The sequence below is a fragment of the Musca autumnalis genome, unplaced genomic scaffold (assembly GCF_047663935.1).
Source record: "Musca autumnalis isolate F117 unplaced genomic scaffold, ASM4766393v1 scaffold_1, whole genome shotgun sequence".
Taxonomy (NCBI): domain Eukaryota; kingdom Metazoa; phylum Arthropoda; class Insecta; order Diptera; family Muscidae; genus Musca; species Musca autumnalis.
The window spans coordinates 262,057,652-262,127,517 of record NW_027411644.1 but is presented as its reverse complement, the minus strand read 5'-3'; the positions used below and the strand labels follow the sequence as shown (position 1 = coordinate 262,127,517).

The 69,866-nt window shown below is 35.7% G+C and overlaps 2 protein-coding genes across 2 annotated transcripts in view; both read right to left on the bottom strand.

Moving 5' to 3' along the window:
* Nucleotides 1-11,548: 11,548 nt before the first annotated feature.
* On the bottom strand, nt 11,549-38,669 carry LOC141391232 (prolyl 4-hydroxylase subunit alpha-2-like). Its single transcript, XM_073964144.1, has 8 exons — nt 38,015-38,669; nt 25,504-25,649; nt 25,279-25,441; nt 24,902-25,217; nt 18,344-18,796; nt 17,996-18,046; nt 11,816-11,981; nt 11,549-11,702 (listed from the first exon to the last, which is right to left on the bottom strand). The coding sequence occupies exons 1-8, from the start codon at nt 38,224-38,226 to the stop codon at nt 11,602-11,604; spliced, it is 1,608 nt and encodes a 535-aa protein (XP_073820245.1). The 5' UTR covers nt 38,227-38,669; the 3' UTR covers nt 11,549-11,601.
* A 16,480-nt stretch (nt 38,670-55,149) lies between these two features.
* The window catches only part of LOC141391471 (prolyl 4-hydroxylase subunit alpha-1), a 21,232-nt gene continuing 6,515 nt past the window's right edge, over nt 55,150-69,866 (bottom strand). Inside the window, exons 3-8 of the mRNA XM_073964351.1 lie at nt 67,296-67,449; nt 66,915-67,162; nt 66,588-66,745; nt 65,733-66,260; nt 65,509-65,674; nt 55,150-55,193 (exon numbers count right to left, since the gene is read on the bottom strand). Of these exons, the coding sequence (XP_073820452.1) occupies nt 55,165-55,193; nt 65,509-65,674; nt 65,733-66,260; nt 66,588-66,745; nt 66,915-67,162; nt 67,296-67,449 (1,283 nt within the window). The 3' untranslated portion in view covers nt 55,150-55,164. The remainder of the gene's footprint in view (nt 55,194-65,508; nt 65,675-65,732; nt 66,261-66,587; nt 66,746-66,914; nt 67,163-67,295; nt 67,450-69,866) is intronic.

The following is a 69,866-nucleotide window of genomic DNA, read 5'->3' as shown; positions in this document are numbered from 1 at the left end:
AGACGAAGTCTTTTACTACCTCAAATATATAGGAACCAACTTCGACTGTTTTTCCGAGCTCTATGAACGCATTGCGCGTCGACACCATCAACTTTGTCTTTTCACCGTTTACCGCCAGACCGACTTTTGTTGGATCTCCTTTGACCTTCTTAAATGTATCAGGTACTTCCTTTACTGATCGTTCCATTTCTTTTGACATATAACCTTTTCCAGCAACCTTTTCCTGCTCAACATGGTCACACGAAAGTCTGTCTTCTTGTCAGAAACCTCTTTTGGTACTGAATTGTTCGGAGAGGTTCCTTCTTATTTTAACTGATCAATATCATCAGTTAAATTCATCTTACAAAGCCGAATGAGTTTTGCGGGAATACCAAATTCAGACATGGCTTGCAATAACTTTGGGCGTAGGGGCTGTTTATGGCTGCTTTATAATCGACAAACAGGTCGTAGGTGTCGATCTGCAACTCTTGGGTCTTCTCCAGGATTTGCCGCAGGGTAAATATCTGTTCAATTGTGGACTTCTATTTCATTGACCATAGGCTTTAGTCGTTCGCATAATATCCCTGACACTAACTTGTAGGCAATAGGGAGAAGACGTATGCCCCTATAGTTAGAGCATACAGTCTTATCTCCTTTCTTGTGGACGGGACACGGGATAATCAGGTTCCAATCGTCGGGTACGCGTTCTTTCTGCCAGATGATGCTAACTGGTTGATTCATACACCTTACCAGCGTGTCGCCTCAGGTTTTGAACAGCTCGCCTGGTAAGCTATCGGCTCCTGCTGCCTTATTATTCTTTAGCGGGTTTATTGCTGACTTTACCTCATGATGTTTCACTCTTATTCACTCCGCGAATAACTTATGACAGAAAATATCCTTTCTGTTCTCAACGAAGAAATGAACGGAGGAAAAAGGCCTCTCTATCATATGTATGCCCCAAACATATTTTGCAGCAAACATATATATGTTTGCAACAGTCCCTAACATAACATATGGTTGGGTCCTGCAAACAAATGTATGTTTGTGTGCAAACAAATATATGTTTGAACCCAAACAAATATTTTTTGAGTGTAAACAAATTTATGTTTGGGTGCAAACAAATATTTGTTTAGATGTATGTAATATACATACAAACTCAAAAGCCACAGATATACCAGCCAGAGGGCATTTACTGAGAGCAAGTGAGCGTAAATTTCAATGTAGAACACATTGAAGTGTATGCTCACTTTCTCTCAGTAAACGACCACTGGCTATACCTGACATACACACATCCATAAATGGTTTCTTTTATTGAAATGCATACAAACACAAAAGCAACAACAGCCGCATAGGTACAAAATTCCAAATTCAAGAAATACATAACATACTTTATTGAAAGAAAAACGGAATGGAAAAATTTATAAAAAATGAATAACACATTCCGCATTCAACGATTGCTATAAAGAAACTGAAGAAAAATGCTCTCTGCATTTCTCGATTTAACTACCAAACAACAAATAATTCATTCCATTTTTTTCCTCTTTGATTACTAGTTTGGTGGCCTGTGAGTTACAGAAATAATGACAACAAAGAACGAAAGACAAGCGTTTGTCCGCATACTGCACATACACCACCAATGCTAAAACAGACTTCTTCACCCTCTTGTCGCTGCTTCAGAGTCTTCTAATGCACCATACACACAGCTCTTTATTATAAAACAGTGTTAATCACCACTGGGCTCGCGAGCCGTGTCTGTGTGAACACACAAAATCTCAGTTGTGGTGAGTTTGATCGTTGCTCTCAACACCGATCATCTTCTTTGTTTTAGCAATGAATTAACGCACAAGATGTTTATCTAGAGAGGGATAGATAATCTCGTGTGTGTGCCCAACACAAACGCAGCGGTTGAATTTGTTGTTGCTGGTGACCACTGTTATAAAATAAGCAAGAGCCCTGTTGTTACGCTCTTTGACAAAAATCCTCTCTCCACCTATAAAAAATATGTTCTAACATACAAATATATGATCGTTCCCATACAAATAAAATTGAGATATGTTACGAAATGGTGCAAACATATATTTGTTTGAATCCAAACTTATTTTTTTGCAGCCAGTCCAAAAACAAATTGTTTATTTCTAACATATATTTTTCTCCGTGTGGAGACTATCGATTGTGGGATCAATTCACTATTATGCTAAAAACAATAGAAATAAAGTTCACAAGAAGGAGATATCGGAAGAAAAGGAAGGAGGAGAAAAATTTATTACGTAGGAAAACCAGTAAGGAAAGAACACTTAATTACGTCAAATTTTCTAAATTTCATCAAAATGTCTGTCCAATTTTGTGTTTGGTGCGTCAAATACACGAAATCGGGAAATCAAATTTATGAGAGCTATATCCAAATCTAAATTCATTTCAATATAATTTGCCAAACTTCTTTCTAGTCTGAATTCGTTGACATTTTTCAAATTGCATCAATATTGGAGAGAATTTACGTGTTTGGTGCACCAAGTACCTCAAATCGAACGTAGATATACATATATGCGAGCTATGTATTGGACTTACACAGGGTGATTGGTGCAACAAATCCTTTAAATCGGGCGGAAATATACATGGGAGCTATATCCAAATCTGAACCGATTGTTAAATAAATAGGCATCACCTTTTGGCCAAAAAACTGTCTTCCCCAATTGTCATGCGTATCGCACAATAAATGCAACCTGTACTTTATTCACAAAAATACATGGACAGTGTGGTGTAGGGTATAGAAACAGAGATATGGCAACATAATAATAATAATTGTTGCACAAACATCCCATACGGGACAAGGGAGACTTCTCTCATAGCAATGAGTGCACACCGATTCATGTTAGCTCAATGATATGGGACCTACTGTCTATTGCAGCACTTCTAGAGAAATATTACATGGCTGAAATACTCAAGAAATGTCGCCAACATTACTGAGGGGTATTTTGCCACCGTTGAAAATGTTGATGTTGCCTGGCCTGGGAATCGAACCCACGACCTTCAGCATGCAAGGCGGGTGTGCATACCATTGCACCACGGTGGCACCCTGTGGGAAGATAGGAGTGTAAAAATATCGACATCCGAAAATTCTCAAAAAAGTGAAACATGCAATTGTGAGCTTTATTACAGATACACACATCCTTCTGTTAGATGAGCAAGGTACTGCGGTGGTCACTGATATCAATATCGTACTCATCATCACGCCACACGGCATGGATATGGAACAAAAACGTTCAATGTTGTTTTGTTCCATACGCTAGGCTTTATGGATATGGAACAAAAAGACAGGATTTTTTGCGTCACAAAGCGGATATGGAACATATTGACATGTGAATATCTCAAAAACTATAGAAGATAGAAGAAAACCGATTAAAAAAATCTGAAAGAGCATGGTTTAAAATCTAGTAAGGTACCTTTATCTTAAAATGTCAAAATGGCGTATTGGACACTTAAGCATGACACCGACGATATGGCAAGATACGATGATGCCACAGCACCAATCTCAGAAGACGGCAGCAATAAATCGGATGAAGAATAATATGTTCGTGCGTTTCAGTTCGCCCATAAAGATACTATCTAGCATATTTTGTATACGACTAAAGTATATTGTCAATAAAATAATTGACCAATATAAATGCGGCCTTATCGAATCTATTCATTTCGAAGACACATAAAACAATTTTTTATGATATATGTATAGAAAAATGATATCATAGGCCTTGAAATTGTTAAATCATAATAAACTCATCATTTTGATTATGTCAACTGATGTATGCCAAACCCAAATGCAAATAAGCATAATATGTTTTAAAAATTCTGCAATGATGCATAGAGTGTGAACAAATAAATAGTTTATGATGTTTGTTTTTGCTACGAATTTATTAAATATTTATGACGACATTTTTAGTGGTAATTAATTAATATGTTTTTTTTTTAAATAATTGATTTTTGTAATTAGAAAACAATTCTGGTTATACAGTACCTACATATGTATTTATATATGGTAATATTCAAAATAGTTTTACAATCGTTGAAGTTGAGGTTCACAATTTAATAAGGTAAATATATTTTATACAATAAGAATATATTTATATTTATTGAAGTGTTTTAGCCACAATCTCATAATATGGAAAATCATAATATTATAAAAAAATGGCTAAAAATGTGTTTGAGTAAACAAGTTTTTTGTGTTATTTCTTGCAAAAGGACGAAACATTTAGACCTGTGCTCAAAGAAAGAATTGAAAAATACCCTTTGGACAACATGTTTCTTATGTATGATTTTTCGATAAATACACTGCATCCCACTTAAATCGATGCTGAAATTTTGAAGATTTGAATTCGGCATTTTTGAATTTATCTTATAATTAGAGAGCACAGCCAGATAATGACCTAAACTATTGTTATGATTGTAGAACTCAAGATTCCACGTCATTTGATGTATGTATATAGCACGTGTGTGCTCTGTACAGCTTCCTAGTAAAAGGAGTCCAAAGTCGAAAATTTGTTTCGTAAATTTTGATAAAAAACGTATTTTTTTCTGTCCAAACATAGTTTAAGTTCGAAGATAGAAACTCCACCTCAAAAGTTCGGAAAATTTGTGCGCACGATAACTCTTGAAGGGTGTAACAGATTTGGTCCATATTTTGCAAATCGTGAAACTTATACCAGACTTAAATGAGCTTCCAATATGAACTCAAACGGTCTACTCCTTCCGGTAACTCCCACACAAAATTTAGAAAAAGTTTAGTTTAGGACCTGCTCCCGAATCGCTTTAATTTTTGTTGTAACAACTTGTATTAACTTCCCGCCATACGACGATACAAGTTTCATCAGGGGCAAGTACATACATCCTGGGAAAATAAAAAGTTAAAAAATCCTATGGCATCATGTGTAGTGGTTGGAGCGCCTGACGAACGGATCTGCCGATTCGGTCCAAAAGTTGGTCTTCATAATATTTTGTCCAAACTTAGTTTAAGTTCGAAGTAAAGCCATATCGGTCCACTCCCGGGTACTTCACCCACAAAACTTCAAAAATGCTCGGAAAAATTGTGTGCACGATAACTCTTGAAGGAAATGACCGATTTGGTCCATACAATACATATCCTAATATATCTACCAGATGTATATCAGGTTTGAGTATGGACTATATTTGTCCACCACTTCGGGTACCTCCAACACAAAATTTCGGATAAGTTCACTTTTAGATCTGCTCTCGAATCACTGTTGAAGCAACTTGCATTCGCTGCTTCAATTACGACGGTAAAAGTTTTACAGGGGCAAGTCCATACTTCTTGAGAAAACAGCCCGAAATGTGTAAAACCCCTATGGCACCATATGTAATTGCTGGAGAGCACTAAAACTCTCGAACTGATGAACAAATTGGGCCAAAATTAGGCCTTCGTCATATGTTGTCCAAACAAAACGAAGTTTCAGTTCGAAGATTGTCAACAACTTCCGGTACTTTCCCCTAATATTTAAAAAGTGTTACTAAAATGGTGTGCACGTTATCTCTTGAACGGGGCAACAAATTTGGTGCAAACTTTGGATCTCCTAATATTTGTCCAAATTTAGTTTAACTTCTAAAATGCCGATATCGATCTTCTCCTTATGGTACTTCCCCCACAAAAGTTCAACATTTGTGTCTAAGTGCCGTTTTAGGGTATGTTCGAAGATCCTTTGGAAATGTATACCGATGCTGTTCGCTGTGGACAGTTTTACAGCCATATTATGTTTTCCAGTATGCTTTAAACCCCAACTCGTGGGGTTTAATATACCCCAACTCGTGGAATTTTTTAAAGCTTAAACCCAAATTCGTGAAATTTTTTAGGTTCAGGTATAATATACCCCAACTCGTGGAATTTTTTAGAGTTTAAACCCAATTCGTGAATTTTTTTAGGTTGGGGTTCAATATACCGCAACTCGTGGAATTTTTTACAGTTTAAGCCCCAACTCGTGTAATTTTTTCTAGGTTTGGGTTTAATATATCCCAACTCGTGGAATTTTTTAAAGTTTAAACCCCAACTCGTGAAATTTTTTTAGGTTGGGCTTTAATATACCCCAACTCGTGGAATTTTTTAAAGTTTAAACCCAACTCGTGATTTTTTTTAGGTTGGGGTTTAACATTCCCCAACTCGTGGAATTTTTTAAAGTTTAAACCCAACTCGTGAATTTTTTTAGGTTGGGGTTTAACATTCCCCAACTCGTGGAATTTTTTAAAGTTTATACCCCAACTCGTGAAATTTTTTTAGGTTGGGGTTTAATATACCCCAACTCGTGGAATTGTTTAAAGTTTAAACCCAACTCGTAAATATTTTTTAGGTTGGGCTTTAATATACCCCAACTCGTGGAATATTTTAAAGTTTAAACCCCAACTCGTGACATTTTTTTAAGTTGGGGTTTAATATCCCCGACTCGTGATTTTTTTAGGTTGGGGTTTAATATACCCCAACTCTTGGAATTTTTTCATGTTTAAACCCCAATTCGTGAAATTTTTTAATGTTTAAACCCCAACTCGTGAATTTTTTTTAGGTTGGGGTTTAATATACCCCAACTCGTGGAATTTTTTAAAATTAAAACCCCAACTCGTGACATTGTTTTAAGTTGGGGTTTAATATCCCCGACTCGTGATTTTTTTTAGTTTCGCGTCGATACCATTAGCTTGGTTTTGTTGCCGTTTACTGCTAGACGCGCTTCAGCAGATTCTCCTTCAAATTTTTTAAAGGTATTAGTTACTTCCTTTACTGATCGTCCCATGATGTCTTTATCATAAGCATATTGGTGTAAATTGTACCATTTCTTTTAAAATCTGCATATCGTATAACCTTTCCTGGCAGTATGTTGAATAAGTCACTTTCAGTTTTTTTCCTTCACATCTCGTATAACTTTTTCCAACATGATTTTGAAGAGATCACACGACATGCTGTCTCCTTGCCTTAAACCTTTAACTGAGGATCGGGTATCTCTTAAAGTTATCTTACAAATCCGAATGAGCCTTGCGGGGATAACAAATTTAGATATGGCTTGAACAACTTTTGAACGTAAGAGGCTGTTGAAGGCTGTTTTATAATCCTCAGAAAGGTAATAGGTGTCGATATGCACCTCTTGGGTATATTCCAGGATTGGTCGTAGGGTAAATATCTGGTCAAGTCTAAAGCCACATTGGTATAGCCCAATTATTTTGTTGCCTATAGGCTTTAGTCGTTCTCCTAATATCCCCGACACTACCTTATCAGCAATAGGGAGCATATTTATGCCCCTGCAGTTTGAGTACATAGTTTTATCTCCCTTCTTGTGGACGGGACGCAGATTGCTCAGGGTCCAATCGTCGGATACGCGTTCTTCTTGCCAAATGGTGCTACCTAGTGCTAACACTTTATCAGCTTGGCTAGTAGGTCATCGCCTTCCGCTGCCTTATTATTATTTGCAGCCGGTTTATTGCTGTCTTTACCTCATCTTGGCCGGGCGGTATACATTCAACACCAATTTTTGGGATTGAATCTGCGGTATCATCGTCGTTTTGGCTACCATTGTATACCAACTGTTTGGAAAATGCTCTTTCCATATTTTGAGTTACCAATTTACCTTGCTAGTCTCCACAGGGGGATGTGCCTGTATCATAGTCATCAGGTTGTTGTTTCAGTCTTTGGTACAATGTTCGGTTCTCGATTTTTTCACATTCCCGATTTTACATTTTTTTCTTTTTCCTGTGGAAAAACACATTTCTCCTCTCTCCCGATACCTGTCTTGTGCGCTACGAATGCTCTCTATGCAGCATTTTTGTCTTTAGTAGCAGCACGACACTTCAGGTCCATGTATGGATTTTGCGGCTGCTTGCATTGAGTTGGACAGTACTTTGCCATTGTGCTGATATGTTATCGAGACGATGAGTGATTTGATTAAGCAAATGGGCCAGTTGAGTGGTATATGTTGTGTTGTTTCCGTTCGTACTTTATTTGCTACGTTTAATCGGGTACGTACCTTTACAGCAACAAGGCAGTGGTCCGAGTCTATGTTTCCTCCTCCATCAGCCTTATTCCATTAGATAGTTCACTGTGGAGGTCGAATTTCCAGACTGTTGGGCCTTTCCTTTATTGGCAATAAAATCGCCTTGAGTCATTTTAATGTCATGGGCAGGACAACGTCCATATGTTTTTTCTAAGCACTCGTAAAATATATCCTTGGTATGTTCATCCTTGTCTTCATTGGGAGCATAAGTGCATATAAAGCTGATGTTGAAAAACAATTTATGAGAACAATCGAGTAGCCGCCAACCAAATCTACATGGAATTCTCAATCCCACGGCTGCCGGTTCTATGCACCGGATTGACTCGGAGGAATCTTCGACAAGGGGCGTCATCTCAACAATTAAGTGTTTGTGTTCGTGTATTTTTTCACCATGCGAGCGGCAATTTATCCCGGAATGCCTGCTCCGATCTCTTCTAGTCCGTGCCTGGATGGAGATGAACCCCGGGCCAGTATTGATCTGTTCCGTTTGCCAGATCCGCATCCACCACATGTCAACAATGGTGAGATGTAATGGATGTATGGAATGGGTGCATTTTCGTGGGTGCTCTGGCCTTAGTAGCACCTTGCTGCATGCTGCATCAGCCTTGCTGCATCGCCCAGTGCGTCGTCGTCTGATCCTTCGTCGTCGTCGCAGTCTCCCCAACAACAACAAATGCAGCATCTAACACCACAAGTTGTAGTTCAACGGCCCGGAAATGCATCATTCCTGCAATTCAATTGCAACGGTCTCCACAATAAGGTCAGCGAAATTGTAGATTTTATGAGTTGGAAAAACATCATGGTTGCCGCGATCCAAGAAACAAAGCTTACCGCCACCTGTAGCTTGCGTTGTGATGGTTACAACGTTTTGCGGAAGGATCGCACAAGAAGCGGAGGAGGTGGACTTGCCTTCCTGATACACCAGTCTGTCCAGTACAGACCTATCTCGCTTGAACTGACCCATACATGGAATGTATGGGGGTAGCAGTAAAGTGTGGTACTGCCGAGGTAGAGCTGCTTAATGTGTACATACCGCCGATGAATAGCTGTGCCCAGCGTTATATGCCCGATATTAGTTCGCTTTTAGAGGACAATAACCGTCTGGTGCTAGGGGACTTCAATGCTCATCATGAGCTTTGGCATTTCGTCCTAGGTAATGAACAAGGGGGGTACAGCGCTGACTGAGCAAATTGATAGCTCCACGAGTTGCACGGTGAATGACGACGCTCCTACGAGGATTAGAGGAGACTGCCACAGCTCGCCAGATATCACCATTGTGTCACCAGGTCTGATATATGACATATCCTGGCAATCCGTCATTTCCCTTAGCTCAGACCACCTCCCTATCATCGTCTCCGTAAACAGACCACCCGATTTCATAACCTCTGAACGTCGTGCTTTCCTGAACCATGCGAAAGCTGATTGGCAAGGGTTCAGAGAATTTACCAATCACCGCTTCAGAGAATTGACCACTCAGATCCTCGGGTGCTGGTCGAATACCCGAAATAAGACCAAATTTCCCAGCAGAGGCGACGGGACTAGCGAATGAGCGTGATGAGCTTCGTCGTACGAACCCTGAAGAACCAAAAGTTAGAGAGCTTACTCTTGAAGTCAACAGGTTAGTAGGCGAACATAAGCGGAAAAAGTGTCTAAACCACCTGAAGCAATGCAACATTGGTGCAGGATTAAGTAAATTGTGGGTTAAATCACTATCGAATCCGGAAAGGAAGGATGACAGAACAGCAGTTACATTCAACGGCGTGACTGTAACTAAACCAAATAGGTGCGCGTGTTATTTTAACCGGCAGTTCATAGAGCACCCCGAGAGTGATAGGGCGAAGAGAAGTGTGCTACGCCGTATAAGAAGAGCTCTTCCAGCCGAGGAGGTACCACCACAAATTGCGATGAGCGATGTTGCAGATGCCATCCGAAATGCGAAATCATCCAAAGCGTTGGGCCCACACCGAATATCGATGGTAATGCTTAAGCAACTGGATAAACCTGCAGTTGAGTATTTAACAAGTGTCCTCAACCTATCGTTAGCCACCCATATCATACCAGAAGCCTGGAAAATTGGCAGGGTGGTCCCATTACTGAAGCCTGGCAAGGATGCCAGAAGAGGTGAATCGTACAGGCCGATTTCGCTCCTGTCGCCAGTAGCAAAGATCCTAGAGGCACTACTCCTCCCCACGATGAGAAGGTGTTTTCCTGTTTCCTAACATCAACATGGATTTCGGAAAATGTATAGTACTACAACATCATTAGACGCCATATCTACACATATCAGTAGAGGACTGAACCAGAAAAGGCCGTGCGACCGAACAGTCATGGTGGCTCTTGACCTATCGAAGGCTTTCGATACCGTCAACCATGCCAAGCTGTTCGAGGATATAGAGAAGACTACTCTCCAGCCATGTTTGAAACGTTGGGTAATCAACTATATGTGCGGACGCCAGTCGTTTGTGGAATTCAGAAACAAGAAGTCCAAACCCCGTAGAGTGAAACAGCGAGTTCCCCAAGGAGGGGTGATATCGCCGGAACTGTTTAACCTCTACCTTTCTGAAATTCAACACCCTCCAGACGGCATAGAGATCGTGATGTATGCGGATGATTGTACGATCTTGGCTGCTATCGCATTGAGCATCCCTGTCACGATTTAATGGACAGGCTTCCTCCACACAGGCACGTCAAGAGAGATCTTCATGATCTAGAGAGAGAGGTCCAAAGGTATAAAAGAGAACCTCTAGACCAGCGAGCCTATCAGGCAGGCTTGGATAAAATTCACACTGATATGGCTGCGGAGGCAGTACAGAGATACAGTGTGAATGCCGTACTTGGAGACCCCCCCATCCATCGCAGCAGAAGAACGCCAGCTGTCAAGGCAAAAAACGAGTGATTTTAGCCCAGTTAAGATCCGATTCGTATTGGACCCGAGTTAACGCCACAACACCCAACACATGCCCAGCATGTGGATTGGTACCACACGATACACCGCATTTGTTTAGCTGACCAGCTAACCCCACTCACCTGCCTGCTGATTTCTTATGGACGCAACCAGTCCAGGTTGCAGAATTCTTGAATCTGGATACAGAGGAACCTGATCACTGAAATAATACACGAACGAACACATTTGCGTTGCTACAACAAAATCATGGATGTCTGAATTTGGTAATGCTAACTACATTGATTTTTACTTCTGTGATGTCCAATATTTCAATTTAAAAATTAAGTTTTTCATGAGAAAGATGAATAACCAAAAGCTAAATAAAGAAATGTTTCGACGCAAATTACATCTTTCCCCTCTCTTTTAGAACACAGTGCGCTTCATAATCCAAATAAAACAAGCAAATACTCACTTTTTTAATTAAAAATTCAGCACTTTTATCATTTTTATCTTCAGTTATAGCACACAAAATCCTCTACTAAAATCTACTTAATCATCTAACTTAGATTTAATAACTAATAACACACACTGGCAAAAACTGGCTTGGCAAAAATTATCACAATGACTTCGAAAGTCTCATTTTCATTATTCGTTTTTATTTGTCTGTCTCTCGGTCTGTCTGTCCACTATCGACCATAGCAAATTTCATTTGACCATCATATACTCCCAAGAACTTTCGTCATCACGATATAGACCACATGGTCGTACGGCAAATTGTGTGCGGTCATGTGTCCAGACATTACCAACTGCAAAGATAGAAATAAAGAAGGGACATAGTTAAGCACATATAGAAGGATGTGTGCGTGTGTGTGTGTGACGCACTAAGTGTGAAATGAATGCTGTCTCTTTGTTTACTTACTCCACTTGGATCCTTTAAGAACGGGACAACCCGCATGTTTGGTACGATAATCACCATCCAATGAACGATGCAAGTTATACCAGAACAATACGCTACCTTTGGTCGGTTTAATGGCAATTTTCAAATAGGGGAATGCAGTGGCACCACCTTGTTCCACATCAGATAACTGTAATGTAAACAGGATGAAATTGTAAATCTGCAACTAAATTCTAAACGAGCAGTTAAAAATGATTTATTGCATTCAGGGAGTATTGCGTTGAATGTAGGCGCCGTTATGCAGGGTAGAGGGAGAGTTTGAATGTGGGTTTGGAAAAATATTGCATGGCCAACAATGGAAAGTGATTAAAGGCAATGTTGGCATGCATATGTGATCCAAAAAATTAGGTTATGACAAACAGTTTGTACTGATTGCGCTGTTTATTTTTAACAACAAATACAAATCCGATAAATGTGAGTAGATATTGTCAAGTCATCACAGAACTGTGGATGTTATAGATGGATGCGTATGAATGCGGAATTTTGGTCCAACTCTTCTTCTTTTTTATACACTAAGTTTGTTTTACCGTTTGTAACATATTGAAACACATTGGAAATGTCAATATAGGTCCATATTTTGGTGTAGGCTCCATATAACGGTACCTCCGAGTTTTCGGTATTTTTAAAGTTTTAGCAATTTTTTTACTAAAATACTAAATTTCTCAACCAAAAATTGTCAACATATGTCCATGCTTTTATATAGGCCTCATATAACGGTAGCCCACGATTTTAGTTATTTTAAAGATTTTAGATACAATTTCATAGAGGTTTTTACACTTCTCTGTCAAAAAATTTCAACATAGCATATAGGTCCTATAAGCGGCATTCTGAGATTGCGACATTCTGAGATTTTTATAACCTCAGCATTTATGCTAACGAGGGTATATACACTTTCATACGGGCAAAATGTGCCCATTGAAATAATGGTTTTAGACCCCAATCCGTTTCAGACAATTTTGAGTTGTCTGGCTTGCTCGAGCGCACAATAACTCTCGCACGGATCAACCGATTCGGTCCAAAATTCGGCTTTGGTAATATTTTGTCAAAACTTATTTTATGCTCGAAGATGGGCTATATCGTTCCACTCCTTCCTCCCGTACCTCAAACACAAAAGTTCGAAAAAATTGTGCGCACGTCCATACTTTGCACATCGTGAAATTTCTACCAGACTTAGATCAGGTTTCAACATGGACTCTATCCGGTACCTTCCACACAAATTTTCGGAAAAGTGCAGTTTGTAGTAGTTTGTAGTGCAGGTTTAGGAGTGATCTATCGATAGTATCGATTATTTTATAAAAATGTAATAGCGATAGATGGTTTTGTCTATCGACATTATCGGATTAAAAACTCCAAACCTAAAACCTATTGAAATAAATAGAAATGACACGGTTTTTCGGGTTTGTGGATGTAAGAAAGCAAGTCCGTAGTCACACGTATAAATTTTTCGGAAAAGTATATTGTATTTTTATTAAATAAAAGCAATTGCTTTTTCCGTGTATATTTCTGGGAATGCAAAATGTCAACAAAAACATATACATTTCCGATAATATCGATAGCCATCGATTTTTTGAGATGATATATCGAAAATATATAATGATGGGAATATCGATAGTTTGCCAGCTCTACGGTACAACTTTCATCAGGGCAAGTCCATACTTCCTGAGAAAATAGCTTGTAAGTTGCAAAAAACCCTATGACACCGTGTGTAGTGGTTGGAACGCAAGATAATTCTCGAATGGATCAACCGATTCGGTAGAAAATTTGACCTTTGTAATATTTTGTCCAACCTTAGTTTAAGTTCGAAGATAAGCCATATCGGTCCACTCCTTCAGGTACCTCCCCAAATGTACCTTCAAAAAGTACCTTCAAAAGGTACCTTCAAAAATGTTCGAACAAATTATGCGCACGATAACTCTTGAAGGGAGTGACCGATTTGGTCCAAACTTTACACATCCTAATATATCTACCAGATATAGATCAGGTTTGAATATGGACTATATTTGTCCACTCCTTTGGGTACCTCCCACACAAAATATCGGATAAGTTCAATTTAAGACCTGCTCCCGAATCACTTTGATTTTTGTTGAAGCAAGTTGCATTCGCTGCCACAATAACGTTTTTTCAGGGGCAAGTCCATGCTTCTTGAGAAAATAGACGGAATGTTGTAAAAACCCCCTATGGCACAATATGAAGTGGTTGGAGAGCACGATAACTCTCCATCTGATCAACCGATTTGTCCAAACTTAGTTTCAGTTCCAAGATGGACAATACGGGTCTACAACTCCCGGTACTTCCCCCCAACGTACATATTCCTTGAATGGGGCAACTACTTTGGTTCAAACTTTGGATCTCCTAATATTTTGTCACATCGATTTCTAAAATGACCCATATGGGTCCTCTACCTAGGGAAACTCTCCCACAAAAGTTCAACATTTGTGTCTAAGTGCAGTTTAGGGTATGTTCGAAGATCCTTTGGAAATGTATACCGATGCTATTCGTTGTGGTCCTGTTTACAGCCATATTATGTTTTCCGTGGACAAGTCCATGTTTCCTGGCATACTGGTCCAAAAGTTATACGATGACCCACTGAAATGACTAGTGGGCGTGATATCTATCGAAAAGATATGACTTCCAAAATAAGATCCACTTCCATAATGTCGGTCGATTCCTTCAAATACCTCCTCCGCAACACTTTTGAACTTCAATCCTAATCCACATTTTTGTCGGTAAGTTCAAATGTCCAAATAGGACCACAAAATCTCGATCTATCCGGAGATGAAAGTTTCAATTCACATACGCTGAGGGTATATCTCTGTCGGCAAAGCCGACTATATTTTCTTACGTGTTTAGCTACATTTTTTTATCGAAATAGGAACCTTATTATTGGATTTTAGTTCATAATATTTATGGTGGAGGGTATAAAAAATTCGTCTCGGCCGAACTTAACGATTTTTAAGTTGTATTTTGTTTAAGTTAGGCCATGTTCAGTAATATACCTTTTGCAGGGTTAACCTTCTTTATGAGGATTTATTTGAAATATAAGCAATGGAATTGACATTTGAAACCCAGTGGGTTTGTTAAATCCGGCTATATATAAACGTACTATTAGACAGAATTATAACGATCCGTAAATCTAATCTGTTTAGTTAACCCCCGTAGAAATTTTTAGAGCTTTTGGGTTATTACGTAGGAAAAATGGGTATGTCCACGAAAAATATTATACATCTGTTAAAGTACGCCTTCGGTAAAAATTTGAAAATGATTCTCCACTTTTGGGAGGGAGGTACTCGAAGGTGTTGTACAGAATTTCAGCTAAACTGCATACTGAATTCGTAAGTTGACGTCCACATAAGTCATTTTAGTTGCTGCTTTTTGGCCTTCTATAAAGACTCCCGATTGGTGGTCTAGAAAGATTCCCCTTTGGTGGTGTGGAAAGACTCCCTTCTGATCGTCTATTAACATTTCCTTCAGATCGTCTAAAAACAAAAACTGTAAACTTGGACGTCATAGATACACCCTTTTGGTCGTTTATTAGCAATACCTTCTGATCACAAGTAAAGCCCGCCTCCTCGTAGTCTATAAAGATGCTCCTCTGGTCGTCCATAAAGACACCCCTTTGGTGTCCTATAAAAAGCTTATAAAGATCTCCTTATGGAATATAGCGCAGGTCTCCTATATCCTATACATATTTGATATTGTATAAAAGAAGATTAGGAGTCTTCTGTAGAAATCTGTAGGAAATCGGGTTAGAGGTATTCTAAAGGAGAGAAGATCTGGTTATGGGCCTTTAATGGAATAGAAGATTTCGTTAGTGTTCGTTAGGGGTCTTCCATAGAATAAAATATGTCGTTAGGAGACTTCTATAGAATATAAGGTCTCATAAGGGGACTTCTATAGAAAAGAAGATCCCATTAGGGGTTTTGTAAGAAATAGGCGATCTCATTAGGTCTCTTCTATAGAATTAATGATCTCGTAAAATAGAAGACCTCATTATGAGCCTTTTATAGAATAAAAAATCTCGTCTATAAAATAGAAGATCTCGTCAGAGGTCTTTTAAAGAAGAGAAGATCTTTTCAGATTTCCTCCATAGAAGAGAGAAAGAGAGGCGTCTTCCAAGGAAAGAAGACCTCGTTATGAGCCTTCTATAGAATAGAAAATCTCGTCTATAAAAAGATTTTGTCAGGGGTCCTCCATAGAAAAGTAGATCTCGTTAGGAGTCTTCTTTAGTATAGGAGATCTCGTTAGGGGTCTTCTATATAATAGAAGATCTTGTCAGGGTTCCTCCATAGAATAGTAGATTTTGTTAGGATTCTTCTGTAGTATAGGATATATTGTTAGGGGTATTCTATAGAATAGAAGATCTTGCCAGGGTTCGTCCATAGAATAGTAGATCTCGTTAGGCGTATTCCAAGGAAAGAAGATCTCGTTTTCTATAGAATAGAAGACCTCGTTATGAGCCTTCTATAGAATAGAATATCTCGCCAGGTTTCTTCTATAGAATAGAAGATCTCGGCAGGGGTCTTCTATAGAATAAAATATCTGGACAGATGTCTTCTATAGAATAGAAGATCAGGGGTCTTCTATAGAACAGAAGATCAGGGGTCTTTTATAGAACAGAAGATCAGGGGTCTTCTATAGAAAAGAAGATCTCGGCAGGGGTCTTCTATAGAACAGAAGATCTCGGGGTCTTGTATAGGTAATAGAAAATCTCGTTAGGGGTATTCTGTGCTATTGTCTAGGAAAGAATGAACTTGAAACTTAAACAATTTTAATATGTTGCAAAAAATTTCAAAACTATCCGAAACAAGTTCTTAATTTCACTTTTGCGAAACATTTTGCAATTTTCTGTGAGAAAGTGTCCAAACGTGTGGATCAATGTAGTCCATATTCAAACCTATTTAGCGTATGTTTAGTAGAAACATTACGATGTGTGATGTGAGAGTTTTCCTGCGCACCAATTCAGCAAAAGATTTTGAACTGTTGTTGTGCAAGTACAAGAAGAAGTGGACCTATATGGCCCATCTTCGAACTTGATTTTAGTTTTGGCAACATATTACGAGGTGCAAAGTTTGGTTGATCCATTCGAGAGTTATCTAGACAGATGGACGGACAGGGCTAAATCTACTCCCGATTATGTGAAACGGATTTCGTTCAAACACACTTGGTTGGACCCCCATTATTTCAATGAGGCACATTTTTGATCGTATCAACGTGTATATACCCTCGTTACTCTAAGGGCTGAATGTATACAAATATACAAACTGCTATGTCTGATAACACTGTGACACAAAACGGAGGTGCAAATCTGGGGCAGAGACAATTCCTTTTGGGGATGAAAGCCCTTGGTGAGTATACTATTTCCTTTTGTGCATTTACCTGGTTTTTGTTCAGAAAGAGACTATATTTTGTTTTTTGTATATTCGTTATTTATTGGTTGTTCGAATATACAGAATATACAAAAACATAAAACATAGTTTTTTCTGAGCCAAACAGGGTAAATGTAAAAAATGACCATGAAAACGCGACAATATCGATAAGTTGTCCATGAGAACCTTGCCTAAAATTTTCTGAGCGACATTTTTGGCGGTTTTTTAAATAAAGGACATTGAAGGAAGCTAGTTAGAAATGCTCTACTAAAATAATCCTCATTCGGTTTGACTGAATACATGTCATCTCATAAATAAGCTAAACCAACAGATAACAAAGATGTAACGCTAATTTCAGATGCCTTACAGGGTCTTTGGCAGAAACATAATCACACCATAACTTGGAAGATCGACTCACGGCGGAACTGTTCTTCGAGATTCTTAATATACTCACCAAGGGCTTTCATCTCCAAAAGGAACTATCTTTGCCCCAAAATTTCGGTTCACACTGTAATACGTCTATCCTTTAAAGTTCAGAAAAATATTTTACAAAAAATGTATGGTTACTTACTATGAAAGTCACTGTACACACAATATTAAACTGATTTGACATTGTAATATAATGGCTTAACAGATTGCCTCTCTAAAACTCTATTGTGTGTAACACACGAAACACACTCATCACATACATACGTATATGTATGTACATTGACGCGTCCTTGTAACGTAATAACAATGATAAACAAGCACCTAGTTCATAGCTTTTCGTTTTACTCACATAGAAAATTGAGGTGGATATCCGATTGCTATACTCCTCCGTTACACCGGTCTATAAACATTTTCATCATCATAGTCAAGCCAGCAGGATACAGGATAATCATACATAGGTGATGGTAACATGAAAGAAAATAGATTTTTTGTTTAAATAAATATTTAAATTCATGATTTTGACTACCAATATCAAAAAATAGTCTTTACAGCTTGTCAACACTTTTATTGTGGAAATTATTACGTTTCCATCTAATACTCGTTCACCAAAAATCGTGCCAACATCATTAAACTTCACATGATGCCACCACAAAAAATTTTCATTTACCCTTTTCAAAGGACATTCATATAAACTTACCAAATAAAAGTCCACATGTGGTTCATAGTGACCCCCCAAACCATAGTTAGCCACTTGCAGCTCTTCACTGAATTGTGTTTCCAAACCGGTGGCATAATGTAAATCACGTAACAACTTCTCCGTATGTGGATGCAATGTATACTCTAGCCAGGCATTTTTCGATATACGATAATTACGTCTCTTCGAGCCACCACTGCTATCATCACGCACGGTGGAACGTTTCATATAAGGCATTGCGATTTCTTTAATTGTTGCTATTTGTTTATCCGTAACCATATCGTGCAACAGCATTACATAGGGATCTTCATTTATTTCTTCGATTTTAAATGGTGAAAGGACAAAGGCATTATCCACACCCCAATAGTAACGGCAGCGTAAATCACGTTCCTCAGCGGGGGTTCGAACGATTTCTTCACGGCATACCTTTTCGTAAAGTTTGAATTCTTGTGTGCGCTGTAAAATTAAGAAAATAATAATTAGAACAAATAAATGACATTGTGCAACATGAAAAAATATTTATAAAAAATTAAATTAAATTAAGAAAGAGGAGCTAAGAAATAGGAGATATGTACTTGTGTGGGCGTTTTGTCAGTTTAAGTCTGGAGGTAACCCTGACAAACATTTTTTCATCTATTGTCTCATAAAGGGCCTAAAGCTTCATTAAAAATCTTTATTTAATTGTTGCCTTATTAGGTAGGACGAAGGTCATTTATTTGTGAGAGATTTATTTAATTGAGCTATCATGAGTTTTGTATTGAAAATACAAAAGTCCTTAAACGTCAGAACTACGTAAAAGCGTAAAAGACAGTTTATGGTTAATATCGGATTTCGGTTATGATTTGTTTAGCAACGTAGACTCTTTCTATCTGCGTTCGTTCCTTTAAAGAGTGGTTCTTAACTATATAGAATTCTAATCTTATGAGAGGATTGCGCCATTTGACGCCACAGAGCTGTTAGACCACCATGATAGGAAGCATGGACTTGCCCACGAAAAATATAATATGGCTGTAAACAGGACAACAATGAGTATCTTCGGAAAACGTTTCGAAAGGATCCTAGAACAGACCTTAAATTGCACATTAGCACAAACTTTTGTGAGGAAGGTAAACACAGGTATTTTCCGATATAAACCCTCTTGAAACTTGATGTACGTTATGTTCAAAGTTTGGACCAATTTGTAGGGAGTACCTAAAGGAGAACAATGATATATCCCATCTTCGAATTTAAACTAAGTTTGTACAATATATTACGATATCTAAAGCTTGGATCATATCGGTTGATCTGTTTGTGGGTATAACAAGTAAAAATTAGTTAAGGTCGGATGGACCGAATGAGTTTTTGACAACACCCAGCAAAAAAATCCTTACTAAATAATGGGTTTTTATCGTGCTCATAATTACAAATTATTCCGAAAAAAAGTTTTTAAGTTTAGATTTGAAGGCTGATAAGTTGTTGATGCTTTGTATTTGACTTGGCAGCGAATTCCAAAGACGAATTGAACCAATGAAAAATTGTCATTTTGATGCCAATGGTACAATTTTACTACCTCTATTGGATCTGGCTAATTGCAGTCTGTCAAAAAGGTATTTCGGGTTTTGTTTGGTGATTATCTTATGTAAAAAATTAAAGCTTCCATATTAAGGAAAGAATTGAGACTCATACCGTAAAAGCAATTAGTAAATGAAGACACATGTTCGAATCTGCCGATACCGTAAGCATAACGTATGATGCTATTATATGTCACATTTAGTTTTCGTTTGCTCCTAGCGTCGGAGTCAGCAAACAGCTCGCAGCCATATGTCAGTCCGGGTACCAAAAATGTTTTTGGTATGTGCTGTGGAGGGTATGAGTGAGTTAACCACAAGGCACGTAACTTGGCATATGTTTGTCCAACTGCGACTTTTACATGATTATCCCAGCTAAGTTAGGAATTGAAAATTAATCCTACATTTTTGGCATTTGAAACCACATCAATTTTCTCTTGATTTAGTATTATTTCTACATTTTCAATGGACTTTTTTATTTTTGTGTATAAAAAGGCATTTGGACTTGTTAGGATTTAAGAGGAGACCATTAGCTTTGGTCCATTTGCAGATATTATCAAGGTCTTCAATTAATTTGCGAATACACTGACCAACATCATTCAAAGAGCTACTGATCTAGATTTGTACATCATCTGTGTACATGTGAATATTGCTGTGTACTAATTGGTGGGGAAGGTCGTTGGCATACAGGGTAAAGAGAAGTGGACCTACTATGTACCCTTGTGGTACTCCCACATTAACACTCAAAGGGTGAGATTTATTACATCCGGAGTAAATAGATTGTGATCGATCGGTAAGGTTCGACTTAATAAGTTTTGTCGACGCATTTGAGAAATTAAAAAATCTTCCAAGTTTGAAGCAGAGGTTGTTGTGATCGACTGTATCAAACGTTTTGGTCGAGTAGAACAAGAAAGCATATATTATTTTCATCTATTTCATATATAATTGATTCGGCAACATCCTCTAAAGCGCTTATACAGCTGTGATCAGCCCGGAATCCTGACTGAAGATTGGTTACCAAAGAATAACGGTGGAGAAACTCTGAAATTTGATTATATAAAATTTTCTCGAAAACTTTAGATAAGAACAGTAATATAGCTATGGGCCTATGGACTACAGGCCCATAGCTATATTACTGTTCTTATCTAAAGTTTTCGAGAAAATTTTATATAATCAAATTTCAGAGTTTGATTTGGGGACAGGTATGATCTTTACATGTTTCCATTGGATAGGATAGGTGCTAGTCGTAAGAATAGTATTAAAATGATGGGTAAGAAACGGCAGTAATGAGGGGAGAAGAATCCGTACGATCTTCGGATCAATTTCATCTGGACCGATTGCATTCGATTTGACCTTAGCAAAAATTTGTAGAACTTCATGAGAAGTAACATTTCTAAACTCCAAAATTCCTTTATTCAATGAAGGGAAATGGTTGTTATAGAATGAGGAGTCAACGCGAAGAGACGGTATCCACATCTCATCCACATCACCTTGAAACATAGAAGGAGCCTTTGAATTTCCTATACTTATGTCATTATTGACCTTTCCACTTGCTTTTGGAATCTATCGCAGAACTAAATCTATGTTTAGAACTGTTGATGTGGAAATTTGTTTTAATTTCAACACACTTCATATTTTTATTTTATTTTATTTAGTTCTATACGGGATTTGATCATGTGAACTTCTGATTTGTAGTCGAACACACTATACACTAGGCCACTCGTACGAACATTAAGAACATGCACGCAGAGAAAAAATATTTTTCGCTTTTGTTGGAACAACAATATCTATTTCTGTTCCAACAATTTATTTGTTTTGTTCAAGCTTGTAATTGCAAATCCAAAAATACAATCTTTTGCTCCAAACATAAAAAAAACAAAAACAACTTTCGAAATTCCGCAATATTGTAAAAATCATTGACAATACCGATGGTAGGAAATATCATAATCTAGAACTTTTACAAAAAACTATTGTCAGCCCAAAAAACCTGTTACTGAAATTTTTGATTTGATTGTACATATATAATTTTCATATACACTTTCCACATAACTTTAGTATAAATGTCACTTATAATATTATGAGTATTGACAAAAACAACACATGGACAGGTTTTGCCAGGTTTAACTAAAAATACAACAAAGCGAATGAAGAAGTAACTACACTACACCAAGCTCACCCACCCCAAAAATAAAGAATAAAGAGCACAAATAGGATTGAGAGGAAAGAACAAATTACGACCACTTCTTAGATTGTGTCACTTCTTAGTAAAAAAGTATCATCAGATATACCCTCAGCCTATGTGAATTGGAACTTTCATCTACGGACAGATCGAATGTATTTATGTTATTTTCAGAACTCTGAGGCACTTTTTGGACATTTGAACTTGCCGACAAAAATGAGGTTTAGGAGGATTGTTGGTGTACATACAAAAAAAAACAGAGATAAATAAAAATTCACCACAAATGTATTTTTTTCACCACGGCATCGAATACCGAGAGAAGAGAATAACATTGTTGAAGAAAAGAGTATAATATTGTTCAGTGGACAAAAACTATTGTTGGATATGACAAAACAATTGTTGTAGTTGACAACAACTATTTTTGGAGTCACTATACTACATACGGAATAACAAAATCTTTGCAATACATATTTTGTTCTTCGAATGTTGTTGGATCACTCATATTTTTTTCTTTGCGTGTGTACTGTTCTTTGTTTTTTAACAAAAAGTACCCGGACGATGGTGAGCGTTGAACACACAACCCTCGGATTTGTTGTCGGACACACAGCCCCTGTGCCACCGTACTCATAACGATTACATAATGACTAACGGATCCCATTTTTTATGGGTATTATAGCGAATTCGGTCTGAAAACTGAAAATTTTCTGTTAATAATTTTATTATCACTTCGAGGTTTCGAAGTGTCAAATTATTACTAATTCAGTCTGAAAATGTAGCTAAAAACGTCAAAATACCGTTATACCGTTATATGGGGGGCTATACCAAAACATAAACTGTGTTGGCAAGAAGTTTTGTGAATACTTGCAATCTCAAATGTCAAATTGCAGATACATAGTTCGGTCAAAAATGTAGCTAAAATTCTTAAAATACTTAAAATCCTGAGGTGCCGTTATATGAGTGCTACACCCAAACATGGACCTATGGTAACAAATTTAGGTAGAAATGTTTTATGTCTATTGGGAACCTCAAATGTCGAATTACAGGTAGTTCGATCAACAAATGTAGCCAAATATAGGGGCTATACCAAACCATGGGCCTATATTAACGATTTTTGGTGGATATGTTTTATGATCACTGGGAGCCTTATATGTGAAAGTACAGCTAGTTAGGATAAGAAAAACAGCATAAATCCTCAAATTTCCTAAAATCCGGAGGTAGCGTAATATGTTGACAATTTTTGGTTAGAAATTTCGTGACTGCAGGAAACCTCAAATGTCAAATTACGGGTAGTTCAGTCAAAAAAATGTAGCTATAACACTCAAAACACCGAAAGTCGGGAAGTACCGTCATATGGGGGCTATACCAAAACTTGGACCTATTTTGACAATTTGTTTACCACTCGGACCCTTAAATGTGAAATCACAGCTAGTTTGGGCAAAAATGCAGCTTAACTCCACAACTTGCACCTATGCTGACAATTTATATTAGAGAAATTTCATGACTTCAGGGAACCTCAAAAGTAAAATTAAGAGTATTTCAGTCAAAAAATATAGCTAAAACCTAAAATATAGCTAAAACCGAAAAATACCGTTAAAAGATAAATACTAAAGAATGGAAATCCCAATAATATGCATGAAAAAAGTAATTACAAATGTCTAAATATTCATATTCAGGACAATCATGAATATTATCCTCAGAATTTTCCTCACGGAAAATAATTTTAAAAATGTGAAATTCTTTTAAAATCAATATTTTGAAACTACTAGAATCACCTAATTAGGGAATATCCTCGCAAAATCGACAAAAATATTCCCTTTTTGGTCAAATGTAAATATTGAAATACAAAATTATGAAATTGGGGAAAGAGAACAAATTCCGCACGGAATTTATATTCCTGATTGCCCTGATTATGAAATATGTAGGGGGTGGAACGCTTACGCCATGTGGTGGGTTAATGTTAGGAATTTGTCAGGTTTAACACAAATACTTTATACCATGTACCTTTATCCCATATATCATGTTGTCTTAAACCGCACTTTTTCGAAACTATTTGAAATTTTATGTGAGAGGTACCCAAAGGAGTCTATATTCGATTACTTCTTTCGAGTGTTATTGTGCGCACCATTTTAGTGAAAATTTTCGAAACAATTATTATTAAGTGCGACCGTGGTGTAATGGCGGGTCTGCCCCTTACTCCCTGAATTATCAGGCCAGAAAACACCTCATTTCAACGGTAGTGTAATGTATGAGAAAATGCCTGATTATTTCAGTTCTGTAAAACTTTTCTTTCGGCTATAAAAGGTAGGTCCCATATCACTGAGCTAATATGATTTGGGGTGCTCTCATTGATATAAGAGAAGCCTCCCTTATCCCTTCTGGGATGTTTGTGGGATGTCGATGAGTCACATTTTAGTCGTTTGGAAGTGTATATACCTTGAACGTTGAGGCTATTAAAAGGACAATGCGACATACCACATAACATTTAAAAACGACTGATTCTTTTTAACATTTAATTTAATGTAGTTTATTTACTCATTGCCAATTGGGAAATCAGGTTTTTATCTAACTCTACGAACTATGGATTTGTCCGCCTGATCTAATATTAACCCTTTAAGCCAGAATTTATACGTTATGTGCCTCCGTCACCGATCCACAGTACCTGAAAACCATTTTAATTGATTGAAATAACTAGTGAGTATTCGTTTCAACATATTTCCACGTCCTTTTAAGGAGTAACTCATTTATATGTAAATAAAAAACCGACTGGCCATGTCACGGAATAGTGGTGCAAAATGGTCTGTCTCATATTTTTATTTTAATTCTCTAACCACTTACATGATACTCCTTCTCCTCTTCGTATGCTTCGGGTAATAAATACGTGTTATTATATATTTCCGATACGACTCTTAAACGCTGAGGATCTTTTACCACAACAGCACGTAAAACTTCTAAGGCACCATCTATATCACCAGTTTTCATTAGATTTTCACCTAATTTTTCCATAAAGTCTAATGTGGAGACGCTTGATGATCCCTCTTCCAGGCTATAACGTTTCATCGACTCATTTATCCAATCTTTGGTTTGATTAAATGCTCTAGCATTTACTAGTTGTTGGCCCAAAAGCAAACAATCCGTCCAGGACATTTCATTGCTGTGCAAAATACAAATTTATCAAATTATTTTATAGTAAAAAAGAATGGCTTCACACTTACCCATATTTAATGCCATTGAGTATACCCGATGCCACTTGACCCACATCCAAATTGTAAGTTTGTTGTAGACGCACCAAGGCTAATGCAGATTCTTCGAAATCTACTTTATTGGGGAAATGTAATTGGCTCTTCTTTGTCTTCCATTCTTTAAGTTGTTCATTGTCTGTTTTTGTATGAAATGAGTTGTTACAAATCAATACTCTTTGTTTTAATTCAATTTCGTACCTTTGACCTTTTCGAAGTGCTCTTCATATTTATGCCAATCATAGAATAACCTTTTAATTAACCGATATGCATTCACAGGATTGGTTAGGTAATTTTCAATGTTGATTGATGCGGTTTTGTGTTCTGCTTCAATTTTTAATATTTCTCTGGAAATTAAATTTTAAAGATTATAAAGAAATTTATAGCAAATTATAAAGCTTCGAAAGTGAAACCAACAGTAATTCGTATTATTCGAATGTTTGTTTAATATTTAGAATAAAATTGAGTATTACGTTTTAATAACATTTTAAATGAATTTTTTTAATTTTCAGTAAGAGTAATTTTTATCTTCACTGCATAAAAATGATTTTACTTATAACTGTAAGTGAAAATCTTATAGATGTGAAAAAAAAAAAACAAATAAAAAAAATTTTCGGCTGTGCCGCCAGAGATATACCCTCAGCTTATCGAATTGATAATTGGCTACGCTACCGAACTCCTTTTTCCCAATAATTATGTATTAGGGGGTTTTCAGATTTTGTGCATGGTAGAACAATAAAAGGTAAGAGCAATACTGAACTGGGCTGTAATGTTAGTGTAAAATTCTATACGAAATTTTATATATTTACATATTTCTATGTATTCATCAGAAAAAAAACTATTTCCCATAAAGACTTCTTCATATCAATGAACCTCATCATAGTCCGAACGATGCACTATGTCGCGAGTTCATATTAACTGTGGCCAAAAATAGAAGGCGTTGTCGTAGGTGCATCAATTTTGGTACACGTACCTATTATTGACTTACAATCTTCAGGACAAAAATTTGGGTTGGTCGGTCCACGTTTTGATATAGCCCCCATAGAACCGTACCTCCCGATTTTCGGTATTTTGAATGTTTAAGACACAATGACCAACCGAAAGTATTCAAATTTTGTGGTTAGTCTTCGGCAGAGGTATCAAACATTCCAACAGAGAATTGTGGGCTTAGGTCCACGTTTTGATATAGCTCCCATATAACGGTACCTCCCGATTATCGGTATTTTGAAGATTTTAGCCTCATTATTACACCGAAATTGCTGAAATTTGGTATTTAGTCTTCGCAGGGGGCATTATACCTTCACCATGAAATTTGTCTGCATAGGTCCACGCCTTCATATAGCCCCCATAGGACGGTACCTCCCGATTTTCGGTATTTTGGAGGTTTTAGCCTGCTTATCACACCGAAATGGCTGAAAATTGGTATTAAGTCTCCGTTGGGGGACTTATAGCCTTCCACCAGAAATATGTCGGTATAGGTCCTCGTCTTCCTATAGCCCCCATAGAACCGTGCCTCCTCATTTTCGGTGTTTTGAGTGTTGTGGCCTCAATATCCACCCGATATGACTGAAATTTGGTGTTTAGTCTTCATATTGTTTGTGAGCATATGGAATATATCAAACTCTTGTCTTTATATATGAGAAATTTCCTTTAAAAAAATTTTTGACCGATTAGTGGTCAAAAAACGGTCAATTTTTTGTAAAAAATCGAATTTTGATTTTCGCTGTTCACAATTTTTTTAAAAATTTATATTTTTAAAAATTCTCTCGTTTTAAAGCAAGGCTATTAGGTACTTAATAAGCCCACAAAAATATATGATGATCGGTTCATTCGTTTTCGGGCTATAGCCAACACCGCAAAACGATTTGTTAAAAAAGGGGGTATCCTCTCAGTGAGGTGGTCGCTGAAAAAGAGAAGTGACACATTCGTCTGCAAACCTCTGCAGCTGGGACCTTTATATATTTGAAGTACTCACTTTTTACTACTCATACAGCAAAAAATATCGATATACACTTTTATACAATTTTTTTCCCACTCCACTCAATTTAAAATTTGCTTCAGAAAATTAATAAACTTAGTAATACATGTTTGGGTAAATGTAAACACCATATGATTAATATTTACATGCAAACAAAGGTGTAGCCAAGTTTATTACATCCCAAGAGAACATAGGAACAATTTTTGCAGCGACCGTTACTTTTAAATTTTAAATATTAACGCATAATATAATTTATTAATTTTAGAAAAAAACACACAAAAATACGTATTAACTAAAATTGTCGGATTTAAATCCTCATATAGCAAAAACTACTTCACGTATCAGTACCAAAATTCAGATTCTTCTTAATTAATATGTTTTCTATCACTCCCCATCAATAAATTTGTTCAACGAAGTATTTAGTTTTTACCATTTTTGGCCACGGTCGTGACACTGTGCGATGTGCCGCACACTAAAACACCATTTACAGAGGCGATACAACAGTGATATTTTGTTAAATTTAAAAAAAAATAAAGCCCTAATAAACATGCGCTTTTTGATTTCAAAAAAAAAAAAAAAAAAGTTTAAAACAGCTGCTCCTTTTTCAATGAATTTTTAGCGACCCCAAACATTTTTGCAATAATTCTACTTTCTGTGACAAATTATCCATTTACTGGAATGATGTGGATACTTTCAAATTGAAAATGTAACGAATTTTCACTCATGTTTTTCAAAATATTCAAAAAAACGTGAAAAAATATTAGTTTTATAAATTGCAATAATTGATAGACATTTCCTTGTTTTGTTTACATGTACAGTTGACACTAAGATTACAAACAAAAACAAATTCCAATGTGGTTGTTGTTTCTTGTATTTGTTGTAGTATTTACTTTACCTTGTTTTTGTTCTACCATGGATTTTGTGGCCCTTTGTTGACGTATGAACCTTGCCGATAAAAATATGTATATTTGGATTAATGTTCAAAAGTGTTGCAGAGGAGGTTCCTGAAGGAATGCATCGGCACAGTCCACTTTGAAAGCATGTACTTTCCTACGAAAAACATAATATCGATGTAAACAGGACCACAAAGAGTAATATCGGTATACATTTCCAAAAGACCTTTGAACATACCCTAAACTGTACTGAAAGAAAAATGTTGAATTTTTGTGGGGGGTACCCTAAGGAGTGAACCGATATAGTCCATATTCGTACTTTATCTCAGATTCGCAGAAATATTACGACGTGCAGAGTGCGCATCATTTTAGGGATAAGTCGTAAACCTTTGTAGGGAAGGTACCTGAAAAAGTGGACCGATATGGCTCATCTTCGCACTTAAATTAGGTTTGGACAAAATATTACGAAGGTCAAATTTTGGTTCATCCGTTTGAGAGTTCTCGTGCGTTTCAACTACTGCACTTGATGCCATGGAGGGGGCCATTTTCTGAAAAACTATGCACTTGCTCCTGAAAAAACGTGTACCGTTGTAATGGCGGCAGCGAATACAAGTGGTTGCGAAACGAATCAAAGCGATTTGAGATCAGCTGTTAAACATCCCTTTTCCGAAATTGTATGAGGGAGGTACTTGAATGAGTGGTCGTATAAGATAGTTCGTTGTGCAATGTATGGAGGTACCGGAAGGTGTTGTCAGATTTGTCGAAAAATCTGATAATCAATGCGCCAGTTACCGTGCTCGTCAGCCGATTTAGTTGCTGCTGATGGGGTTTATATAAATTTATGGGCCAGTATCTTAGTAATTGTTCCCTGCAGCAAAAAAAAAAAATCAAACTTGTCCGATACGTTTCCTTTAACTGCACTTTTGCGAAAAATTTTTATACCCAGCAAAAATACTCATTACAAAACCCCCTACTAACCCGATATAAGTACCCAGCAAAAAGTTTCCCTCCAAAGAGGCAGTTAAATCATATGTACAAGTGATTTGGAAGTGCATCAAATTATGCATTTTCACTCATTCTTTTTTCAAGAGCGTGACCCCGGAAAGAGGCACTTCATTAGCACTGCATTTTAAATGACCCTATTTACACTGCATTTTAACATTCTAACAGAACAAATAAAACGCGTTTATTATTTGTGTAAAATAAAAATATTAAGAACTTTATTACATTAACACAAATTATGAAAATTCTCCATTGAATTTAATCGCAACCATGCGTGTTTCTTCCGCTCTCTATTTAATCTCTATGTAATCCAAGCTGAACTGTTTTGCTTCATCTGCTAAATAGGTTTGTATATTGTCATCACCAGTTAAGATTTCGACATGTACTCCAATACTCCATTAGAAAATGTTCTTGACGATAACTCTCGAACGGATCAACCGATTCGAACCAAATTTTGGGTATAGTAATAACGATAACTCTTGAAGGGAGTAACCGATTCGGTCCGCACTTTGCACATCGTGAAATTCTACCAGACATAGATGAATTACCAATCGGCCCACTACTTCGGGTACCTCCCACACAAAATTTCGGAACAGTTTAGTTTATGAGCTGCTCTCCGATCGCTTTGATTTTTGTTATAACAAATTGTATTCATTGCCTCCCTTACGACGCACAGTGTTGCGGCTTCCATACAAAAGTGGACAAAAATAGAAGGAATTGACCTAGGTTGATGAATTTTTGTACAAGTACTTATAAGCGCATAAGAATGAAAATTTTAAACTTTGGTCCATATCGGTTCAGATTTGGATATAGCCCCCATATATATCTTTCCCCGATTTTGATATAACTCGGTCAATATTAATCGAATAGCCTTCAAATTTTATACGTGATATTTTCTTAGGCCCCCGAATATATTCACCGATTTTCGTAAAAATCGGTTCAGATTTGGATATAGTCCCCCTATATATATCTTCCCCCGATTTTGCTATAAATCGGCACATTTTTGAAAAAAAGCCTTCAAATATAACATGGGATGTTTTCTGAAGCCCTTTTTCAGTTTCACCGATTTTGACAAAAATCGGTTTTGATTTGGATATTGCTCTCATATATATTTTCGCCCGACTTTATGTATTCCATGCACTTAATACGCAATGTATGTGAGATATTGATTGAATTAGGAAAATATGACGTAATTATCGGTAATTGAGTGACATCGGGCGAAATTATACTTGGAAGCCATATTCAAACCTGAACCGATATGGACCAAAGTTGATATTTTTCATCCCTGTGCCCTCATAAGCACTTGTACAAACATTCATCAATCAAGGTCAACGGTAAAACTGAACAGGGGCCTGAGGAACATCCCATGTTAAATTTGAAGGCTATTCAACAAAAATTGAGCGAATTATAGCAAAATCGGGAAAAGATATATATGGGGGCTATATCCAAATCTGAACCGATATAAGTCAGAAGGTTGCAGGGATCAGCAGAATGTTTTTACACATTTCAATTCAGAAGAGATCTCCAATTAACGGAAATCAAGAGCCAAGGTGGCAATAGGTGACAATCAAAAGATATACTCTACGAAATATTAAGAATTTATTTTTCTTATCAAATTTAAATGTTTAATAAATTTTATAGCCCACCAATCAAATCCCCATCCAAAGCTTTTAATATTATTAACAATCTTTTCAGAACGTGTTATTTAAAATGTCATGTAATTTTCATATGGTTATCGCTTTAGATTACCTGGCAAATATTTTTCATATTTAAAGAGGTATAACTTCATTATGGATGCACATATCGACAAAATTCTTTCAGATTCGTTGTATCGGATGTGTTTACTGTAAAAAAAAACATAAACATATGTAAAAGTTAACATCACATTTTTTTGATTTTTGTCCACGCGGCAACACTGTGCGACGGTACAAGTCTCATCTGGGCTAGTCCATACATCCTGTGAAAATAGCCCGAAAGTTGTAAAAATCCCTATGGCACCATGTGTAATGACTGGAGTGCACTATAGCACTACAACTGATCAACCGAGTTGGTCTAAAATTTGTCGATCGTAATGTTTTGTCCAAACTTAGTATAAGTTCGAAGATGGATAATATCGGTCCACTGCTTCGGGAGTTAAAATGTTTTCAAAAATTGTGTGCACGATAACTTTTGAAGTGAGTAACCGATTTGGTCTATACTTTGCACATCGTGAAATAGATGAGGTTCCAATACGGACTCTATTGGTCCACTCCTTCGGGTACCTCCCACACAACATTTCGGATAAGTTCAGTTTAAGACCTCCTCTCGGATCGCTTTGATTTTTGTTGTGACAACTTGTATTCACTGCCCCCTTACGATGGTACAAGTTTTTTTCAGGGGCAAGTCCATACTTCCTGAGAAAATAGCCCGAAAGTTGTAAAAATCCCTATGGAACCATGTGTGTGGTGCAGATCTTTTGGAAAATTATACCGATGCTTCCCCTTATAGTCATGTTTAGAGCGATATTATGTTTTTCGTGGCCAAGGTTATGCTTCCTGGCATATTGGTCTAGAAGATACCAAGTTCAAATGTCCAAAAGATCCACACAATTCTGAAGCCCCCCTAAATATATAATTTTGGGAAAAAGCATTTTGGTTTTGTAGCCAGTATTCGATCTGTCCCTACACGCAGAAAAAATTATGTTAGAAATATGTTTGGATCCAAACAAATATATGTTTGGGACCGGTTGCATATATTTGTAACATATCTCAATTTGATATGTTTGGGTAAAACATATTTTTTATGTTAGAACATCTTTTTCATGGGTGGAGAGAGGATGTTTGTCAACGAGAGTAAAAACAGTGCTCTCGCGGCTGCGGAATGCTGTTTTATAATAAAGAGTTGTGTGTATTGTATAACACTATGCAACACTGAAAATGCAAACAACTTCTAGTATGTATTTTTTGAAAGTACATATTTAGACTACAAAAACCCTAGTTGGGTTTTGTCCTGCCAGATCCAATTCGGATTTTATGGCCTAATCTAAACCGGCCCAAATCTACACTTTTTTGCATTTATCATACCTTTATCTCAGAAACGAATAGGAATTTGGCCTTGCTGTCTTTAGAAATATTGTAGCCCTAAACTAGTAGAACGTATCTTTTGAAGAAACCACATAAGAAAAACTACATCTAGGGGATCAAAATCAATAAAATATAGAAAATTTTACATATTTGCTGAAATTATTGTCAGTATCGGCTAAACTATTGGGAGTTGAACCAAGTAACCTTTTGCAAAAATCTTCTAAATAAAGTTCTCAACAATTCTTTAGAACATTCTGAAACTCTAAAATTCTTACATCATATTGTTTTAGCGGTATTTCGCATCATATCTTTTATAACACGTATTTCAAACATAGTTCACACCAACAGTTTATTCTCGCATTTCGGATTTCACAACATTATTGACATTTTTATTAAATCGTCGTTGAAAATGTACTGAAAACAACGGGATAGAGGCATTTTACAACAATGACATGTTCTGAAGAGTTGTGTATTACATTCCAGGGAATATTTTTCCAAAGGAAAATATTCAGAAAAAATTAACGGTTTGGGAGATACGGTGCGAAATGTATAAAAATTGTGGTATTTTTGCATATAGTTTGAAATTTGAGGCAATAAATGTAGTTTTTCGAGTTCATTATTTCTCTAAATATTGTATTCTTGTCCTTATCTACAAATTTGCTTCAGAGGTCAGAAGAAGATTCGCATTGGTTTCAGAGATATAGCCCCGAATTTCTTTAAAAACTCAATATTTAACCATGTTTAGATGGGGCCATAAAACCCGAGCTGGATCTGACACAACAAAACGCAACTAGGGTTTCTTGTCGTTTGGGTCTGTACTTTCAAAAAATCCTCAGTTCAAATTGTTTGCACAAGATCACCTTAAAAATGTTGCACAGTGTAATAGAAGACATAGAAGCGAAGAAGAGGGCTTTGGTGCTTTGATGGCGTGTATGCGTCAAACTCGTGTGTTTCTTGTTTTGTTGTTGTTAACCAACGTAGCAGGCGAAGAGGATAAGAAGAAATGGTATGAATTATTTTGTTTTTTTTTTCTTCAGTGTTTTAGTTGCCTCGCGGCTGCGGAATGCTGTTTTATAATAAAGAGTTGTGTGTATTGTATAACACTATGCAACACTGAAAATGCAAACAACTTCTAGTATGTATTTTTTGAAAGTACATATTTAGACTACAAAAACCCTAGTTGGGTTTTGTCCTGCCAGATCCAATTCGGATTTTATGGCCTAATCTAAACCGGCCCAAATCTACACTTTTTTGCATTTATCATACCTTTATCTCAGAAACGAATAGGAATTTGGCCTTGCTGTCTTTAGAAATATTGTAGCCCTAAACTAGTAGAACGTATCTTTTGAAGAAACCACATAAGAAAAACTACATCTAGGGGATCAAAATCAATAAAATATAGAAAATTTTACATATTTGCTGAAATTATTGTCAGTATCGGCTAAACTATTGGGAGTTGAACCAAGTAACCTTTTGCAAAAATCTTCTAAATAAAGTTCTCAACAATTCTTTAGAACATTCTGAAACTCTAAAATTCTTACATCATATTGTTTTAGCGGTATTTCGCATCATATCTTTTATAACACGTATTTCAAACATAGTTCACACCAACAGTTTATTCTCGCATTTCGGATTTCACAACATTATTGACATTTTTATTAAATCGTCGTTGAAAATGTACTGAAAACAACGGGATAGAGGCATTTTACAACAATGACATGTTCTGAAGAGTTGTGTATTACATTCCAGGGAATATTTTTCCAAAGAAAAAAATTCAGAAAAAATTAACGGTTTGGGAGATACGGTGCGAAATGTATAAAAATTGTGGTATTTTTGCATATAGTTTGAAATTTGAGGCAATAAATGTAGTTTTTCGAGTTCATTATTTCTCCAAATATTGTATTCTTGTCCTTATCTACAAATTTGCTTCAGAGGTCAGAAGAAGATTCGCATTGGTTTCAGAGATATAGCCCCGAATTTCTTTAAAAACTCAATATTTAACCATGTTTAGATGGGGCCATAAAACCCGAGCTGGATCTGACACAACAAAACGCAACTAGGGTTTCTTGTCGTTTGGGTCTGTACTTTCAAAAAATCCTCAGTTCAAATTGTTTGCACAAGATCACCTTAAAAATGTTGCACAGTGTAATAGAAGACATAGAAGCGAAGAAGGGGGCTTTGGTGTTTGATGGCGTGTATGCGTCAAACTCGTGTGTTTCTTGTTTTGTTGTTGTTAACCAACGTAGCAGGCGAAGAGGATAAGAAGAAATGGTATGAATTATTTTGTTTTTTTTTTTTCTTCAGTGTTTTAGTTGCCAGCGTAGCGTCAAGACAGTAAAGTGAGTGATTAAATCAGTGTTTTGTGTTTTCTTAAAGAAATTGTGTTTTTATTAAATTAAATGCCCAATACATTATATAATTGAATCGAAAAGTTGAATGGAATTATTTTATTGGACAAGGAAGAAATCGCATTTAATATTGGTAATTACATACATATGTATATTTGAAATATTATATATCCATATTTACTTATTACATAATCATTTGATTCCAGATGCCGATTCCCCACTGATGATGTCAACTTTGAGTAAATTTGGTTTTATTTCACAACTAAGGAGAAGCGTTCAACTACGTTTCTATATACTTTTCTTTTTAAAAGTGTGACTATTTACAAATTATTTCAATCAGTTTTTCTTTTATTAAAGTGTGTTATAATAATTAATAATAATTGTTCCACAAACATCCCAGGCGGGACAGGGGAGACTTCTCTCATATCAATGAGTGCACCCCGATTCATATTAGCTCAATGATATGGGACCTACTGTTTATCGCCGAGTCCGAACGGCGTGTCTAAGACACCACTTGTAGAGAAGTTTTACAAGGCTGAAATACTCAGGAAATGTCGCCAACATTACTGAGGGGTATTTTGCCACCGTTGAAAAGTGTTTGATGTTGACTGGCCGGGGAATCGAACCCACGACCTTTAGCGTGCAAGGCGGGTGTGCATACCATTGCACCACGGTGGCACCCAAAAAGTGTGTTATGTATTTCTTTGAAATTTTGTATGTACCTATGTGTATGTTGTGGTGCCTTTCAATTTGTATTTGTTTGCACCCAAACATTTAAATTGTTTGCACCCAAACATATAAATTGTTTGCACCCAAACATAAATTTGTTTGCACCCAAACATAAATTTGTTTGCACCCAAGCATATAATTTGTTTGCAGAACCCAAACATATGTTATGTTTGGGCCTGTTGCAAACATATATTTGTTTGCTGCAAAATATGTTTGGGACATATGTTAGAGAGGCCGTTTTTTTCTGCGTGTAGATGAAAGTATTCGTATAGGCTGAGGGTATATTTCTGTCGGCAAATTCTACTGATACTTTGTTACTTGTTATACACTACACCACTATGTGCGGAGGGTATTATAAGTTGGTTTTGGCTTCTCCGCTTCTACAAGGGTATATCACAAGCAAAACCTGTTAATGAATGTAGAAAATATCACCTTTCTAACGGTTGACGAAGGTGGTTAAACAACAAGTATATCGCAATAGTCGCTAATGAAACCCAACTTTTCATTTTTGCGATTTTAATTATAATGACGAATATCTCAGCTTTGGTTGGGGACTTTCCAAAAACAAAGCCTAAATATAAAAGTAGAAAATTCCATCTTTGCAATGAATGTGGCCAAATAACGGAGATATGACAATAGTCGGTCCCATTTTTCCATTGTTTTAGTCACTCTACACGTTGCAATTTTGATCGGATCATCACCAAATTTTGGGGGTTAATGGTGGTCCCAGGGTTTGGTGATGGTCGGATGATATACAGGATCGGAATGGTAAAAAAACGTATGTGAAGAAAATTCAACGTTTTATTCTTATGCGAATATCTCCGCTTCTAGTAAGAGTATTCAAAAAGGAAAGCCCATAAATGGAAGAAGAAAAGTTCTCTGTTACATGGATGCAAACTAGGTAGGTGTAGGTAGGTGGTCAACAGACGGAGACATGGGCATAGCCAGGTATATGTAGGGGGCAGCTGTGAAAAATGTGAGGAATTGGAGTCCCTTTTCACGACTCCGTTGAACTGCATCCGAATGTTGTTAAAATATGACAAATGGATCCCAGCAAAATTTGAAGGAAGGTGTTCCATGTGATGACGTGATTTCATGGCATCTTTTGCATTGGTTCAAACGAAGTCGTGAAAGATCCGATCTTTGCATTAGCATTTGAACCAATGCAAAGGAAGTCATGAAAGATCCGATCTTTTCATCAGCATTTGAACCCACGCAAAGGAAGTCGTGAAAGATCCGATCTTTTCATCAGCATTTAAACCCATTTCATCGATCCAATAGAGATGAATTTTGTGTTTTTATTTATACAAATTTTTCTAAATATATGTATAAGATTAATTATTTACAATAGGATTGATGTTGTCGGAGACTCGAAATCACAACCAACGTTGTTAAAACTCTCGTCGTAATGATAATGTCATTGCAAAGGGTTGGTGAAAATGACATGCCAAAGCATTGGTGGAAATGACATGCCAAAGCATTGGTGAAAATGACATGTCCAAGCATTGGTGTAAATGACATGCTTTGGATCCAAAAATGAATAGCATCTTTTGGGGTCCACGCTCCTATAAAATTCATCGATGAAGATGCTAAAAAGATTACATGCCAGATCACTTTCACCCATGATTGAACGGCATCTTTGGCGTCGAACATTTTGCTGGGATGTTATTCTTTGGATTGCATCCAAATGCGGGTAAAATGTCAGGAATGGAGTGCCTTTTTCACGACTCCGTTTGAAGTGCATCCAGATGTTATTAAACTGTGAGGAAATGGAGTCCCTTCTTCACGACTCCGTTGAACTGCATTCAGATGCTGTTTAAATATGATTCTTTGGATTGCATCCAAATACGTTTATAATGTGAGGAATGTAGTGCCTTTTTCACGACTCCGTTTGAAGTACATCTAGATGCTGGTAAAATGTGAGGAATTGGAGTCCCTTCTTCACGACTCCGTTGAACTGCATCCGGATGTTGTTAAAATGTGACAAATGGATGTGATTCTTTGGATTGGATTTGGAAATGGAATGGAGTGTCTTTTTCACGACTCCGTTTTAACTGCACCAAACATGCCGTGAAAGAACTAGTCCACATTGCACTACTTCCAATTTATTTTGCTGGGTATATATTTCTTGGCCACTTAAATAAGATGTTAAATAAGTAGTACAGCTATCTACTTATTTAAGTGTTTTGAGGACCAACAGTAAGCGATTTGTATAGTTTTTACAAAATTTGTTGCCATAAATGAAAAGTTAATATGAAGTTTTTTTTTTTTAAAAATTTTGGTTTTTGCAATTCTTTAGTTGTCTAACTGTATGTTTTTTTTTTAACAAAACTGGACACAAGCAAAAGTACAAGTTAAAACTATATATTCATATCACAAATGAAGCACTAATTCAAGTTTTATTTATTGGTCAAAAAAGTGGCTAGATATATCCGTGATAACTTTGAATATTATAGTATTGTTTAACGATATGATTTTGATTTGAATATTTTTTGTTGGCTGTGTTTTTGTATTAAATCGTTTTATAAATTTGTTTTAATATTAACATTATAAATTAATTAATGATATATTTCCTCTAGCATAGTTATTTATTGAATATTTATGATCGTATTTATTATTTAGTATATTTCACTTTTTTCACTGGCTATAATAAAATTTTATTAAATTGAAAGCTTTTTACTTTTTATAGCAATCACTTACTTTTCCAACACTTCAATATTGTGCTTTGTTGTTGCAATGTAATTTTTTAAATCTGTTAATAAAACTTGTTCCGTTTTAAGAAGTTTTTCCAATCCCGCAACAGATGAATAATAATCGACATCATCATCACTTGACAGAACCGGGGTGCAACACCAAACCAACGCACAAAAAACTAAAGTACAAAGAAATCTTCCGCTGGGTTCCAAAATCATTTTCAAATTCACTTCACCTTTTTTTCTTGTTTGTTCTGACTATCAAATCTTGGCACTTTGATGACACTGACAATGCTAATGATGGACACACTGATCTAATACTGTTAGCTGTGTTGTCACAACAGAACAACAGCGACTACGACACAATGTTTCTTTTCATTTGCCGGTTTTTCTTTTTCTTTATGCTTGGCTACATCCGACTTGATTTCATCTGTTTGGATTAATTAGAAATGCTGCTGATGTTTAACGCTCGAACAGTCAACAACGTGTGACGGTAGTAAAGGCAAAACGAAACGAGATTGGTAGCTTTTTTTAATGAATTTTCAAAAGGTAAACGGCAAATAAATTTTTTGCGAATCGTCTTCTGAGCTATAAAACATCGCTTTAGCTTTGGCGCTGTCTTGCTGGCTGTCGACTGTTTAGAGTTTAATAATCAACTAAGTTTAGCCATTGTGATTTGTTTCCCTAAAAGTCGTTGAATTATTACAACATTTTTGTTACTCTTCAACTTTGCTAACTTTGTTGTATTATTCATATGTCAACATGCTAATATTAAGCAGTCGTTACACTGAGAGAAATGGTAATAAAAACGTATTAGTCTGGACTGAAAAAAAAAATACTTACGGTCTCTATAACGTTGCTGCTGGGGTCGATAAATTACAAGTTATGAAGAAAGGAGTTGTAAAGATACTATTTTAATATTTTTGTTTTATAGAAAAAATCGTTATAGATAATTATTCGTTATAGAGGCATGGAACTGTATACTGTGTGTATTTGTTAAAGACTGTCCTTCTACGTGATAAGATACTAAAAATTACCAATACTATACATTTTTTATGACAAAAAAGATTTTCGACTTCGGTCACTGTTTTAAAACTTTTGAAATTTTGATGTTTTAGCTGGGATAAAACTTTTAAAATTAAAAGCATTTTTAAAGTCGAAACAGCAGAAAAACCTGGTTCGTCGCCATCGTTGTAGCTCCCATTTATATTTTACATATTCATTGAGGTGTAGGGGGTATCATATATTCGGCCCCGCCCGACTTTAACTTGTTTTGTGTTGCTGCTGAAAGTGAATGTTTTGTAAATCAAAATTATGTTAAGTAGAATTTCGATTCAATGTGATGATCAATTAAGTTGCATTGATCTGAACATATTAGAACAATGAACTTTCATTAACACAAATTTCATCTTTAAATGTCAAAGATATATTTTAACAAACGAAAATTGAACAAATCGACAACACGTGGTTTGTATTGATTTTTGATGTCTGAATGTGATATTTAAGTACAGGTTTATATCTACTTCAGACTAAAGAGGGTATATACACTTTCATTCGACCAAAATGTGCCCATATTTTGAATATTACCATATGTGGTAATATTCAAAAAAGTTTTGCAATCGTTGAAGTTGAGGATTACCATTTTATAAATCGCGAACTGTAAATATATTTTATAAGATATGAATATATGTATATCTGTTGAGTGAAGTGTTTTAGCTACGATCTGATAATATGGACCATAACAAATAATTTACGGGGAAACTGTGTTGGTGGCAATACAAAAAAAAAAATGGGTAAAATGTGTTGAAGTAAACAAGCTTTTTTGGTTTTTTCTTGATTTCTGGCCAAACCACGCCACATTCAGGCTTGCGCTCAAAGAAAGAATTAAAGAATACCCCTTGTGTACCATGGTTCTAATGTATGGTTTTTCGATATAAACACTTCATCACACAAAAATTGCTGACATTTTAATGTTTTGATTTCGGCGTTTTTTGAATGTTTGTTATAATTAGAGGGCGCAACCACATAATGACAAAAACAATTTATACGATTGTAGAACTCGTGATTCCACGTCGTTTGATGTACATCTCATGAGTGTGCTCCGTACAGCTTCCTAGTAATAGGAGTCCAAAGTCTTTTTAACTTTTGTGTTTTTTCTTTGGTTGTGATTTCAATATTACTCTGTAATTCTTAATTGTATTGCTTATCACACTAAGCAAATATACTTTCACGATCATAAATTATTTTCCTTGAAGAAGTTTTAGCAAAATACTTCAGGTTTTGTATGGAAATTTAGCGAAATAGCAGAATAACTCCTAAAAACGTTTCTCCAATTTGTCGTGTAAAACCAAAAAACATATTTTTAAAATGATATTCCAACAATAAGTTTTTGTCTTTTGCTGTTGCTGTAATATGCAAGTTATAAACCCAATCTATAAAATTTTGGTCTCACATTTTTCTAGACATTGTCTAGATTCTGTACGTATTTTTAATTTATTTTTTTAGAGATTTTTATGGACTTTGAGTTTGAATAAATAAATATTACCACAAGATTCCTTTATTATTTTTTGATTTTCCGCGAAAATAAAAATAAATTTAGCAAATATTTAGGCTTCTACGGATAGATATTAAATGCGGTTACCGATTATATTTACATTTTGGTATTACAACACAAAGGGAATTTTTAAATATTTTTTCTTTATAATGGAATAAAACCCCCCCATAACTTATTGGTTTTGGCCTACTAAGACGCATCCGAAGTTACATCTTAGCTTCCTAACTTAATTTCGAAAAATATATATAAGAAGCCTGAGGGTTTACCTCCTTTTTATCCTTTTATATGCCTGTAGACAAAACAACATCAGCCAACATCAGCCAAGATTTAAGAAAAACAAGTAAAAAAGTATCAGTCGGCTTGGCCGACAGAGATATACCCTCAGCCTGTGTATATTGAAACATTTTTTTCCCCAAAAAACGCATGTATTTAGGGAATTTTGGGCGTTTGAACTGACAAAAATGTTGATTAGGATTAGAGATCAAAAGAGATACTAAAAAGAATGGATCTCCAGCCACTACATATGGTACCATAGGGGTTTTTTACAACTTCAGGGATGTTTGCTCAAGAAGTATGGACTTGCCCCTGAAACAACTTTTACCATCGCAATTTAGGCAGCGAATGCAAGTTGCTTCAACAAAAATCAAAGTGATTTGAAAGCAGGTCTTAAAGTGAACATGTATCCGAAATTTTGTGTGGGAGTTACCGGATGGAGTGGACAAATATAGTCCATATTTGAACCTGATCTATATCTGGTAGATATATTAAGATGTGTAAAGTATGGTCCAATTCGGTCACTCTCTTCAAGAGTTATCGTACGCACAATTTTACCGAACATATTTGAACTTTTGTGGGGAGGTACCTGAAGGAGTGGACCGATATGGCTTATCTTCGAACTTAAACTATGTTTGGACAAAATATTACTAAGACCAAACTTTGGACCGAATCGGCAGACCTGTTCGAGAGTTATTTTGCCCTCCAACCTCCTCACACGGTGTCATAGGGGTTTTTTGCAACTTTCAGGCTATTTTCTCAGGAAGTATGGACTTGCCCCTGATGAAACTTATACCGACGTATGGAGGGCAGTGAATACAAGTTGCTAAAGCAAAAATCAAAGCGATTCGAGAGATGGTCCTAAACTGAACTTTTTCAAATTTTTGTGTGGGAGGTACCCGACGGAGTGGACCAATTGAGTCCATATTAAAACCTGGTCTAAGTCTGGTACACGCTCCACGATGGGCAAAGTATGGACCATATCGGTTACTCCCTTCAAGAGTTATCGTGCGCACAAATTTTCCGAACATTTTCGAACTTTTGTGGGGGAGGTACCGGAAGGAGTGGACCGATATAGCTCATCTTCGAACTTAAACTAAGTTTGGACAAAATATTACGAAATCCAAAATTTGAACCGAATCGGTTCATCCGTTCGAGAGTTATCATGCGCTCCAGCCAGCCAGACAGACAGACCGACAGACAGACGGACGGACATTGCTCAATCGACTCCAAATTGTCTGAAACACATTTCGTCCAAACATACTTGGGGTCTAAAACCATTATTTCGATGAGGCACATTTTGCCCGTATGAAAGTGTATATACCCTTCATAGCCTAAAGGCTGAGGGTATAATGAAATAGTACTTTTATAGTTTTTTTCCAATATTTTCAACTCTAGAATTAGTATTCCGTAAAGTTTTAATGTAAAACTAAGATTTATGTAATTTTATGAATTTTTGGAATTTGTTGGGTTACCCTAAAATATGTGTAATTTTTTCTTAAATTCCGCGAATACTGAGTAACAAAAATAGGCTCGCAAGGGGATTCGTACTGGGAATTTGTTTACCAAAAATGCTGATGTAGCGCGAGAAGGAAAATTATATTTTTTTAATGGAATATGAAAAAAATGGCAACAGTTCCCATATAAAGTCTGATATGATAATCCGATACCAATAAAAATTCAAATTAATAATTTTTTACCAAAAATTTTTGATGTAGCGCGCAAAGGAAAATTATATTTTTTAATGGAATATGAAAAAATTGGCAACATTTCCCACATACAGTCTGATATGATAATCCGATATCAATAAAAATTCAAATTAATCATCTACAGTATTAAGCCACACGTTACTCCATTATTTGCCGTTTGAAGATAATTTATGATTTCAACATCGTTGAGTTTTATAACTCTACACATATGTACATATGTATGTATAAAATAGCATTTGCGGAATCAATAGCAACTTAATGAAGTCAATTTACACATGTTTTAACAAAAACATATCAAACAAATTCAGAGTTAAGCTTATAAGAAAAAAACAATGTTTTCAATAAAGCGGAATACGAATAATTGCAGAACGTAGCAGTTACCCACTTCTTCGATAATCAATTTCGGTAGTAGTTAAAAAGTTTTGTGATCCTCAACTAACAGCTTGAAATTCCTCAAAAATTTGGTATCCACGAGCTATCCTCAATCTGCAGGATTCCAAAGCATAAACTTATTTAGTGCAGAATGTTCATAAGAAAATGTGCCGACGTCTATTGACCCATGTCAAATGTGTTGTTACCTCCTTAACTTCGATCGTGAGACAAAAAAAAAAAGATGTGCAAGAAATGTATTGCAAAGACTAAAAGCTAACTTAAAACTAGCAATTTTGTAAACACAACTGACTTTTTATCGACTATTTTCCCTTATGCCAACTGACTATTTTTACAAGGCCGTGGTTCCAACCTGAGACAAAAAACGAAAAATCGATATAAACAGATTTCAATGACAATTCCGTAAATTATCTCTAAACATACATATCATATTTTAATATTCCAACAAAGTTTTTGTAATTTATAACGGTACTTATGGCTATATCACACCATATGGTGTGATATAGCCATTAAGAAAGCAAAACAGAAGAAGTTGCAATTTACGTATGATCTCATTAAGACTTTAAAAACGTCAGTAAGGTTGGGACTTCTTACAAGGCAAATAACTAAGAATTTAAAATATAAAATATGTTTTTGGAATGGAAGTTTTAGTTAAAGGTATTTTAATAACTTTTACATAAAAATCAGTACAAATTATTCGCATAAAATGAGCTGGAAATTAATTTTTTAAATACTTTTTTGTGGATTTTTTCCAAGTCCTCAAAATAGAAGTTCAGTTTTACTAACTATACCATCCTATGCCACTCTCAATTTCTTTGGAGAATGTTCGAAATAGTGTCAAGTTTAAAAAAAATTGTTCCAGCTGCATATATTTGTATTTCCGTGTATGACATAAAAATGCTAATGATGCCTCTGGTCGTTTTAGTGAATATGCTGTTTAGTTTCCGCACCGACTGCGATTACTAAAGCCCTTTTGATATTTTTTCTATTTAAAAATTTAAATTTGCTTTGTTTGAATAAATTGGTCTGTTCCTGAACTGCAAGAATCTACTAATGTTTACTATTTTTTCCGATAACATAAAGGAAAAAATGCTATCGTAGTAAAAAGTAGTAGCTTCTTGCAGGTTCTGGAACAGAGCAAATATTTATAGAAAACAAATAGAATTCTCACAGGCAAAATCATGAAAAACAGCCTGTAACTTTCGAGAATTCGTTGCAAATGACCAAATATTTTCTTGTCCGATAGGTAAAATAAATATAAACATAAAATTCGCGAGTTTATAAAGAAAAACAAAAAGTTTCAATATTGTCAAAGGTACATTAAATGCTCTGAAATATCGCGATTTGATAACAAATTGGTCCAAAATGGTTCGACATTGATTTTAAATTAGATTAAAGCTATTAATAAGTTAATACGAAAAACGTATGTGTCATTGTAACAAATCAAATTAAATAATGCATTAATGAACTTCAATGCATTTGGTGCGGAAACTTTTTCGCGATAGAGAAAAAATTACACCGTATTTCACAGTAGTTTTTCATGCTCTACACGGCTATGCGGTTGTATTTTTTATATTTACAAAAATTTCATAAAAGTTGTACCCCTAATATACACTTTAATACGAGCAAAATGTGCCTCATTGAAATAACGGTTTTAGACCCCAAGTATGTTTGGACGAAATCCCTTTCAGACAATTTGAAATCGATTTAGCAATGTCTATCTGTCTGTCTGACTGGCTGGTGCACACGATAACTCTCGAACCGATGAGCTGATTTGGTCCAAAATTTGGTTTTCGTATTATTTTGTCCAAACTTAGTTTAAGTTTGATCATATGCCATATCGGTCCACTCCTTAAGGTACCTCCCAAAGTTCGAAAATGTTCGGAAAATTAGTGACCACGATAACTCTTAAAGGGAGCAACCGATTTGGTCCACACTTTGCACATCGTGAAATTTCTACCAGGCATATATGAGGTTCCAATATGGACTCTAACGGTCCACTACTTCGGGTACCTCCCACACAAAATTTCGGAAAAGCTCAGTTTAGGACATGCTCTCGGATCGTTTTGATTTTTGTTGTAGCAACTTGTGTTCGCTGCCACCATTACGAAGGTACAAGTTTTATCAGGGGCAAGTCCATACTTCTTGATAAAATAGCCAGAAAGTTATAAAAATCCCCTATGGCACAATGTGTAGTGGTTGGAGCGCACGATAACTCTCGAACGGATCTGCGCATTCGGTCTAAAATTTGGCCATAGTAATGTTATGTCCGGATTTAGTTTTAGTCCTAAGTTGTGCCATATCGGTCCATTTCTTTGGATACCTCTCCCACAAAAGTTCGATAATATTCGGAAAATTTGTGCCAACGATAACTCCTGACGGCAGTAACGGATTTGGTCTATTTTTGCACATCGTAATATTTCTACGAGCATCGATCGGGCTTGAATATATCAATTCCTTCATGAACCCCCCACACAAAAATTTCGGAAAAATTCAGTTTATGGCCTGCTTTTGAATCGCTTTTATCTTTGTTGTAACAAATTGTATTCGCTGCCCCCATGACGACGGTGCAATTTTTTTTTCAGGGGCAAGTCCATACTTCCTGAGAAAATAGAACGAAAGTTGTAACAATTCCTATGAAACTATGCGTACGATAACTCTCGAACGGATCAGCCGATTTCGATTTGGGCTTCGTAATATTTAGTCCAAACTAAGTTTATGTTTGAAGATTGGCACTGTCGGTGTTCACATTCCGGTAACTCTCCAACCCCCAAAACTTAAAAAATGTCACTAAAAGAGTACGCGCTATATCTGCTGACCGGAGCAACCATCCAAACCTTGGATCTCATAATATTTTGTACAAATGTAGGTTTACTTCAGAAATCGGTCTTCTCCTTAGGGTACCTCCCCCACATTTTTGTTTAAGCGCAGTTTAGGATATTCGAACATATCCTAAACTGCACCTTTGGAAAATTATACCGATGCTATTCTTTGTGGTCCGGTTTAAGCGATTTTATGTTTTTCGTGGGCAAATCCATGCTTTCTGACATCATGGCCCAAAACCTCTAAGTTATACGGTGACCAACTGAAATGACTGGTGGGCACAAAATCTATCAATAGGAATGAATCCCAAACTAAGATCCGCTTCCAAAATGGACTATGTCGTTCAATTCCCTCAAGAACATGCTCCGCAACACTATTGAGCTTCAAACCAAATATATTTTTGTCGGCAAATTTCAAAAAGGGCTACAAAGTCCGTAATCAGTAGATTCGATATTTTCAATAGATGGACGTTTCAATTCAGACAGGCTGAGGGTATATCTCTGTCTGATACTTTTTTACTTGTTCATATTGATTGGTGTTCCTTTTTTATACCAGAATAATGTGAATAATATGTACGTATGTATATGTTCAGTCCATCAACATTAGCATTCATTAGTGGATGTTGCATTTATACTCAAGTTATTTAGTAAATGCAAATGTGAATTATTTATACATGTTTGCTTTATTTTTTTCGACAAACACAAATATTTTATTGAAGGTACATGCTCTCGTGTTCAAAGTGGTTGATCTCTAGATGACTATTTGACCAATTTATAGTCATTTTAAAAATAATCGATTCATAACACTGCTAAATAAAATTGAGAAAGTTGAATGTTTCAACGTATTTTTTTTTGTTTCTAACTGAAATCGGCGTGTTATTTTCAAATCCAGTCGCGGTTTTTCTCAATCAGCTCTTGTTCGTGAGATATATGTAGCTCAAAACTCCGTTATTTCGTTATTTTCGGATACAAACAAATATTTTTTGTGGATTTTTCGACGCTAATATATCAAGAAGATGTTGTACGCTCGATACAAAAAGATTTTGAAATAATTATGATGAATAGACATCGGATTTTTGAATATTTTTGAAAATTTTAATGCAAATAATTAGTTTATTAAAAACATAACTTGGAGCTTTGTACGCATTATTGATTATTTTCAATATGACATCGAATTTCTATCATTGGAACGATATAATTCTATACAATAACTTAGTTACAATTGGTTAAAATTTCAAAAATATGCAAAAGTCTGATGTCTAATAATAAATATATATCAACAAATATAGAAAACATACGACGCACAATGGTTCAAGAAACGATTTTCCTGGCCAAAAATCAAAATTTTGTTTTGTAATAGATATTTAATTTCTATATGGGATTCGATAGTAAACATATTGAAACTAAGGAAACCAAAAAATTAGGTCAAAATATTGGAAGGTGCGGGCGTGGGGTGCCCCTAAAGACGAACATATTTCATAGGATTGTGGCCTTTAAAAATAAATTAAACAAATTACCGTGGCGTCTATTTTATTTTTCCTCAGGTACTAAATTTTATGAAATTCCAAATTTAGCGGACTAGAACTTTTGTGGAACAACATGGAACAATGTTCTGTTTCCACAAAAATATGCCCGAGAATCTCCTCTTTCAGCCCATATATACTTTTGTTCCCGTCCCGTTCCGTCCGTTTAACACTTTTTTAAATTTATTGAAATTACATGGGTAAAAATGTGTGTTTTTCCATACCAATTCCCATATGAATTACAGCTTTTTTACACAAATTAAAATTTTTTGGAGTATATGAGTTTTCATATGAGTTATATAAGTTTTATGAACACCCAAGGAGCATTTTATTTTAATTTTTGAAAAAATTTAAATTTTTTGTATTTTTTTATCTGAAAATTTTGTGAAAAAAATTTTTTTAATTTTTTTTTAAAAATTTTTTTAATTTTTTTGGCATTTTTATAGTTTATTTATTGGCGTTTGAACATCTTTAATATATAAGAAGATATAAAAACACAAAAGCACTGATATTTTGATGAAAAATAGTAAAAAAATTCAAAAGTTTAACTTTGACATTGAATTCCTCTGCAACTACTAGACCGAATTTGACCGCTTATAATTCACCGGAAAGCTTATTGTGTTATCTGTCTAACAAAAAAAGAATTGTGAAAATATCTCTATCCGTTCAAAAGTTACAGAATTTTGACCAGGAAAAAACGATTCTGAACCACTGTGCGACGGATCTTGTATATTTTGAGTACTTTAAGCTGTAATTACGTCATCGGGGGAAGTCATAGGATCTTCATATGCCATACCGGCTATGCTTAGGGTGTCTACTATATAGTCCAGTATTCAAATATATATAATATAAAGTTCACAGCGCCCATCATTCGACCATAACCTAAAAATCGTCAAGAAAAATGTTCGGAAAATGGGCCAATGTATAGTCTGATTTTGGTTTTGAAAACGTCAAAATACTTCTGGAAAGTATAGAGAAAAAATAGACCCACTGTACATTATTTTAAAACGACCTACAACAGAGCACTATTTCCTCCCCCAATAAAATTGGAATGACTTAATTTTTACTAAATGGACAGATATTATCCTCTACTATCATAATAAATCCCAAAAAATGTTTCAAATCCAAAAAAATCCATCAAATGTGGAAATTAAACACCTACTGGAGAAGCTGGAATACCGATTTTTGGGTACTACATTCTTAAACAGGGAAAATAGTATGCGAAATCGTGTTCACGGACAAAATGATGATTGGGAAGACATCCCCAGTGACAACATTAGGAAATATTTAATAGTCATTATTCTGAAAGTCAGTAAAAGGGGTTGGCCTTTAAACAAAATTCTGCATATTGTCAATGATAAGTGTCATTGGTCTTCTGTATAAATCTTTCTGTATAACGTATGTATATAGACCACCATCAGTCTCCTATGAATCTGGATACATAAAATTTTATTATCCGCTTTACCATTAAACAAACTAGGTGTTGTTTTAACGTTTCCTATCATGAGGTGTATGTTATTTTATATTCTAGTTATTTTCGCAACATTAGCTCTATTTGACCGATTGACGAAATCGAGTATTGGTAGAAAATTGATTAATGTTGAGTTCCATTAAAAAAAATACAAAAAACAAGTAAAAAAATCACTTCCCCTAAGCACTAGTTTTCCGCGGAATTTATTTATATGATTGTGAAGTCTCCCTTGTTCCTTCGGGTAGGTTGTGCGAATATATGCATGTATGATTGCGACACGTTATATAAATAAATAAAAATTAGTATTACTTACTTAGTTGGCCCATTACAGAACATTTGTTCCATAGACCGAACTAAGAAAAGATCTCTATTCCTCTCTGTTTTTCGCTTGACTTTTTGGAATACCGCGCCTTTTCATTTCTTCATCCACTTGTATGCTCCATCGAAGCTTAGGCCTGCCGATTCTGCGTGCACCGCCATGTGGCATGTATTCATACGCCTTTTTAGCGGGTTCATCATCGCTCATTCTCATGATATGGCCTAGCCAACTCAATCGTTGCATCTCGATACGTTTAACTATATTCATGTCTTTGTATAGCTTATATAGCTCGTGGTTCATACGACGTCGATATTCACCGTCAACGCAAATCGGCCCGTAGATCTTTCGAAGAATTTTCCTCTCAAACACACCAAGCACTGCCTTATCTGCTTGCGCAAGTACCCATGCTTCGGAGCCATACATTAGCACGGGTAGTATAAGCGTTTTGTATAGTGTTATTTTTGTTTGACGAGATGTGGCTTTGTTTTTAAATTGCTTACTTAGACCATAGTAGCATCTGTTCGCCAATACAATTCTTCTTCTTATTTCACAACTGATGTTGTTTGTTGTGTTTATGGCAGTGCCGAGGTAGACGAAGTCTTTAACTACCTCAAAATTGTAGGTACCAACTTCCACAGTTGGACCGAGCTCTATGGACGCTTTGCGCGTCGACACCATCAATTTGGTCTTTTCGCCGTTTACCGCCAGACCCACTTTCGCAGATTCTGCTTCGACCTTCCTAAAGGTATCAGTTACTTCCTTTACTGATCGTCCCATGATGTCTATGTCATCAGCATAGGCAAGTAACATGTGGTTATTGGTGTAAATTGTGCCATTTCTTTTGACATTTGCATCTCGTATTACCTTTTCCAGCAAAATGTTGAATAGGTCACACGAAAGGCTGTCTCCTTGTCTGAAACCTCTTTTGGTACAAAATTTTTCGGAGAGGTCCTTTCAACTTTAACTGATGACTTAGTGTCAGTTAAAGTCATCTTACAAAGCCGGATGAGCTTTGCGGGGATACCAAATTCAGACATTGCATGGAATATTTTTGATCGGAGGGGACTGTCGAATGCTGCTTTATAATCGACAAAAAGGTGAAATGTGTCGATCTGCATCTCTTGGGTCTTCTCTAGGATTTGCAGCAGAGTAAATATCTGGTCAATGGTGGACTTGCCAGGTCTAAAGCCACATTGGTATGGTCCAATTATTTCGTTGACTATTGGCTTTAGTCGTTCACACAATATCCCTGACACTATCTTATAGGCAATAGGGAGAAGACTTATGCCCCTATAGTTGGAGCATACGGTCTTATCTCCTTTCTTGTGGACGGGACATAGGATGCTCAGGTTCCCATCGTCGGGTACGCGTTCTTCCTGCCAGATGGTGCTAACTAGCTGATGCATACACCTTATCAGCGCGTCGCCTCCGGTTTTAAACAGCTCGGCTGGTAAGCCATCGGCTCCTGCTGCTTTATTATTCTTCAACCTGTTGATTGCTGTTTTTACCTCATCTTGGCAGGGTAATACACATTCTATACCATCTTCTGGGATTGGATCGTCTTCGCTACTATTGGATACCAGCAGATTGGAGAAATGTTCCTTCCATATCCTGTACCAAAGCCATCTGTTTGATGTTTCACTTTTTGGTAGAATTTTCGGACTTCATTCTGGCTCCTGTACATCTCGATTTTTTCACACTCCCGCTTTTCCATTTCTCTCTTTTTCTTGCGGAAAAGACGTTTCTCTTCTCTCCTTTTCTCCCGATATCTCTCTCGTGCGCTACGCGTTGCTACTGATTGTAAAGTAGCTCTATATGCCGCATTTTTCTCTTCGGTAGCAGCACGACACTCCTGGTCATACCATGAATTCCTTTGTGGAGGTCTCTGGAATCCAAGTATGGATTTTGCGGCTGTTTGCATGGAGTGGGCAATATTTTGCCATTGTGTTGTTATGTTATCGGGACAAGGAGTGCTCGCGTTAAGCAATTGGGCTAGTTAAGTGGAATATGCTGTGGCTATCTGTTGTGTTTGCAGCCTATCGATGTCCAACTTCCGCGTTGTGTCTGTTCGTGCTTTAATTGTAACGTTTAGACGGGTACGGACCTTTGCTACAACAAGGTAGTAGTCCGAATCAATGTTTGTGCCTCGGAACGATCGTACATCCAACACGCTGGATGAATGTCTTCCATTATCACATTAAATTACAAGCTACCTCTCTGTCGTAAACCCAAACCTTACATAAAATTTCGCGCCGATCAGACTGCCATTGCGACCTACAGAGCCCCTGCAAAATTGGATAAAATTTTTGTTTGTGGTCCATTTTACCCCCTAAAATTTCACGATCATCGCCAAAAACTATTGGGGTCTATTCTGCTCCGAACCAGTCCTTCATACAAAATGTCGTGAAGATTGGTCCATAATTGGGGCCTGTAGCGTGCGTACAATTTTTAATGGATGGACAGACGGACGGACACACATCTCAAAATCGCTATATCCCGTCGTGGTATACCACATGAGGGGTGTACGACGAATATTTCGAGGTGTTACATGAATTTTTCGAAAAACAAACGTATAATACCTTTTCCATTGTGGTGTAGGGTATAAAAAAATAAATAAACAAGTGAACCAAGGCTATAGTCGGGTCGGAGCCGACTATGTGATACCCTACACCACTACCCCTGTTCATAAGCTTTTGACTAATAAAATTCAAAATATTAAAATTGGGATAGCTTAGCGCCATTGCTCTGAATGTCTTCATTAACACAGGTCAATTTTTTTGAAACGCATTTAAGTGCATCGACAAACAACACAAATAAAAAATGGAAAAGTGGGATGTATGCCAACCATCATTAGGCTTCTTTCTCTGTTAGACCCCCATCAACCCCCAAAATTTCGTGAGGATCCGATTAAAATTTCGTAGTGTGATTGCACAAAAATGGAAAACGGGATGCATTATCTCTGTTGTTTGATATCTCTGTTGTTTGACCACATATGACAACCTATTTCACATCATTGTAAAGCTGATATTTTCTACTTTCCTTATAATAACAAAAATAACACCCAAAATTTCGTAACGATCCAATTAAAATTGCGACCTGTAGCGTGATTTCCAAAAAAGTGGAAAAATGAGATGTATTACCGACTATTGCGATATCTCCGTTATTTGGATACCTACGCCAACCTGCTTTACATCATTGTAATGATGGAATTTTTTACTTTCATTGCCAGACTTTGCTTTTGGAAGGTTCGTCATTATTATTAAAATCGCAAAAATGAAAAGTTGTGTTCTATTAGCGGCTTTTGCGATATCTTCGTTGTTTGACCACCTACGATAACCTACGTAACATCGTTGCAAAGGTGATATTTTCTACTTTCATTGGCAGGTTTTGCTTTTGATATACCCCTTTTAGAAGCGGAGATATTCGCTTTGAAATAAAACGTTGACTTTTTCTCCAAATAAGTTTTTTGCCCATTCCGACCCTTGAATATTATCCGACCATCACCAACATCAATAGGCTTCTTTCTCTGTAGGATCCCCATTAGCCCCCAAAATTTCGATCCGATCAAAATGGTGACCTGTAGCGTGATTACAAAAAAATGAAAAAATGGGATGTATTGCCGACTATTGTGATATCTCCGTTATGTGGCCACCTACGCCAACCTACTTGGCATCACTGTAAAGACGGGATTTTCTACTTTCATAGTCAGACTTTGTTCTTGGAAGATCCCCAACCGAAGCTGTAATATTCGTCATTATTATTAAAATCGCAAAAATAAAAAGTTGGGTTCTATTAGCGGCTATTGCAATATATTCGTTGTTTGATCACCTACGAGAACCTACTTTACATCATTAGAAAGGCGATATTTTCTACTTTCATGGCCAGGTTCTGCTTTTGGTATACTTCATATTGAAGCTGAGATATTCGCTTAGGAAAAAAACGTTGTCTTTTTCTCAAAATAAGTTTTTTGCCCATTACGAACCCTAAATATTATCCGACCATCAGCAAAATCAATAGACTTCTTCATCTGTGTGACCCCCATTAACCCTCAAAATTTCGTGACGATCCGATCAAAATTGAGACCTGTAGCGTGATTTCCAAAAAAGAGAAAAATGGGATGTATTACCGACTATTGCGATATCTCCGTTAGTTGGTCACATACGCCGACCCAGTTTACATCATTGTAAAGATGGGATCTTCTACTTTCATAGCCAGGCTTTGCTTTTGGAAAGTCCCCAACCAAGGCTGTTATATTCGTCATTATAAATAAAATCGCAAAAATGAAAATTTGGGTTTTATTTGCGACTTTTGTGATATATTCGTTGTTTGATCACCTACGAGAACCTACTTTACATCATTAGAAAGGTGATATCTTCTACTTTTATTGTCAGGTTTTGCTTTTGGTATACCCCGTATAGAAGCTGAGATATTCGACCATCACCAAAATCAATAGGCTTCTTCCCCTCCGGGACCTCCATCAACATCCAAAATTTCGTGAAGATCCGATCAAAATTGCGACCTGTAGCGTGATTACAAGGTTTAGATGGACAGACGGACAGACGGACGGACGGACACACATAGCCAGATCGACTCAGCTCATCGAGACATTCATTTTGGTGTATATAAGTATAGTTCTACGACCATTATTTCGATGCGTTACAAACTTTTTGGCCAAAACCAACTTATAATACCCTCCCCACATAGTGGTGTAGGGTATAAAAATCAATAGGAATTATATAACTTCATATTTTTTTTACATACATTTCCACACCGTAAATGATGTACAGGACTTGTTACTTCACTTTTAGTGAAAACGAAACAGTGTATACTACCCAGCAAAAATTTGGATCCGGTAGTCATTACGTAACCCTTTACAAAGTAATGTAAACAAGCTTCTTTTCGCATTACAGGTAATCTGAAAAGTAATGGGTTACTTCTTAAAAAAATTACAAGGTAAACCTACTTACTTTACTCCTCACTAAGTAATGACGACGGTGGCACAGTGAGTGTGTGTCCGACTATAAATCCTAGGGCTGTGTGTTCAACGCTCACCGTCGGCACGCGAGTTTTTTTTAATTAAAAAATAACAGTTCGTGGTGCACATGTGCACTGCACATTTAAGTTCTTAAGCAACCATTAATATTCGTGTGCGTGGCAAAGACACTAGTCTTTGGCTAGAAATCAGAGGGTTCGTGGGTTCAATTCGGGCAGACAGCGAAATAAAATAAAGTAAAATAAAAGTAAGATGTGTGATGACTGTCTAAAAATAGAATTTTTTTCACCTTACTTTTCAACTTCTAGTTGCCACAGAATAACTAGTTATTCTAGTGGTCATAAAATAACTACAAACTGAGTGCGACATGCCCTTGTAAAAATAATGGGGAAGAAAGGGGGTTTGAGAGTAGTTACGGCAGCCAAAAATCCCTTACGAAACCCATGATTTTGGGAGGACTTTTTTGCTGGGTACCTAACGAATCCATTAAATGAGTTTAGATAGGTATTTCTGTCTCTGTAAGATCTTTGGCTTTTATTTCCAAGTAGATATTAAGTACACAACAACACCTTTGAGATGTATTACATCCTTGTTTACCGTGAACTTTAATCTCTCAAACACTAAACTTTACATACTTATATGTGTACGTATGTATGTACTTACATACATAAATCGTTTGTACAGCATTTTGGTTGCGGAGAGTAATGGACAATGTCAGCTTAATAGTAATAATAATATAATAAATGTAAATTTATTGACTTTGAAATAAATTTTCGACAGCGTTTATTATCCCCTTGACATTTTGAAAATTATACACCAACGCATATTGTAAAGATGGTAGCTTTAAGCGTTATCAACTTAATGTTGCCGCTAATTGATGGCTAACGTCACATAAAACTGACAATTGCTTTGGACAGTTTGTGTCATAAATAATTGTGGCTTTTAACGTCTGGGTTTGGGTTTCAATATTTGTTTTTCTTTTATTATTTAAAAACGTCTTATATCCAAAGTTGTCTTAAATGTAGAAATATCTATAATCTAATATTTGAAGTTAATCAATGGTGTTGAAATTGTGATACTTTTCATCTCTCCTCCACCCATCCTCAGAGTTGTCTTATAAAGTTGGTAGCAGCTGTAAATAAAGAAAATGTTAACATCATTTGGATTAGTAATTGTTAAATAAATAAGGATGGACATGGTTAAAAGAGTATTTTGTAGTTACATTTTTTGTTTGTGAAGATGACGTGAATATTGTCGTGGGGAAAATACATATAATAACACCAAGTGTTACCTCATTAGTAGACATCGGATTTTAGCATGTTTTTTATTTCTTATCCGATTGGACTCAAATTTTGGATCTAGACGTTTTGAGGGTCAATTTTTCGATATTTGGGGTCATATCAAAAATATGCAAAAAATATGCAAAAAATATGCAAAATATATGCAAAAAATATGCAAAATATATGCAAAAAATATGCAAAATATGCAAAAAATATGCTAAATATGCAAGTGTTTTTTTGACAAAAATCGTCAATTAAATTTGGAAAATCATCAAAAAAGCATTCTAAATTAAGTTTTTTGACGTTTAACATAGTTTTTTGCAGATTATTATGTTATTGAGACTCTCCAGATATTCCGCCACAGCAATAAATCTAGACTAACAAGACTTAAATCAGTTTTCACAAGGTGAGAAAATGTCAAAAAACCCAGCATTCCTATTACAACATAATTTGTAATTTCCTTTACAAATGTAGACAGATAATGGAACAATTTCAAAAACTCAATCAGAAATGTCAAAATCAACGTGTCCAAATATGGTGATAGTTTCTAATCGGCCAAAATTGTCTAGCAGAAAAACAAAGGAGCTAGAGTTAGTCATCGCTATTTTTGTTTAGATAAAAGCGCAATTTTTTCTAGTTTTTGGAAAAGGGTTCGTTTTTTAGCGCAAAATGGGAAAAAGTACTAAAATACCATTTACGATTCCAGGTTCTCGAATATAACTATAATTAGAAGTATACGGTTTGAATATCTACATATTAGATTTGAATATATTTTATAGTGTTTAGTCCTTTATTCAGTATATACAGACATAAATTAGCAATTTTTGTTCTTTGTGGTCAAAAAGCTTCTTTGGAAAAATCCTCTAACTGCCGCTTTAATATTGATGACATGGTGTTAGTTTAATGCACTAAAAATACATAATTTTATAATATCGATATATTCCAATTCTGCATTAAGCGGTTGGATGCGTACAATAAACAACCGCTTAATGCAGAATTGGAAAATGTTCACTCCTCGGCGAAAAGTAATGCATTATTGTTATACCCATCCACGATGAATAATAAGCAAAATGAAGAACGCCCAATGATTAGTGCAAAATGACATCACTTAGAAAAACCACACAATAGAGTGGTAGTGGTAAAATAAGTCAAAAACCTTGGAATTGTCTTTAAAATGGCAAAACCACTCACATATTTCTGCTAGAAAAGTATTTGGAATACTAAAAAAATATAGTTCATTCATTCCTGCTACAGGAAAACAATTTTGATAACACAGTCGAAAAGTCATAACCCTTTTGTATACACAATTGTTTAATTTATACCTGTCCGTGTACTCGATAATTTGTACTAATTATTACCAATGCTTCGAATTTTGACAGTTGTTTAATGGAGAAGTTGGTAAAAAATTGTTTCAGCAACATTTAGTAAAAATTATCGAGTACAAGGACAAACCTTTCATGACACATTAGTCTTGTTGTATAGGATATGAATAAATATATTAAGAAAAATATTCGCCGCAATATTGTCATTAAAGTTGCCAAATTCACTATACACCTAAAAAGCAAAGATTTCAAGGAATATTAATTTACAAAACGATGAAATTCCACATCTGTCTCTAGGTTTGCTTATGGGTACTTTACACGATATGTTTTTTACATATGGGTTTTCACTTTGCATATACATTTTGTATTTAAAAAGTGACAATCCATATGTTAAAAACATATCGTGTAAAGTACCCATACATCCTGATGTAAACTTTAAAAACGCTAGAAATATGGCGCTACTTTCACAATCTGATTGGTTTTTTCTTATTCTTTTTCCGGATTGTCGAGTAGAAAAATCTCACTATTTTGTACCCGTAGAGCACTATCATTTTAGTGTTCGTTATTAGCAATTACAATTTAAAAAAGTATTATTATATAACTTCCACGAGTGATTTAATCATATAAAATTATTTATTTTCCTTACAATTCGTCAATCCGAACAATTTGATAATTCGGACACCGCCGAAACCTGTGGTGTATGGATTATTAATCCGAATGTACTGTATATATGGGAGCAATATCCAAATCTGAATCGATTCTTACCAAAATAGGGATCGCCCTAGGGCCTAAAAATCTCCAATTTTTATGCGAATTGGTCTATAAATGTGCTTTGTTTTCAAAAAGACATGGCCAGATGGATAAGTGCGAATCTATGCAGATCATCAAAAGGAACTGTGGGTCTATTTCGTTTCATTTTGCATTTTGCAAACTCATTCACTAAGACATAGTACCCTTAGGGTATTAAAATATAGCTATCATTGCAATCATGAATAAAAATTCCGTGCAGAATTTGTTTCCTTTCCCCAATTTACAATTTTTGATTTCCATATTTATGCCCAAAAAGGGAATATTTTTGTCGATTCGACTAGAATACGCCATAATGAAGCGAATCTAGTAGTTTTCAATTTTTAACAAATATTGATTTTAAAAGAATTTCACTTTTTAAAATTATTTTCCGTGTGGAAAATTCAGAGGGAAATATTTATGATGGCACCGTATATATTTTTTATATGCTTTTAATAAAATATGAAAGATTTATGTAATATTCAATATTTTCTTAGTCTTAATTTCTAGCTCATTTGTTATTCTGTCAGACAATTTTGGCCGAGCAGAAACTATCAACATATTTGAATACGTACATTTTGACAATTCTGATTGAGTTTTTGGACAAATTTGTATTAGAAAGCAACTTATGTTGTAATAAGAAGGCTGGGTTATAAGAATTTTTTCAGTCTTCTAGTCCAGATTTATTGCTGTGGCGGAATAATAATTAATAACATGATAATCTGCTAAGAAATCGACGTTTAACGGCAATAAACTTAATTTAGAACACTTTTTGATGACTTTCCAAATTTAATTTGATGATTTTTGTCAAAAAAATTACTTGCATATTTTGCATATTTTTTGCATATTCTGCATATTTTTTGCATATTTTGCATATTTTTTGCATATTTTTTGCATATTTTGTGCATATGCAAAATATGCACATATGCAAAAAAATAAAAAATATGAGCCTGTCATTGCATTCAGTTTTCTTCAAAACGAATTTTGGTCCAATCAGAATTTTCGTATCTTTATTAATAAAAAATATGCAAATATGCAAAATCCGATGTCTACTCATTAGGTATGTATTTCTAACTGCCATAGTTTAGTTAAAATGTATAAACATGGAAGAAAAGGAATATACGTGTATAATAAAAAGTCAAAGCAAGAGTATTTCTTTGAACATAGTTAACGATTGTGACAAAATATTACCGAACAGTGGAACAAATGCCTAAGGTGTCATGTTAAATCCGAAAGAGAATTTTAATCATGATATTCAAAATAATTGACGGGCGACATGGAAGATGAATGATACCAACGATCCCGACCGGCTTTAACTTTGCAAGGCCAAGGATTTATCTTTCTCTTTCATCTCAGGTGGACAATGGCCTACTGGTTTTGCATCATTTCTGGTAAAAAAAAATTCAAACGTAGTTACCCTTTGTCTTTTATTCTTTTAATGGAAATGACGCAAAACATCACTCGAACGTTTTGTGTGTGGATTTATAGTTTGTCGAAGGTTAAAACATTTGGTCTTTAGTTTTACCCCGATGGAATTTTTCAACAAATGTTTTATTTGCGATCATGCCCGCACGGGAAATAAGGACGAGCTGACCAAATGTGTGCACATTGTACGAGCGTATAGACATATGGCCAGTGTCTACACCGTAAGGCGTGGAATGAGTTTGAGAGATTTAAGCATGTCGGCAGAAAATGGTAGGTGAGAAACGTCTTTTCCTCAGAGAATGGAAAAGCTGGAGTCTGGAAAAATAGATATGTACAGCAGCCAAAATGGGTGTCACCCTCGTCAAACAAAAATAAAACTTTACTAATCACTGATACTACCCGTAGTTCCGAAGACAGGGTACTTGCGCCAGCAGATAAGGCAGTGTGTTTGAGAGAAATTTCGAATGATCACGAGCTGTATCGGCAATACAACGACATTAATATAGTAAACGAGAGGAGATACAACGAATGCTTTAGCCAGGCGATGGCATAAGAATAAACGACGACGAAATACGGGCCGCATGGCAGTACACACAAAACTGGCAGGTCAAGGCTTTGATGGAGTCAAGAAGTGAACTACTTAAGTTAAAAACACAATATCCCAATTTGGAAACGAAAAGCTGAGATATAACAAGTAAGAACGGCGTTATGAAAGCACTAAAGTACATACATATATCCCAACTGATAACACTATGCAACACTGGAAATGCAAACAACTTCTAGTATACATTTTTTGAAAGTATTGAGACTATAAAAACTCAAGTTAAGTTATGTGTTGTCAGATCCAGTTCGGATTTTATGACTTCATCTAAACCGGGCCAAAACGACATTTTTTGACCTTGCTGTCTTTAGCAATATTGTAGCCCTAAAGTAGTAGAACATATCTGATGAACAAACTACAAAAGACAAATCGGGCATCAGAATCGATAAAATATAGAATATTTTACATAAATTTTGGAATTGTGGTCGGTATCAGCTAAAGTGTTCGGAGTTAAACCAAGTAACTTGTTGCAAAAATCTTCCAAATAATTTTCTCAGCAATTCTTCTGAACATTTTAATATGCTTATTTCATGTTATTTCGGTGGTATGTTGTATTATATGTTTTGCAACACTTGTGTCAAACACAGTTCACACGAACAGTTTATACTTGCATTTCATATTTCACCACATTACTGACATATTTATTAAATTGTCGTTAAAAAAATATACTTACAACAATGGCATGTTCTGAAGAGTTGTGTGTAACATTCCAAGGAATATATTTCATTTTCAGATATATTATAAAACATGAGACAGTTAATGTAGTTTTTCGAATTCATTATTTCTCCAAATATTTTATCCTTCCCTTATCTACAAATTTGCTTCAGAGGTCAGAAGAAGATTCGCATAGGTTTCAGAGATTTAAAAAGAGAATTGCTTTAAAAAGTCTATATTTAACCATTTTTAGATAGGCCCGTAAAATTCAAGCTGGATCTGACAAAAAAAAAATCTTCAGTTCAAATTGTTTGCCTAAGACTACCTTAAAAATGTTGCACAGTACTCCCTTCAAAACAGCTCGTATGGGGCGACATTTTTGTTCTTTCCAAAATGGACCAATAGATACAATTTTCCAAATTGGGCGAAATACATAAAGTTGGGCAATGCCGACTAGACCTAAACCTGGCTATTCTGGATTTGGATAGGTAAAGAACATCGGGAACTAGAGCTGGCAAACCATCGATATTCCCAACATTAGATATTTTCGATATAATGTTTTAAAATATCGATTACTATCGATATTATCGTTAAGTTGTCATCACCATTAATTTGGAAATGAAAATGGCGGAAATGTCAATGATTTTCTTGAAATTTTGCACAAGTTGTTCACAGAAATGTGAGGGAGAATAAACAATTGCTTTTATTTTATAAAAAAATGCATTTTACTTTACCGAAAAATGTGTACGTGTGACTACGGGCTTACTTTCTCACACACACATAACCGAAAAGTAGCGGAATTTCTATTTATTTCAATGAATTTCAGGTTAAGGGTTTTTATTCCGATAATATCGATAGGTAAAACTATCTATCGATATTGAATTTTTAAATAACAATCGATATTATCGATAGTGCCATCAATTTTTTGCCAGCTTTATCGGGAACACCGTTCTATGGATACTGTTTAAACGTTCGATGTGATATTGAGCACACAGCCTTCAAAATACCAAATATCGCGAAGTACCGTTCTATGGGGGCTATATAAAGACGTGGACCTATGCCAACAAATATCAGGAGGAAAGCTTTATACCCAGAACGAAGACTAAGTACCAACTATCAGCTTGGTGTTTCGGTGTTATAATGAGGCGAAAACCTTCAAAATACCGAAAATTGGGATGTACCGTTCTATGGGGGTACATCAAAACGTGGACTGATACCGGTAATATTCTGGGGAAAAGTTTTTTAGCCCAAGACAAAATACCAAATTTCAGCCAATTTCAAAATCGGGATGTACCGTTCTATCAAAACGTGGACCTATACCTATATAGTCACTTCGGTGAAAAAATGAGGCTAAAGCCTTCAAAATACCGAAAATCGGGACGTACCGTTTTATGGGGGCTATATAAAGACGTTGACCAATACCGACCAATTACAGATGGAAAGTTTTATACCCTCAACGAAGACAGTCATTTCGGTGTTATAATGAGACTAAAACCTTCACAATACCGAAAATTGGGACGTACCGTTCTATGGGGGGTACATCAAAACGTGAACCGATACCCATAAATTTCTGGAAGAAAGTTTTGCATCCTAAAGGAGTACTAAATACCAAATTTCAGCCATTTTGGTAGGATAATATAGCTAAAACCTTCAAAATATCGAAAATCGGGATATATGGTCCTATGTTTCTTAACCTCTGGAAACACAAAATTCCAAGTTACAACCGATTCTGTGGACAAATGGGACTAATACATTCAAAATATCTTAAAGTGACGCGTACTATTTGGGAGTTATACAAAAACGTGGACCTATGTTTATGAAGGCGTAGCGTCTGGAGACACAAAATACCAATTACAACCAATTCGGTGGTCAAATGGGACACATATCTTAATAATTCCTTAAAACGACGACGCGTCACTTTTTATGGGGGCTATACGAAAGCGTGGACCTACATAGACCGTTTTTAATACCAACAGTCCTACGTACATTCAATAGATTTTACCAAAATTTCATCCACCTACATCAACCCGTTTGGACACTGGAGTGATTTCCACAGACGGACAGACGGACGGACAAGGCTATATCGATATAGAGTTGCACGCTGATCAAGAATATATATGTATAGTTTATAGTGTCTAAAATTATTATTTCGAGTAGTTACAAACGCAATGAGGGGAGGGTATAAAAACAAAGTCCTGAAGTCCCTTGTCGAAACCTTCGTCACCAAATGTAATGCAATAGTTCGGTCTGTGGTAAGGATTGCAGCGACAACGTTGCATCCGAATACTGGTCGCACTGAAAACCACAACAACTTTTTATTGTTTGTATCACTTGGATGTTACCGCAAGAGTCAAGCATATAAGGAGGTATCTTCATGTTCTAGAAAGAGAGAGAGAGAGAGAGATGTCCAACGATACAATAGAGAACACCGGATCAGCCAGCCTATCAAGCAGGTTTGATTAGCATTCACGCAGTTGCCATAAACGGCTATCGTATAAATGCGGTCCTCGGAGTACATCCCCCATCTACTGCAGCTTAAGAACGTCTCAATTCCTATAGGGCAAGGATTGATGACACCGTGCAAAACATCTGCCCCGCATTCGGTACTGTCCCGCACGTCAAACTGCACCTTCTTAACTGCCCTGTCAAACATATTCAACAAACCCTAGTATCTTTGTGGTTGGGCCACATTTCTAGACTTGGAGATATAGCCAGGGTCAGATTAAGCAGGAAAACGAACATACAAACGTATCGGATGCTGTTTCAACAGCAACATAATGTGGTTTATTTATTTAAAAATACAATTTCTCGAAAATATCAGACGAAATGAACAGATTAAGTCACTATGCCATTCGAATCTATCTATGATATTTACTGGACAGTCCAGTATCCGCAACCTATGTATGCGCCTGCCCATTAGCACTTAAGTGCCTGTTGGACGGAATGCAGCCAGGTCAGGAAAGTAGCCTTTATTTCCGGTATGCAATATGAAGATCATATTACTTCCCCCGATGGCGTAACTACAGCTTAAAGTACTCAAAATACCCAATTTTTACAAGGTCCGTTGCATCTTTTACTTCTATATATCGTCACCTGAAATGCCCAAAGGCGTAACCCCCAAAGGGTTACGTTGAGGGTTACGACTTTGGGCATTTCAGGTGACGATATATAAAATAGAAACAAGTTTGTACGTTTGTTTGTTTGTAATTTATGGACACGAAAACCCCTTAACCGATCTTCCTGAAAATTTGAGGTTATATAACAATATCGCCTGAAAGTTAAATAGGCTATAGAATTTTTTAAATTCCGCGTCGATCTTAAGGTATAGCCTCAGGATCGGAGGTACCTCCAAAAATGTACATTTTGCATGCTGATATCTAACGAACGGTTACAGATACAGCCAAATTTGGAATAAGTAACGAAATTTGGTCAAGAAATAAATTTGCCAAACTATATTGAAATCGGTTCAGATATACAGTATAATCTCGATAATCCGGACACTCGTTAATTCGGACAACGCGGTAATCCGGACACTAGAATTTTTTACATTGTAGACTCGGTAATCCGGACATCTCATATTTTTCGTACCTCGATAATCCGGACATCAACATTTCTTCCTCTCTTGAACATTAGATCCTTATTTATTTCATTGACGTTTTCGTTCTTAGCAATAGCAGTTGGTGTATAAATAAGAAAAATTAGGTTTTTCAAAGTTTTGGGTCCACATCACGTCTTTCTGGCTAGCCACTGTTGACTCAGTTATACAGTCAATATGGAATTAACTATTGAATCTATCGAATGATTTTTCTAGCCTTCAAATATCGATGGCTGAATATGATAATCAACAGTATTTTAAACCTAGTGTTGGGTAGTCTAGTTCCCTTAAAAGGTATTAGTTCATTAGGCCTCCGATTGGTGAAAAAGTCGCTTGGAACTGTGTAATGTATTCCAATCATATTTTATCTAGATATATTTAAAATACTTTAAGCGTTGAGATTAATAGCGAAGATTTAAGATTTTTTAGATTCTCTAACTCATTTTTTGAGTTACCGACTAAAATGGCTATAATTAAAACGCAAAATTATGAATTTGGCATTTGGGGTTCCCAATGGTACAGAAACTTCCCTACCAAAAATTGTGGGCATAGTTTCAGGTTTTGGTATAGCCCCCATATAGCGGTACCACCCGACTTCAAGTGTTTTAAGGATTTTATCTTAATTTTTAGGCTGAATTGGCTGAAACTAGGCATTTGGAGTTCCCAATGGTACGGAAACTTCTCCAACAAAAATTCTGGACATAGGTCCAGCTTTTGGTATAGCCCCCCATATAGCGGCACCACCCGATTTCAAGTGTTTTAATGATTTTATCTTCATTTTTAGGCCGAATTGATTGTAACTTGCCATTTGGATTTCCCAATAGTACAGAAACATCTCCAACAACAATTGTGGACATAGGTCCAGGTTTTGGTATAGTCCCCATATAGCGGTGCCACCCGATTTCAACTGTTTTAAGGATTTTATCTTCCTTTTTAGGCCGTATTGGCTGTATCTTGGCATTTGGAGTACTCAATGGTACAGAAACTTCCCCACCAAAAATTGTGGTATAGCCCCTATAAACCGGACCACCCGATTTTAGACATTTTAAACTTGTATCTACATTTTCGGCCTAAATTGGCTGTAATTTGGTTATAAGGTTCTCAGAGGCAAACAAATTTATTTACTAAAAAGTTAAAAATAAAAAATAGTTAACAAAAATTAAATTACAGTGTTTTATTTATAAATGCACTGAAAACTAGAAAATAATTTTTCGCTTAGATTCAATATGTACATATATTCTTTTTCTTGATGGAATCTCTCAAATAAAACGCTTGCATTTAAATTCACAATGGTGACAAAATTAAATGTCAAGCGTGTTATTTGAGAGATTCCATCATGAAAAAGAATATACAAATTGACGCTAAGCGAACAGTTATTTTCTAGTTTTCAGTGTATTTATAAATAAAACACTGTAACTTAACTTTTTTTAATTATTTATTATGTACTTGATAAATATTCACTATAATTTAAAATATTCGTGCCAAAAAACCAACAAAAATATTTGTTTGTATCTGAGAATAACGAAATTCTAGGTAAAAATCGTAAAAACCGATGTTGATCCTTATCTCAAAACCAAGAGCGGATGGAGAAAAACCGCGACCGGATTCGAAAATAACCCGCCGATTCCAGTTAGAAACACAAAAAACTTCGAATGAAACAAAAGTCGTGTTGATCAGTGTAATCAATTAAGTAACAGAAAATAGAATCTGCTTCAATGTCCCCTGATGTTCGATATTAGATGTTTTTAAAGTTCTCACCTTCTTACTTTTAATAGAATACTTACTTATTTGTGTGCCACTTATAACGGGGCAAATATGGTATTTTGAACGATAGTCCTCTGAGCCAAACTCATTCAATGTTGACCAATAAAGTAACGATCCTTCGGGCAAATTAACACTCAATTGAAGTTGAGGGAATGTAACGGAGCCACCCATTTGTGGTTGTTGTAACTAAAAAAATGTTATTTATGAAATTCTAGCAAAATATATTGAAATCTTTAATATTTACATGAAACATTACTCCAGCATATCTTTTCGTTTTGCTTTCCTTTTGCACTGCTGTCTGTTCTACTTCCATAATATTCTCGAAATTGTACAAATCCAGACGCCAATTTTGTGCATTCGACGCATCACGACTTTCATGACCAATGACAAAATGCAATTTTTCATTGAGTTGACGCATTTTTTTCAAACCAATATTTGTCAATTGTAACATGCCATCATCAGCAGCATCATATCTACTGGAATCCCCCTCCTCCTCCTTTTCAACGAGGAACTCCTTTAATCCTTCCAATTGCTTGCCACTCACTGCCTGGTGATAGATGACAATGAATGGATCGACATTTAAAATTTCCACTTTTAGTGGCTGTAACAACAACCATTTTGAATTGTATGTAACCAGAGAGCATCGAGGAATGTGGGCTGTTGTTGTTGTTTCCAATTGCACAGTATGGATTTGCTGTTGCTGTTGGGTGTTGGTTGCCTCCCGGCAAATTTCCTCTATCATCAGTTCTTCGTCAGTTTTCTTGATTGCAATCTGTGTTGTGTAGTGGCAATGGAAAATGTAGTAGAAGTGGGGAATTGGAGAACAAAAAAAATGCAACAAAGCATTACAAAGGGAAATTGAAGATTTGAAAATGGAAAACAATATTTAAGGGGCAAAAATAAAAAAAAACACTTTGTATGGTTGAAAATCTTGGTCATTGTTACAAACGTAAAATACTTTTTTTGGAAAGGACTGACTGAACTTGTTCCTAATTCAAACACTAATTATTTGCTATGTAATTATTCCCAATTTGTTTCAGTGTTCCGCTGACCAATATAAATTAGCCTTTTCCACGAAACCAATATTTATTGTACAAACCTTTTTATCTGCTTCTTTGGTGGCCTTCTCCTTTAACAAGTTCTTCTTTTGGTTTTCCATATCTGCTTTAATTAATTTCACAGCTTTTAGCACATTTTTCTGATTTGGGTTGAATTGTAACATTTCACCGGCGATTTGAAGAGCTTTTTCTAAATTGCCTATTAGAACATAATAAAAAAACATTATAAATAAGTCTTTAAAAGCAATTGTTGCAATAAATACAACAATAATTTAATTGCAAAATTTAATTTTATTAATTTTATTATTTTATTCACCAAAAGTCCCTAAAATTGTATTTCAACTACCTCTGGCCATTCAATTACTTACCTGCTTTATATTCCACATTCAATAGAGCTCTTAAAACCTCCAAACGAGCTTTAACATTGAATTCATTCAGATTCTTTGTAGCGGATCCCAAGATTTCAGCTTCAGTTGAATTTTGTTGTTGTTGTTGGTGTCCAACAATTGGTATCTTTTCTAAAGCTGTTTCCATCCAATATTTTGCATAGGATTGATAACCATTCTTGCCTGACTTAAGGCCAAGTTCTAAGCAATCACTCCAGGACATTTCTGAGCTAGATGTAGTTGTTTGTGGTGGTGTGTGTAAAATTTGATGAATAACATTATTGCCGCCATTTGTGTTAATTTTCAATTTACAATTTCTTAGAAGCAATTTGCATTGTAAATACTTCCAAAAAGTCTACTTACCCCATTTTAATGCCATTTACTTCACCCACAGACAAACGTTGTGGTTCCAATTTGAACATATCCTGAATACGCAATAAGCCAAGCAAAGCAGATTCGTAATCATCGTCAGTGGGAAAGGTAAGTTCGTGACTTTGAGTTATGTTTTTGGTCAAGTCTGAAAAGAAATATAAAATATAACATTATTTTTCTATTGTATCATAAAAAAATATTTGAGTCATTGAAATGATTATTTTTTTACCAAAGGTAACAAAACAAGCAAAATGTATTGTGCAATAACTATGGATGTAGCAAAAACATCTGAGTGCTTATTATTCTTCAGAGAAATATTAAAAATAAAAAAAGTATTCAATGAAAAAAGTCCTTGGAAAAAATGTTATACCATCCACCATAAAAAAATCTTAATTAAAATGGAATAATTAGTTTTCTTTTACAATTTTAGGTAGCAACATTTTTCGATCATAATCTAAAACAAGTAAAAAAGTATCAGTCGGCTTTGCCGACAGAGATACACTACACCCCGGTTAACTACCTTTCATAAAATTCCAAAAAATTGGGGTAGTTATGCGGGATGGCAGTTACGAAAATCTCGTATATCTTCCTCATGTGGGTAGTTACAAAAATCTTATCTCAATCTTACAAAAAATGACAACAATTAGAAAACAATAATTCAAAAAAAAAATAAACAAATAAATAAAACCAAGTCTAATAGTATACTGTAACTTATATTATTTAGTCAATAGGAAATTTATTCATCTGTGATCATAACACCATAACATAACACTGGACATCTTCATCACAATTCACGCAGTCATCGAAATCGATTGTTTCAGAAATTTACCATTGCGGGTAATAAACCGAGAAAAGTATTAATAAATGTTGTTTTTTGGAAAATATTTGACAGGTAAATATCCGAATTGGGGGTACTTACAGAAAAGTAACAGGACAGTTTGAACACATTTATATGAACAACCTTTGGGGATTTAGATTATGAGGCGATTAAACGGGAAAGGTAGTTAAGCAGAGAGGTAAATAACCGGGGTGAAGTGTATACCCTCAGCCTCTGTGGATTGAAATACTTTTCAAAAAAAAAAAAACTTATGTATTTAGGGTGGTTTTCGCATGAACCGACAAATGTATGGATAGGATTAAAGCTCAAAAATTTGCGGCGATATCGATAGATAGAGCTTTTTAGCACACTAGCCTACGAAAAACATAATATCGCTATAAACAGGGCCTATAGGAAAACCTTTGGTAAAAATGTCCAAAGGATCCTCGAACAGACAGTTAATGTTGAACATTTGTGTGGCAAAATACCCCTCAGTAATGATGGTTACATTTTCTGAGTAGTTCAGCAATCACAAACTTCTCCACGTGTGGTGTCTTGGGACACGTCGTTCGGACTCGGCGATAAACAGTAGATCCCTTCTCATTGAGCTAGTATGAATCGGGTTGCACTCATTCATATGACAGAAGCCTCCCTTGTCCCTACTGGGATGTTTGTGGAACAATTATGTATATCATTATACATTTGTAATAAAAGTTCCAAAATTGGAAAATTGACATTGGTAGCCCCTTCTGGTACATCTATAAATTTTCTAAGAATATCAGATTCCTTTTTGGAATACACCTAATATAAATAAATATATAAGCCGCTGTAAATATTGCCAATTACAATGCAATATCCATATCTGACCGTGAAATTTTCGACAGACGGACACTGCTCCAATTTTATTGAACACTACAAATACTATATACAAATTTTCAAATGGAACATTGTGAGTTTATTGAAGATCTATAGTCCAAAAAAAGTGCACTTGTACCATACATATGCTTGGAAATACACACGATTTTGTGATTTTTAGGGTATTTCGAAAATAGTTAATTGTGTATATATATTGTAATATTCAAAAAAGTTTTACAATCGTTGAAGTTGAGGTTCACCATTTAATAAGTCGCGAACCGTTACTATATTTTAAAAAATATGAATATAGAAGCATTGTTGCGTTTTTTTTTATTGAAAAATAACTGCGGTGGAGAATATCCACAAACAAGAAACAAGGGAACTGATGAGATCCAGTGGGGTGGATCGACACTATAGTATTCCCTGCCTTACCCCTTGGCGAACAATGCCAAATCTTTTCCACTAATAAAATAGTTGTTTTAAAATATTAAAACAACAACAATGGGATTAAGCCAGACTATTTTGAAATAAAAATAGGTAAAAAAACTTTTTAAGTTAAACGGTTTTATGTTAAACATACATTGCAATGTTTAAGATAAATGTACTAAAAACCAAAAAATAATAAAATAGATACAGTCGTGGGAATTATAAACATATGCATAGACTAGACTAAAATAAAACCGTGGGGCACGTCAATTGTCTACAAATTATCGACTTAATGTGCGATAGAAGAATCGTTTAATTCGTCGTTAGGCAGTTGGCCCGTAGACGGTGAGGAAATTACTTACTATTTTCTTGCTCATGGAAATTCCAATAGTTATACACTCCATGTAAATAAAAGAGATGTTTCAACTAGTTTATCGTTGGACATTCACACTGCTGGCTGGCGA

What these genes read in the sequence shown, in the direction of transcription:
- LOC141391232 (XM_073964144.1), bottom strand. Translation starts at nt 38,226, where the DNA reads ATGATTTTGGAACCCAGCGGAAGATTTCTTTGTACTTTAGTTTTTTGT. An exon ending in AATATTGAAGTGTTGGAAAA is followed by an intron (nt 25,650 to 38,014) that starts GTAAGTGATTGC and finishes TTTAATTTCCAG; the next exon opens with AGAAATATTAAAAATTGAAG. An exon ending in TCTTAAAGGATCCAAGTGGA is followed by an intron (nt 11,703 to 11,815) that starts GTAAGTAAACAA and finishes CTATCTTTGCAG; the next exon opens with TTGGTAATGTCTGGACACAT.